Source organism: Dermochelys coriacea, chromosome 1 (genome assembly GCF_009764565.3).
Source record: "Dermochelys coriacea isolate rDerCor1 chromosome 1, rDerCor1.pri.v4, whole genome shotgun sequence".
NCBI classification, from domain to species: domain Eukaryota; kingdom Metazoa; phylum Chordata; order Testudines; family Dermochelyidae; genus Dermochelys; species Dermochelys coriacea.
Window position 1 is genome coordinate 162,630,339 of NC_050068.2, and position 71,302 is coordinate 162,701,640.

Here is a 71,302-nt window from a genome sequence, read left to right on the forward strand (position 1 = left end):
GAGATTCTGGGTCGGGAGAGGGCTCTCACCGATGCCGGGCGCAAGCTGTCTGGTGGATTTGGCAGCCACGGCATCAGGAGGTGGACTTTCTTCTGTAGGGTCCTCTCCCGGAAAGGAGGTCGAATGCTCCTCACCAGCGAGGGATGCCCCTGGTGGCTCAGGTTCCAGCCGCGTGGCACTGGCCGTCGCCTCAACTGGCTCGGTGGCTCTCAGCAGGGTGCCTTCTGCAGCCGGGTTGATGGAGGAGTCCAGGGGCTCCTCGGAGGTGGGAGCAGAAGCGACGGTTACGGGGAGGGAGTATGGGGAAAGGGGGGCTGGAAAGAAGTCGCCCAGATCGAGGCCCGCTGGCATAGGATCGTCCTCCCCCTGGGTGACCGGGGTCAGACCCAGGGCCTCGATCTCCTCATATATAGAGGGGAAATTGTTTTCCGCTACCCCAGGATTCTCCCCGCCGGCACCTGACGCGATGGTTACTTTGGGGCACACTGGGGTTTCAGATGGTGCCTCGGGGGTCTTGGAGGGGAGGGACTCCCGTAGAGGGGAGATACCGTCTTCCAGTGCTGCCACGTCTTCCCCAGCCGGCTCTGGTGGGTGGAACACACCCGTGGGTAGAGCGGAAGGCTCGGCATCTGTGCCCCCCTTCCTGGTCTTCCGGGGGGCCTCCGCATCAGATGGGAGGAGCGGAGCTCGAGCCTTCCGCTTGCCCCGCTTCCCCTGGACTAGGGCCCAGCCCTCCATGGCATCATCCGGGAGCTGGCTAGCAGGGGTTGTGTCAGGGGGCAGAGGCGATGGCTCAGGGACTCGAGGGGGTAATGGTGGGGCAGCACAAGGGAGGGAAGATTCCCCTTGGGGCGGGCCCTCTCCCATACTTGGCCGTGTCCCTGCCGCACCCTCCTCCACAGGCCTCGCCAGAGTGCAAACAGCGGGGGCGGGGTTCTCCCGCTTGTTTGGGCATAGTGGGGAAGGTACCCCTTGGGCCCGAGCGGGAGCAATGGTGGACTGGGAAGGAGGAGGGGAGGTTTCGGGTGTCGGGCAGCCAGGGGCGTCGGAGATGACGGGGCCGGTGTCCTGCCGGGGCTCGGGTGTCCTGGATGCCCCTTCTTCCCGGGCCAGGGGGCAGTCCCTCCGGACGTGCCCCATCGCCCGGCAGAGGTAGCACCGGGCCTCCCCCGTGGAATAATGCACCCTGTAAGGGGTCCCCTGGTAGGGGACTAGGAAGGACCCCTCCAGTGCCTCTCCGTCGCGTGCCGCCGGCGGCAGTTGAAGCTGCACTTGCCGGCGGAAGGAGAGGACGTGACGGAGGGCGGGGTCTTTGCAGCCCAACGGGAGAGGGCTGATGACAGAGATGGGCTTCCCCAAGGTAGAAAGGGCGGGTAACAGGGCGGCATTGGGGAGAAAGGGAGGGACGGAGGTCAGGACCAGGCGGACGCCCAGGTCCTCTAGCGGCTCTAAGGGGACGAACACGCCCCCCACCGCCAGGCCCTTCTCCACCGCCTCCTGGGCGGCGGCCTCCGATGCTAAGAAGAAGACGACCTTGCCATACATTTTGGAGGCCGCCACAATGGCCGTGGGCCCCACCACCCTCGCCAACGCCCGCACATAGGTCTCCACGTGGGGTGAGGCGGGCACCAGGAGGCAACGGACGCCGTGCTTCCTGGTCATGGTGGGAAAGGGGCCCCGGCCGCTATAGATGGTAGTGGAGGCGGTGGGCCGGAGAAATGACGTAGCGGCAGGCGGGGGGGCTGCCGCCACCTGGGCGTATGCTCTGGGGGTCGGGGGAGGGACACCTGCAGAGCTGGTGGAGGGAACAGCGGGGAGGGGCGCCCCAGCTGGAGATGGAGCCAGGACATTGGGGGCAGCCCCTGCCATGGAGGGCCTGGTCTTTTTAGCGGGGCCCTTCCCCTTCTTCTTCCCCTGGCCCTTCCCGCCGGCTGGGGGGACTCCCCCCAAATCTGAGGGGGTGAGAGACGTGGCAGCAGTGGAGGTCACCCCGGTGCCCGTCGCTGCTGGTGCCCCAGCGGGGGCGATGGCAGATGGTTTGGCAGCAGAGGTAGAAGCTTGGGGGGGTGACAGAGGGGCAGGCGGGGGAGGGGGAGCTCGGGCTACTGGAGAGGTCTCACCCGTCTCATCCCCCGCCATCATGAGCAAGGAGGAAAGGGAGGACATCAAAAAGAGGAGGGGAGAGGGGAAGCAGGTCGACCACTCCTCCCCGCTAGGCTGCAGGCAGGGGAGGAGGGCGCCAAAAGGGGTGGGCTGGACGGGGGGCAATCAGGGGTTAGGGGTCAGTCACCGACACAAGGTGGAAATTCCGGCTCCTCTTGGTGCACTATGGGGGGCGGGATTCAACAACATTGAAGGTGCAGTGAAGAGGGTTGCAACTGAAATGGGGAGTTGCACAAGCGCATGGGAGGGGGCATGGGCACACGGAGCGAGGGGCTAAGCGGTCTGGGGGTAGAACAGGGAAACCAAGGGGCTAGCTTCAGAGGCTGGGGCGGGGCAAACAAACAAAGGCTGCAGAGGGAAATGGGCGGGGCAGGCAAACAAACTGAAGCTAGTAAGGGGGGCTGGAGCAAAAGAGGAGGCAAAGCAAGTGGCAAATGGGGCAGGTAGTAAAGGGCAAAGCTGGGGGGTAGGCAGTCCGGGGGGGCACATGTGCCCATGTGCACTTGCACAAGTCTTTTTTAGCTTGCTGCTGCTTCTGGCCCAACGGGTGGAAATAGGGCGTGGCAAGCCAAGCAAGCAGCTGAGTCCAGAGGCAGGAGCTGAGGCAGATGGTATACAGCCAGTGGGGGTGGTGGAGGGGGCAGCGGTGGTAGTAATAGTGGTGGGGGTTGGGGGGGACACAGATGGATCGGGGGGCAGCTCCACGCCACACCCCCGGTGTCCCTACAAACACAGTCAAAACCCCCACCGCAAGAGCACAGTTTGAAAATTACTCAGTCTTAGGGCCCCCTCCACGGTGGTCTGCAAAGTCTCTAGGTGCTGCCCCACTGGCAGATGATCCTCTTCTTCTCCTCCTCGGGCTTCAGCAGCTCCAGGTAGCGGCCTCTGCATCAGCAGCAGCTCCAGGTGGTGGTCCAGGCAGGCAGAATGGACCCCTCTCAGGTGGTGGTGGTGGTGGTGTCCACAACAGCAGTGGCTGGGGTCCCTCACTCCTCCTCTCTGGGGAGTGGGCTAGTAGCCCCCCCCCCAGGGCTGCAGTTGCAGCAGTAGTAGCACCCAAGAGTGGGGGGTCCAGCAGCGAAGTAGCAGAGAATGGGGGTGTCTGGCCCAGCCAGGGGAGCAGCTGGAGCAGCAGGGGAGCTCAGGGCCCAGCAGCAGGAGTAGCAGCTTCCCACCTCCGTCCAAGCTAGAAGGCTATGGGAGAGCAGTGGGAGGGAGAAAGAGAGATTCACTCCAGGCTAAACAAATCCCTGGTACCAGGATCAGTGAAATGGAAGCTGCTCCAGGTCAATTAAGACACCTGGGGCCAATTAAGAACTTTCCAGAAGGCAGGGAGAAGGCTAGGTTGATTGGGACACCTGAAGCTAATCAGGGGCTGGCTTAAACTAGTTAAAAGCCTCCCAGTTAGTCAGGTGGGTGTGCATGTCAGAAGCTGTGTGAGGAAGTTGTGCTGTTGGAGAGACTGAGTAGTGCACACCATATGAGGCACAAGGAAGGAGGCCCTGAGGTAAGGGTGAAGTGGAGTTTGAGGAAATGGGGGCTGCTGTGGGGGAAGTAGCCCGGGGAATTGTACATGTCATGTTTCTAAAAGGTCAGCTACCATAGCTGATACTATTAGGGTCCCTGCGCTGGAGCCCGGAATAGAGGGTGGGCCCGGGCTCCCCCCCACCTTTGCCCCTGATCAATCACTGAGACTGGGAGACAAGAGAGACTGTGCAAGGAAGAGTAACTTCTCCTCACCTCCCTCGCTGGCCTATGATGAAAATGGTTCAGTAGACTGTGACCCTTGTTGCGAGAGAGAGAAGGGTTACGTGCAGGGTCACAGTGAGCCTCTGAGGCTAGCAAAATCCACCAGGAAACACGGGACCCACGGAGGCAAGAACAGAGCTTTGTCACAGCTGGTGTTAGAAGTTGGATTTCGTTCACAGTGTGGCGGAAGAAAGAGGTTAAAAAAAAACGTGCACTGGGGTTTTGGATTTTTTTTTGTTTTTGTTTGGTTTGTTTGTTTGCTTTGTACCACAATGGAGGAGGTGGTAAGAGCTCTGGTACAAGCCACGGCAGCCCAGCAGGAGGCCACCTGCGTTCAGGCAATGGCACAACAGGAGTCTATGCAGCTACAGCAGGAAACCAATCAATTATTTGATGAGCCAGGCGACCCAAGATCGTGCCCTCTTGAGAGAGGTGGTGGACCAGCTGAAGATTCTCACCACCCAGGTCTAGGGGTCTGACGGGATGCGAACCTTGAGGGCCACTGGTTGTCTGCCAAAGATGACGTCAGGAGATGACATAGAGACATATCTCCTCTCATTCGAAAGGACTGCTGAGTGTGAGACGTGGCCCCAGGAGCAGTGGGCCAGCATTCTCGCCCCTTTTTTGTGTGGAGAGGCCCAGAAGGCCTACTTTGACCTGCCTGCCACGGACGCCACTGACTATACCTGTCTGAAGGCAGAGATCCTAGCACAATCAGGGGTAACGGCAGCAGTAAGGGACCAGAGGTTCCATGAGTGGAAATACTAGGAGAACAAACCCCCGAGGTCCCAACTATTTGACCTCATACACCTCACGCGGAAGTAGTTACAGCCCGAGGTGTGCAGGCAGGAGAGATTTTGGAGACCCTGGTCATAGACCATTACATGCGGGGACTGCCACCAGATCTCCGCAAATGGGTAGGCCAGAACGATCTGTCCACGTATGACAAAATGATCACACTGGTAGAAAGACGAATGACAGCCAGGGAACTGACCTGACTACCCAAGGAAGGCCCCTTTCGAAGCAAGCACCCGACCCCAACCTTGGAAGGTTGGGCAGCCAAACCCGCAGGGAGTCCTAGGTCGAAGAAGGGGGGCGCTGAAAACCAGCGGGGACCCCAGAAGGAAGGGATTGGCCTGAGTGGGGGGAACCCTGGGACTAAACCCTCTAAACCCCGGGATAGGGGAATGATTAAAAGCAATTATAGATGTTATGCATGTGGGGTCTGGGGACACATAGCAGCACAGTGTCCCAGCACCGAGGAGCCTATGCAATGTAACCTGGGGGATTGGGAGGTCCCATGCTCACTTATCCACCTCACAGGGGTCGCATTAGCCCCGCATAATTACACCAGGCCAGTAAGGATAAATGGAGCAGAGACTATAGCGCTTGTGGACTCTGGGAGTGCTATCACCCCCATATCGGGTAAGCTGGAAAAAAATAGTCAGCTGGTACAAGCCAAATACATAGCAGTGACGTGCGTGCATGCAGCCGTGAGCCATTATCCCACCATCCCAGTGGAGACAGAGGTTCAGGGAAACCCCATTGAAGTGACCGTGGGCATAGTTCCTAAACTCCCATATCCTGTAGTCATTGGGAGGGACTATCTAGGATTTGATAATTTACTCCCTGCGGAGAGGCTGGAGGGAGGTGGGGACCCTGAGGACAGTGACTCGTCACTGTGGGAATGTCAACCCCCGATGTTCGCTGAGATTTCTCAGGATCTGTTCTCAGCCCCCCGAAAGACCCAGAAGACAGAAAAAGAGAGGAAGGCCGCAAAGGCCTTGGGAACCCGGATCCTGACTCAGGGCCAGAAGACCTCCCTAGTAGGCAGATAGACACGAGCAGCCAACAGAGAAACTTCCACCACAGACGGTGAGCCAAAAGCTGCCCCTAGCCATGATGGTGGCGAGCCGTTGGAAGAAGCCGAAGCCAGCCTCTGGGAGCTTGGGCAGGTTAGTCCCAGGAGAGAGACTTTTGGACGGGACCAGGCGGAGGACCCCAGATATGATAACGCCAGGAAAGAGGTGGCCGAGATCGATGGGATACCCGTGGATGGGAAGGTCCGGGGTCCCGGACCTTACTTTATAGTGAAGAAAGATCTCCTGTACTGCATGGTGCAAATGCAGGAGCAAGAGATGCAACAACTCCTGGTGCCACGAAAACATCAAAAAGCCATATTGAGTCTTGCCAACAGTCATCTGTCTGGAGGACACCTAGGGGTAGAGAAAACCCAGGCACGGATCCTGCGGAGGTTCTTCTGGCCAGGAGTACATGAAGATGTCCGGCGATACTGCACCTCTTGTCCGGAGTGTCAGTTACATAGCCCTCGCCTGGACTTGCGGGCTCCTTTGATACCTCTTCCAATAACAGAAGAAAGTCCACCTCCTGGTTCCTTTCGAACGGATAGCCATGGATCTGGTAGGGCCCCTACAGAAGACAGCTTGGGGCCACCAACATGTGCTTGTTGTACTGGACTATGCAACCCGGTACCCAGAAGCTGTTCCCCTGCGCAACACAGCTTCCAAGACAATAGCTAAGGAGCTAGTACAGATCTTTGCCCGGGTTGGGCTACCCAAGGAGATACTGACTGATCAAGGGACACCTTTCATGTCCAAGTTGATGAAAGATCTCTATTCATTGCTCCATGTACAAGCCCTCCGGACCTCTCTATACCACCCGCAAACAGATGGCCTTGTGGAAAGGTTCAATAGGACCTTCAAGGCCATGATCAGGAAAGTGGTGACCTGGGATGGGAAAGATTGGGATACCCTATTGCCTTACCTCATGTAAGGGACTGCGCAAGTCTTTGTTACGGCCTAGCTAGGGAACTTTCATTTTCTCGAGCCGAGAGGCTACTGTAGGACATAGCTGCTTTGTTATTGTAGGAGATAGTTCTTGAAGGACACAGCTGCTGTGTTATTGCAAGATATAGATAGTTCTTGAAGGACATAGCTGCTTTGCATGGCCCTTCGCCAGGTAGTAGAAAGCCCCCCTTTCAGAAGCACCTAATTTTATATTCATGAGCTGTATTTGTGTAATGCTTATTAACGCTGACTGTCTGCCCTTCCGTTGGACTCCGTCCCAGGCAGAGCTCCAGTGTGCTGGGTTCCCCGCCTTCGTGACTGCAACGCTTGGAGTCCCTGTTGCGGGTGGGTCATTAACCTTCAGTAAAGCCAATAACTCACAGCTGTGTGTAAGCCTAGTTTTTCTCAGAGTACTCCTGCCGGACCTGTGGTGCTTCGAGCACCGTGGCCCAGAACATTTGGCGCAGCGAGCAGGGTATCCTGAGAAGCGATGCCGCTTTGGCTGAAGGTAGGGGAAGTGGGGAAGCCACCGCTGTCCCTACAGCGCATACCAGGATGGCCCCCGACGGAGCACTGGGGACTGGTAGGGCGGGTTATGGCCGGGTGGGCTGCCCCGGCAGATTGGCTGGAGTTTCAACAGGCCGCAGTGGTCACGCCCGTGCAGCTGGTAGAGGGGTTACAACGGTTACGAGCGAACCGGCACTCTGGGATGGAGTGGCGGGTGATGGGGGAGCTAGGGTGGCTCCTCCTGACCGCCGTCCGGGCCCAGGACGAGGAGGTGCTCCGCTTTCAGCGAACACTGGAAGGGAACACTCAGGAATGCATGGCACAGGTGGAGGCCCGTGCCGTGGCTCAAGAAGTCGTCACCTGCCAGGCGGAGCGCGCCCAAGAGCTGACACGACGCTGCGAAGTGTTGGTTGACCGGGTAGCGAATAAAAGGTGCCTCAGGCATGGGCGGCAGCCGGTCACCACCACCCAGGTGCGCGCGGTGACTGCTGCCCCCTCCTGGGACCCTGAGACTTGGGATGGGAACATTTGGGATTCCTCATCCTCGGACAAGGGGGAGGAGGAGTCCCTTGCCGTGGCTCTGGTGCACCCGGTCCGGGAGTTGTGGGTGCAAGGAGGCGCCCTACAACCAGAAGTTGTCCGCAAGTTTAAAACGAATGAGTTGCAGGAAATTGTGAAGACGTTCCACCAGGAGCCTGGGGACAGTGTCCTGCAGTGGCTTGTGAGGGTCTGGGACAATGCAGGTAACACGGTTTTGTTGCTTTCTTATGAATTTCAACAGTTGGGGGTCCTATCACAAGACTCTCAGGTATGTGCACAATTGGCGAACCCGCCGTGGCCGCAGGCTGGGGGGCAAGACATCGAAAGCCCCTCATTGTACCGCTGGCAAGCAGTTGCAGTGGAGGCGGCCTACCCCTCGGTGGGGGAGTTGGAGGCACAGGCGCGCCCCTGGAAGACCATTCCGGAAGGGGTGCAAGCCCTCCGTCAATTGGGAATGGCCTGGGCCGTCACCATGGGTGGGGAGCTGGGGCTGGATGATGTACCGGTGACAAAATCGATTAAGGCCATAGTGTTACGCCTGGCCACTGATGAGTTAAAACCTTCCCTCCTCGCCGTCGTCATGGCAGAGAATGGGCGTGTGGGAGACTTGGCAGCCACCCTTATGCAATTGGAAGCCGCCTTGGCGGGTGCTAGGCCAAGAGCCATACGGGCTGCGAAGGGGCAGCAAGGTGGGGGACAGGAGAAAGGGGAGTTGCGGGTGCCCTGGAAGATCTTGGGCTAGATCTCTTGCAGGCTGGTGTCCTTCGCGAGGAAATCAATGGAAAGCCGACGGTGGACTTATATAAGTAGTGGATGCAACTGCCCCCTACCAAACGTAGTGCCGGAGGAAAAGGGGAAAAGCGTGTGCAGCGAACCGAGCCAGCGGAGCCCTCTGCTCCACCATCCGAGTGGAAACTGCCACGCCCATACTGAGGACGTGGCAGGTCCTCCATTCCGTGTGTCGCGGCGGCCACGCACGGGAGAGAGGCGGGGGACCGATGCCCCTATGTACCCCTAGTGATTCGCTGGCCGAGGGGAGGAGTCCAATACATGTTGGCGTTGATGGATACAGACAGCTGGGTATTATACAAGGGCCTCCAGACCTGGATAACTGCGCGGGAGGCGAAGGGTTGGGAACTCGCAGGCTGGCCCCTGTGGGGAGCGGCACTCTGGCAGCAACTCCTGCGCTATGCTTGATGAACCCCTCTGGCCGTGCGACATATAGATGCCCACACATAGGCTAAAACCTCCGAGGCCCACTGGAATGTGGTGGCCGATGCAATGGGAGAGAGGGGAGGCCCTGTGTAATCTGTTCCCTTTACCTCCCATAAGTCTAGAAACCAGCGCCCTGAGCGAGACTGAATGGCACGTATTGGCTAACGGGTGGTGGACGGTACCGCAGTGGGAATCGCAGGCTGCCGTAGTCCTCATCACCGGGGAAGGATGGGCATACATACCCCCAGAAGGGGAAGACTATCCCCACATGGTCTCACTCTCCCGTTTGTCGCGGCACTCCTTATGAGAATCACCACTGAAAGAGCTACCACCTCCTCCGTGAATACCTGATTGGTGTTAGCCCAAAGTGCTGTTAATGAGACGTCGTTTTGCTTACCACGTACGTATGCCGTGGGTGCTGTGATGGAGACCTGTTTCATCGGCGCCTGCACAGACCTGACCATCGTTTAGCACTATTCCTTACTGCAGACAATTGATAAGACTATTACATATACGGATTTGTATGCTTTGGGTCCCGCCCAATACAATGTAGACGCGTCTATGTATTCGTTCCGTCCTCTTGGCGTGTATTTTTGCTGCCTTTGCGGCCGTAGCCTAGTCTCCTAGTGCTGTGCACGGTTTCCCCTCCACACTGTATCCTCATGGTCCTTCACATCGCTCGAGAAAGCGAGGGGAGGAGCGTAAGGGACTGCGGAAGACTTTGTTACGGCCTAGTTAGGAAACTTTCGCTTTCTCGAGCCAAGAGGCTACTGTGGGACATAGATAGCTGCTTTGTTATTGCAGGATATAGATAGTTCTTGAAGGACATAGCTGCTTTGCACGGCCCTTCGCCAGGTAGTAGAAAGCCCCTCTTTAAGAAGCACCTAATTTTATATTCATGAGCTGTTTTTGTGTAATGCTTATTAACGCTGACTATCTGCCCCTCCGTTGGACTCCGTCCCAGGCAGAGCTCCGGTGTGCTGGGTTCCCCGCCTTCGTGACTGCAACGCTTGGAGTCCCCGTTGTGGGTGGGTCACTAGCCTTCAGTAAAGCCAATAACTCACAGCTGTGTTTAAGCCTCGTTTTTCTCAGAGTACTCCTGCCGGACCTGTGGTGCTTCGAGCACCGGGGCTCAGAACACCTCATGTTTACCATCCTGGAGGTTCCACAAGCCTCCGAGTGTTTCTCTCCATTCAAACTACTATATGGACGCCACCCTCGGGACATACTGGATATAGCCAGAGGAGCCAAATTCCGGAAGGAACATAGTTGAGCATGTACTGCAGATGAGAGATCAGATAACCCGAGTTACGCCCATTGTCCGGGAACACTTGGAGAGAGCACAAGAGACCTAACGAACCCATTATAACAAGTGAAGCTTCGACGGTTCCAACCAGGGGATTGGGTGATGGTACTGGTGCCCACAGCAGAAAGTAAACTGTTGGCCCAGTGGCAGGGACCCTATGAAGTAATCGAAGCCGTGGGAGAGGTGAACTATAAGATGTGGCAGCCAGGCCGCTGGAAATCGGAGCAAATTTACCACATCAATCTTCTAAAACCTTGGCATGATCAAGAGACATGCTTAGTCATGCAGGAGACCCCCTCCCCAGGAGGATAACTTACACAAGCAAGTGAGGATATCATCCGACTTGACGCCAATCCAAAAGATCGAGGCAGCCGACATGATTAATCGCAACCGAGATGCGTTCTCTACAAAACCAGGGCGGACGACTGAGACCTATCACCATATCCGCACGATCCCCGGAGCCAAGGTAACATTGAGACCCTACCGAATCCAAGTAGCCAAAAGAGAGGAAATCAAGGCCGAAGTAAAGAAAATGTTAGAATTAGGGGTTATTGAAGAATCTTACAGTCAGTGGTCCAGTCCAATTGTTCTAGTGCCTAAACCTGACGGTACCATGAGATTCTGTAATGACTTTCGCCGACTGAATGAAATATCCCAGTTTGATGCATACCCCATACCACGCATCGATGAACTAGTTGACTGGGTAGTGCCCAATTCTTGACTACACTGGATCTGACAAAAGGGTACTGGCAGATTCCTCTGACCAAAGAAGCTAAAGAAAAGACAGCATTCTGCATCCCGGATGGGCTATTCCAGTACACTGTCCTCCCTTTTGGGCTACATGGGGCCCCAGCCACATTCCAGCGCCTCAGGGATAAGCTGCTGCACCCCCATACTAGTTATGCAGCTGCATACCTAGATGATATCATCCATACGCCAGACTGGGGAACCCACTTGGAGAAAGTTGAGGCAGTACTGCGCACCTTAAGGCGGGCTGGCATCACTGCTAATCCTGCTAAATGCGCCATAGGGCTAGCAGAGGCTAGATACCTGGGATATATTGTGGGAAGGGGCATAGAGAAGTCCCAAACGAATAAGCTAGAGGCAATTCAAAACTGGCCCCAGCCGACCCGAAAGAAGCAGGTCTGTGCATTCCTAGGCGTGATGGGCTACTACCGACAGTTTATTCCCCACTACGCCACTAGGGCAAGTCCCCAACGGACCTGGTTGAAGGCCTGAGGTCCAGAAATGGTAAAGTGGACTGATGCAGCAGAGGGGACATTTACAGACCTTCGGACAGCCCTCTGTAATGATCCCGTAATGATAGCCCTGGACTTTAACAGGGATTTTATTTTACAAACAGATGCTTCCAAGGTGGGGTTGGGGGCAATTCTGTTGCAAATGGTGGGAGAAGAGGAACACCCGATCCTCTACCTACGCAGAAAGCTTCTCCCAAGAGAACAGAAATACGCAGTAGTTGAGAGAGAATGCCTTGCTGTCAAATGGGCTATGGAGACACTGCATTACTACCTCTTAGGCCAGCGATTTACTCTTGTGACGGATCATGCACCCCTCCAGTGGATGCAGCGGAATAAGGAAAAGAATGCAAGGGTCACCAGGTGGTTCTTATCCCTCCAACCATTCCAGTTCCGCATACAGCACAGGGCTGGATGCCACCATGGCAACGCTGATGGTCTGTCACAAGCATATCGCCTGGCGTCCCAAGTTGCCCAACTCTATAGTGTTGAGCAGAGGGGGGGGATATGTGATGGGGCAAGGCCAGATGGCTATGGAAGAGTAGTGGGAGATAGATATATTAGCTCCAGGCTAAACAAATCCCTGATACCAGGATAATTGAAATGGCGGCTGCTCCAGGTCAATTGAGACACCTGGGGCCAAGTAAGAACTTTCCACAAGGCAGGGAGAAGGCTAGGTTGATTGGGACACCTGAAGCCAATCAGGGGCTGGCTGAAACTAATTAAAAGTCTCCCAGTTAGTCAGGTGGGTGTGCATGTCAGGAGCTGTGGGAAGAAGTTGCGTGGTTGGAGAGGCTGAGTAGTACACACCATATCAGGCACAAGGAAGGAGGCCCTGAGGTAAGGTTGAAGTGGAGTTTGAGGAAGTGGGGGCTGCTGTGGCGGCAGTAGCCCAGGGAATTGTACATGTCATGTTTCTAAAAGGTCAGCTACCATAGCTGATACTATTAAGGTCCCTGGGCTGGAGCCTGGAGTAGAGGGTGGGCCCGGGCTCCCCCCCAACCTTTGCCCCTGATTAATCACTGAGACTGGGAAACAACAGAGACTATGCAAGGGAGGATAACTTCTCCTCACCTCCCTTGCTGGCTTATGACAAAAATGGTTCAGTAGAATGTGACCCTTGTCTCTAGAGAAAGAAGGGTTACGTAGAGGGTCACAGTGAGCCTCTGAGGCTAGTGAAATCCACCAGGAAATGCGGTACCCACGGAGGCAAGGACAGAGTTTTGTCACACTATTTTTATCATTAAAATAGGTTGATTTCTTTGGGTGTAAATCAACAACTGGCAGCTTGTATGCAAAGAGCATTCTGGATATTCTGACCAGTGCAAATATAAGTATTGCAGCTACACATCCTAAATATCAAGTACACGTGGCATATCACAGATCATAGTATCCTGACAATATTTTTTTCCATTTATGTTTATGGACCTGTATTCAGGATAACATGAAATTATTACTGACTGTCTAGCATTGCGTTCTCACATTTTTGGTGCCTGGTGAAATAGAAAGTGGCTATAATATGCAGAAATGTAGTAAAGCTCCAATAGGTGGCTTCACTTCCACTATTTCATTTGGGAGCGTGCTTGTTTATGCTCAGATCACAAACATTGGACAGGGCCAGATTGAGTGGTATTTCTGCGTTGCTGAGTACGCCTGGGAGGCAGTTTGAATTAGTTTTACATTTGGTATTATTATTAAATTATATTTATTACAGCAGTGATACTCAGATCTCAGTGGTTCAGGAGTCAAATAGCGATCAACATTACCAAGAAGTGCCACAGTAGCATGGATGACAGGGGAAATATTTAGTTTTATATATCTTGAATATTCTCACAGCAAATAAGTTAACTGAGGGCAAGTTGATCACTTAATTGGTTGATAACATAGTAAAAGCTTCCTGATGGGCTAATAATTAAATCACACAGTGTTTTAATATCATGTGCTGCAGAGAGCCGCAGGAGACACATTAAAGAGATACTTGCGGCTCGCGAGCCTCAGCCAAAGTGTCACTATGTCACATTTATGCCTAAGGCCCCATTGTACGAATGCATAGTAAAAGACAGTCCCTGTCCTAATGAAGTTACAATCTAAAATAATCCTGATAAATCAGATTTATCTGCAATCCTTACAACTCAATCTGTGCATAGAAGCCTGGGGACGAAAGTTTGGAAGAAAGATTAGGGAGAAGGAATTATAAAAATATAAAAATTTTTTCACTGCCTCTCTTGGGTGTATTGGTCAGGGTATTCAACATAGAGCTGGAATAAACTAAATTTATTTACATGGCACTTATCAAGCAATGGAACTGGTCATGTTTTGTAGTATTAGAAGAGTGAGGTGAAAATCAGCAATTTTTTGTGTTACTATAGGAACTAGGTTAATTTATTCTGAAGCTGTGGACAAAAAGCTATGACTACCTGAATTTATTATTTCACTGTGGGCATGAGAATAACACAAAATGTGAATTAATTTACAATGGGCTAAAAATTACACTCAGGGTGACTGACTACAGATCTAATATCTCCAAGCTTTTACTTTGAATTATCAAACTACTCTTTAGCTTCAGAAGATTGAGTATCCCAGATGGATCCTACTTTCATTGAAGTCAATGGGATTTTGCTGCAGACTTCAGTGGGAGCAGAATGAGGCCCTACTTACTGAAGAGTTTGAGGAAGCATTCAACTAAACAGCATATACAGTCTCTTGGGGACTTCTGGGCTGAGAATATAATGGTTTGCAGGAACGGTTTAGCATTAATCTACGCTATGTCATCCATCTTTCCCATCTCACTTAAAATGAAATGACTTTCTATTCCAGAGGTGGGCAAACTACGGCCCATGGGCCACGTCCGGCCCGTGAGACTGTTCTGCCTGGCCCCATAGCACCTGACCCAGGAGGCTTGCTCCTGGCCCCTCCCCCACTCTTCCCTCTCCCACGTAATCATGCGGGCAGTGGGACTGCGAGCTCCTCCCCTGCCACTCTGAGTGGCATAGTAAGGGGGCGGCAGCAGCATGGAAGTGTGTGTGTGTGTGTGTGGGGGGGGGGGGGTGAAGTAGAGGGTCCCGGGCGGCAGTCAGGGGACAGTTGGATGGGGTGGAGGTTCTGGGGTGGTCAGGGACTGGGGAACGGGGGGGTTGTGGATAGGTCTGGGAAGTCAGGGGACAGAGAGCGGGGGGGTTTGGAATTTCAGGGGGTGTGGTTTGGGGCAGGGGGTCCCAGGAGGGGGCAGTCAGTGGATATGGAGCAGGGGGGATTGGAGGGATGCGGGTTCTGAGGGGGACAGTCAGGGGGCAGGAAGTGGGAGGGTGCAAATAGGGGCAGGGGCGAGGCTGTTTGGGGAGGCACAGTCTTCCCTTCCTGGCCCTCCATACAGTTTTGCACCCTGATGTGGCTCTCGGGCCAAAAAGTTTGCCCACCCGTTCTATTCCAAACTGATATGGTTACTTTTAAGATCAAATAGTTAGACATTATAATCTCACCAGGAACAGTATGTGAAATCACTAAAAAGAAACATCTTTTCTCTCCCCCCACACACTACCCCCTAAAAAGAATATACATTTCAGCAAATGCATTTTAGCTTATTAAACTACACTTTAAACAGTTTTCATACTTTTAAGAACTAAATTAAGGCACAGTTTAATTCATGCATTATTCCAAACTGCAATCATTTTGTAATAGCAGAAACCTTGTGTGTATTCTATAAACCCTAATAAGATACTAGAAACAGCAAAGACATTTACAAATGCTTTATTATTATTGGTACCAACAATAAATCAGTAACATCTGATATTGTTTCTGGACTGCATCTCACATATACAGTAACTCCTCGCTTAATGTTGTAATTATGTTCCTGAAACTTTTAGCGAAACAATGTTAAGCGAATCCAATTTCCCAAGAAGAATTAATGTAAATGAGGGGGGGTTAGGTTCTAGGGAAATTTTTTTCCACCAGACAAAACTATATTATAGTTTATAATAAAAATAATAAAATTTGTTTGTCTAAGGTGCTACAAAGACTCCTCGTTATTATTGGTAATATAGCCTCACATTCTACAAGGCAGCATGAATGGAGAGAGGGGAGACAGCATGGCAGACAGAGACAGACACACACCCTGCGTGTGTGAGAGAGATGCACATTGCCCCTTTAAGTAGATTGACCCCACGCTAAGTACATTGCCTTTAAAAAGGATCAGGAAGTTGAGACAGCAGCTGCAGTCCTGTCCCCACCCTGCTCTAGATGGAGAAGGGGTGGGCAGGTATAGGGGGGAGGGGGACACCCTGACATTAGCCTCCCTCTTCCCCCTCCCCCCGCACAGCAAGCGGAAGGCTCCCAGGAGCAGCTCCAAGGCAGAGAACAGGAGCAGCACATGGCAGCGGGGGGGAGGGACAGCTGGCAATTGGTAGCCTGCTGGGTGGCTGCTGTACAGGGAACTTACAGGAGTTGGGAGCTGATAGGGGGGCTGCCAGTCCACCCTGGTTCCAAGCCCCACCAGCTAGCTGCAACGAGCTGCTCTTCCTGCAAGCAGTGGACAAAGCAGGCGGCTGCCAAACAATGTTATAAGGGAGCATTGCACAACTTTAAAAGAGCATGTTCCCTAACTGATCAATGTAACAATGAAACAACGTTAACCAGGATGACTTTAAGTGAGGATTTACTGTACAAATAAAGGATTGTTAAGGCAAGTTTACCACTTTTGCACTTTCTTTTCACTAACGAACTGCCCATGAGGCCCATCAGCACCAGGGGCTAAAAGAGCTAAGTAAACTGGAGTCTCGGCTCCCTCATCTGGACTTTTAGTGGCAGTGGGACCTGCCATGTCGGTTCTCACCCATCCAGGGCAACAGGCATTTAGAAGAATTCGATCAGCTTTCCTTTCCTCGTTCAACATCCGGGCCTGGATTCTGGACAAGACTGTGACTCCAATTTTGGATACACCGTAAGCAGTATTTGGCCAGCCCTCCTTCTCATGCACTCCGTTCTTGGTATCTTCCACAAACTTTGTCATGAGTTTCACTAGCTCCTCTGCAGTGATTGTGTCACTACGAAACTTCCGCTGCAGATCCTGGCTACATCTTGCCAGAGCTGATACGCTTACCATGCTAGATACATTCACTACTCTGCCTATTAAAAGAAAATTATAAATAAATATATAAAACATGCCCATACACAATGTTCGGTCTTGATCCTCCAAAGCGCTCCACAAAGGTCTATGTATGATGATTGCTTTGCAGAACCACATTTTAAAAACCAAACCAACAGACACTGTTGGATGTAATGGAATTCCTAGCAAATATTTGACATGACCCACGGCTACAATTTTAAATAGGGATATTTCTGAATAAACAAACCTGATCCTGCAAACACTCACTGCCAAACACTGTGCTTACTTCCATGAATAATCTCATTTAAAAAAAACAAAAATGGGCCTATAGTGTACGTAGAGTGAAACTTCTCTGCAGGGAGACAACAAGACTAGGGAGCTGGGTTTCTTCAGACTTGTACCCACAGTCACTGTACAGCACACTGAACTTGGCCTCAGTGCTCCATTTCTGTGAGCAAGTAAGACATAGAAATATCCCCATTTCCTCCTGTCTAAAGCAAGGACAGATGAGGCAGCTAGGCAGTGTGGAAAAAATATTGACAGACCCTCATTTCTGCATAATGGCATAGATAAGCACTTCCGGAATAAACCATTAGTAAAGAAAGGGATTGGAATAGAAGCAACTTTAGATTTAAAAAGCAGACATTCTGGGTGTCAAGACGTGCATGCAAGCTATTCTTGTCTTTTTACCTTTGATGCAGCAGAAATGCACTGGTACTCTTGTGGGCAGGGAATTCGTAACAGAGGGTAGGGTTTGCCGCCTAGTGAGAAGTAAGAGTCATTCTTAATGATACTTTGATATTTGTTAGGTTATACTTGCCATGAGGCTTTATGAGAGGTAGCAACTCCATGCAGACATCCCTTGTTGCAAAAAAGTTTGTCCTCATTGTAACCTCCGCTTGAGTAGCAAATGGAGTGGTATCAGCAACTGTTCATAGGAATAAAAAAAATGTATAACACTGAAGTTATGATTACAGGTTAACGGGAAAATACAGGTCTCTGAAAACTAAAGTTAATCCTAATTCCTTCTACAGTAGTCATTTCTGATTAAATTAGGAAGCACATCTTTAACAGAGACAGTGCAGACAAGTAACAGGTACATGGTGCTGCAAAGATTAACATCTTAAAATGCAAAGGCCCAAATATGCAATTAGATTAGTCAAAGATTAAGATTTTCCCCTACTAAGAACTCTTAGTTTAGAGTTCTGTGCTCCCTCCACAAGAGTTGATGACATAACTGATGCCTCAAAACAGGGCAGGGAGATGCATTCTTTATACAGATTTAGAGCTCAAGCCTATGTATTAGGCAATGGCTGGGTTGTTGCTGGTTGTGGCGAGTTGCAGCATGAGTCTGTGAGCCAGGATGATGAGTGCTGCACAGAGATAGGATTCCCATGCAGGCAACATCAAGCTTTTGAAGAACTGCAGCAAATGGGGGCAACGAAGCCTGTTTCTTTGTGGCAGAGAAGGAAGCAACAGGGAGCACTGTCATTCTGTAGTAGGTACTCGGATTTAAAAATTTTATTAAGACTATTTAAAAAAAAATCAATGGTACAGAGTTTAAACATAGAAGTTTCTGGTTATCAGGGAACAACATAGAGATTATCAAGGGGTGCAAAGTTCGGTTTAAGATCGGGTGGCGTAAGGAATACATAATCTGCAATATCCCTGTTTGGGGATAGAAGGTTAATGGGTCAAAGTACAGACATTGAGATATGAGGGTATGTTGTTCATATAATGGCTATGTTCAGGTGTGGAGTATAATGAGTAGATATGATGATGATGAGGATGGATTGACCCTCATTTGAGATTTAACGTACAGTGAGTTTATGGGTCCAGTTCATATGGTCCAACAGAAGTACTAAAAGGATGAGGGCTTTCCAAGTAATGTAGTGTAAATAGATACCAACTGTTGTAGTCCCCTTGCTAGATACAACATACCTGCAGGCAACTCTAAGGCATAGCTAGAAAAGGAGTACTTGTGGCACCTTCGAGACTAACAAATTTATTTGAGCATAAGCTTTCGTGAGCTACAGCTCACTTCATCCGATGAATTCAGTGGACTGAATACAGACTAACACAACTGCTACTCTGAAACCTGTCATAAGGCATAGCTGTCACTGAACTGAATTGCTTAAACTAATGGAGATATTCCTTAAAGGCTTTGTTAATAACCACCTTACCTGTTCTCTTGAGCAATGTGCCAGGACACCACTATTTGCAGAACACTGAGCAGTATGTTAACACTGAGACATGAGGCCCAATTCACCACTGATTTCAATGATTTCAGCATCAAATAGGAGTAAAGCAGTGGTGAGCCAAGATAATAGCTCCCAAATAAGAAATGTAAACTGTAACTAGGGTGTAAGAGTTTTTGTTCGTTTATCAACATTTGCAAGATTTACTACATTTTAAAATCTCTTTTAAGCAGATTTTAAGCAGATTTCCCCAGAGCTCAGGATGGATGGCTGCGGTTTATGAGTTGTTGTAAAAAAATATGTATTATCCACCCTGTATGACAAATAACCTTTGCTAGAATCCCCAAGCACTATTAAAAGTTCTGTGCAGTCATTACATGGCAAGCACTTCTCACTATGCGTACACATTACAAAGAGATGTTTCTGTTGAGATAGTGATTTATGCATGAATTCGTTGAACAATAAATCAGTTTAACGCCAAATGAGGTATTTGAAGGGCAACAATATTCAGGCCAGAGAGAGCAGCCACTCTGCAAAGCAACCCTTCAGCTGCACAGAGTGACTGGTTTAGTAACAGAGTTGCAGCATCCCCACTGCATTACTTCAGCAGCACTTAAACATGAACCCATGATCCCAGATGGGCCAGGTAGCTCAAGTTTAAAGAACCACTTCTCTCAAGCTAGAGATCTATGTTTGGGCCAGGAGTTGGGTTATATAATTTGAGTTAGTTCTTGAGCTAACACAGCAGTGAAGACAAGATCAAAAATGTGATCTGACAAAGCACCAGAAAAATGTCAGGTAGGGAACAGTTCTCTGCTGGCACGGGGATGAGCTGGGTATCATCATACTTGGTTGCCTCTCTAGCTAGCATGATTCTTGTAAAAAACAAACACCACCACACACTCATCATTCTTCATGCAATTTACAGCTCAAAGCCTTGCCAGTAAGTCAGCATTGTACCTTTGAAAGCAATCCCTGCGTTGTTAACCAGCACATTCAGCCCACCATATTTCTCCTTCAGGAAGTCCCGCAGAGTCTGGATACTCTGCAGATTATCAACATCCAGCTGGTGGAAAAGCGGGCTCAGTCCCTCCTCCTGAAGTTTTGTCACTGCAGTCTGACCCCGTCCTGGGTCGCGGGCTGTCAGGTACACATCCCCAGTGAACTGTTTACACAGAGCCCGCACAATAGCAAATCCAATCCCTTTGTTGCCCCCGGTCACCACAGCTACTGGGGTGCTGGACATCCTCCTGAACTAGTGGATGGCAAAATAAGCTCACTGCAACAGGCAAAAGAATATAGCAGTTAATACACCTTCCTGCTCACTCTCTATGCAATTTTCTGCCAAGGTACATTTCTCTCCAGTTGCCAAACCAAGAAATAATTGGGCAAAATGAGGTTGGTCTCCATTTCTTCAAGAAAAGGAGTACTTGTGGCACCTTAGAGACTAACAATTTTATTTGAGCATAAGCTTTCGTGAGCTACAGCTCACTTCATCTGTTAGTTTCTAAGGTGCCACAAGTACTCCTTTTCTTTTGCAGATACAGACTAACACGGCTGCTACTCTGAAACCAGTTTTTCAAGGGCATTCATCCAGGAGCTTCCTTCTTCAAAGTACTTTGCAAATGGATGCGAGCCAAAGAACGGACTAGGGCAAGCAGTGACAGGGCTGGCCTTAGGGGTGAGCCACCCTGCGATTGCCCAGGGGCGCCCTGGTTAAGGGGGCGCTGTGTGGCAGTGCAGAGGTACGCACTACCAGTGTTGAGTCAGAAGCTGCTCCCAGCTGGCAGGGGAGTGCCGCGTGGGAGGCACCCAGATTTCTCCCAGACCCTGCTTCCTCCCGCCAGAGGAACATGGGGGGGATATAAGTGACGCAGAGATACTGCTTGACCCCTCCCCGTTCCTCCATGTCCCCCTGGGAGGCTGGGCTATTGCTCTCCCGTCCTTCCCTTATGCAGCCCAAATGGGAAAAGAGCCTAGAGGTCACTCCTTGCTCCGCCCTCCCAGCCCCTTAGGGGTGTGTGGAGGAGCAGCATTGGAGAGGGGAGAGTGAGTAGCAATGGCAGTTGCTCCATGCATCCACGTTATTTCCCCATGTGGGCAAGGAGGGGGGGGGGGTGCATGGGTTAGGAGCAAAGAAGGCACAGTGCAGGGATTAGGGGTGCAGGAGGGGGAAATGGGGCAGGGATTAGGGACAACGGGGTATGGGGAGCCCACAGGGGCCACGAGCAACGGGGAGCAGGGGCAGCAAAATACAAATCCACCCAGGGCACCATTTTCCCTAAGGCGGGCCCTGCACAAACAATGAGGTCCGGTCTCCGTAACAAGCAAAGGCAGGCTGCAAGGAACGCTTGGTGCAAGCTGCCCCCCACCGCCGTGGGTGGGTTGCGGAAGGGGCTGCTAGGGGGAAAGAAAGCAATTTGCAAACTCACCTCTGGCAATACGTAGCTCAGCCTCCTGCTCTCAGGTCCAGTGGTGTTTGTGCCTCAGCCCAGAAGGGCGGATCGGAGGGGGCGGGGAGCTCGTTTTCGCAGATAGGGACGCTCAGGGCGCAGCGGGACACGAGAGAGCTGGAGGCGGAGCGCGTGGTTGGTTGGGTGTTCGCGGGCGGGCGGGCGCCGGGAGAGAAGACGGGAGGAAACACGTGGCTGCGCGGTGCCGGGGCGGGGGGCGAGCGCGAGCGGGAGCGCTCTGGCCGCCGGGGCCTGGCTTGGGGCTACGGGAGGCTGTTGCTTGAGCGTGTCCTCTCGGTGCGAGACCTGAAGCTGCAACCGAAAGGCCGTATTTGCAACAGGGCTATTTACCGGCATTAGCGGGCTGGCTTTTTGCTTCTTGTTTTTAAAAGCTCTTTTTCTGCCTGCAGCTCGGGAAAGAGGCAGCAAACGTAGCCGGGGGTGCCCCAGCCAGCGATCGGAGCTGTGAACACGGTGGGTTGGTGTGGCTCTCTCCCCCTGCGCGCGTGGGGCGTTCCTTCGCTATTTAATCTCTTGCGCGGGGCTGCGACAAGCCAAGGCGCTGGGAGGAATACAAGGGCAAAGGTCAGGTTTCAGAGCAGCAGCCGGGTCAGTCTGTATTCGCAAAAAGGAGAGGAGGACTTGGGGCACCTGAGAGACGAACACGTTTATTAGAGCAGAAGCTTTCCTGAGCTCCAGCTCCCTGCCTCGGAGGCATTGGGTGGGAAAAACAGAGGGGAGATTTGCATCCGAGGCAGGGAGCTGGAGCTCAGGAAAGCTTCTGCTCTAATAAATGTTAGTCTCTCAGGTGCCCCAAGTCCTCCTGTTCTATTTATTTGAGCATCAGCTTTCATGAGCTGCAGCTCACTGCATCGGATGCAACCATAAAAGCTTATGCTCAAATAAATGTGTTAGTCTCTAAGGTGCCACAAGTCCTCCTGTTCTCTTTTGCGAATACAGACTAACCCGGCTGCTACTCTGAAAAGAGTTAGGGTTGTTACTGGAATAACATGTTAATTTTTTCCATGCCAGTATTGTCTTCCATTGAATAAATGGACTGCAAAGGTAATGGAATATTTATGTAAATTATGTGTGTTATGTTCATGCTTTTAAATGCAGTGGTGGTGCAGCTGGGGCAGTCCCTGGATATTAAAGAGACCACATGGGTGAGGTAATATCTTTTTTTATTGAACCAACTTCTGTTGTAGCTTGAAGGCTTGGCTCACCCACAGCAGTTGGTTCAATAAAAGGACCCACCTTATCTCTCTCATATTTTTTAATTGAAGATAATTATTTTAAGTGTTCTTGCTGTGAATTTTATCTATGGGTTATATTATTCACTGTGTCAACATAACTGTAAATTAATAATGTTTCTGTGTGGAAACTGCTTTATTTTTAAATGTAGAAATGGGAGCACCTCTGTTTCCCAAGGGGATTATGCCCAGTTCTTAGGTAAGGAGGGCAGCATGGGATGGAAGCTTTTTGCTTTCCACTCCTCTCCTTGCATTGCTCATTCAAGTGCTTATGTGTCCTGTGTTTTCTGAGATGAAAAGCTGAAGCATATTAAATATGAAGAGCTTTAATTTCTTTTGTGTATATTTGTAAAAGTTTGGAGTGAGTCAACTTCTGTATGTATGCAAGAACTGAAAGAAATATCAAAAAAGAACTTGGCTGTTTTCCCATTTTTCATTCAGGTTGTATACCTAAGGTGAAGTCTTTTCTTACCATGCAGAAAAATAAAGGTCGAACTGGTAGAAAGAGAAGAAGAAAACAATATAGCAGTTTGCCTTCAAGTGGAGGTACTGTATGTTTTCATCTAGTCTTCACTTGCATTCAGGGAAGCAACAGAATAATTAGCTACTTGGCAAGGGATCTTTCTGCAGTCTGTGCATGTTATAACTCCTACATGTCTTCATAGAATATCAGGGTTGGAAGAGACCTCAGGGAGGTCATCTAGTCCAACCCCCTGCTCAAAGCAGGATCAATCCCCAATTTTTGCCCCAGATCTCTAAATGGGCCCCCTCAAGGATTGAACTCATAACCCTGGGTTTAGCAGGCTAATGCTCAAACCACTGAGCTATTACAAGAGTAATCATGGATATCAGTCGTTACGTGTGAACAACCATTTTATTTTCTGGTTTTAATATGCTTTAACTTGCAGTCTTCTTTTGTTCATGTTTACCTTTGAGAGTTCTGTTTTCTGATATTACTCTGAGTTTTATCTTGTAACATGCTGACTGATTCCTGGTCATGCTAAATACCCTCAATTTCTAATGGCACCTTAGAGACTAACAAACTTATTTGAGCTCACTTCATGCTCATGAAAGCTTATGCTCAAATAAATTTGTTAGTCTCTAAGGTGCCACAAGTACTCCTTTTCTTTTTGCGAATACAGACTAACACGCTGCTACTCTGAAACCTGTCAATTTCTAGTGAAATCAGTGACATTAAGGGTATTCAGTACCTAACAGAACTGATGCCTTTTTCACCATCTTATGTTGTGTCCTGTTATAAAATACCATTCTATGTATAAGGTAAAACTCTATTACAGCAGTACTTCTCAACCAGGTGTACTTGGAAGTCTTCCAGGGGATACATCAATTAATGTAGATATTTGCCTAGTTTTACAACCGGCTATGTAAAAAGCACTAGTGAAGTCTGTACAAACTCAAATTTCCTACAGACAATGACTTGTTTGTACTGCTCTATATACTATACCCTGAAATGTAAGTACAATATTTATATTCCACTTGATTTATTTTAGAATTATATGGTAAAAATGAGAATGTAAGCAATTTACATTTACAATTTAGTGTGCTGTGCCACTTTTGTATTTTGATGTCTGATTTTGTAAGCAAGTAGCTTTTAAGTGAGGTGAAACTTGGGGATATGCTAGACAAATCAGACTCCTGAAAGGGGTACAGTAGTCTGGAAAGGTTGAGAGCCACTGTACTACAGTACAAGTGCACTCTGTTTTTAATTAAACTATATGCTATAAGTTAATCACTCTTCTTCATTTAGTAAGCCAGAGTCACAAACTGGAATATATACAACTTAGGAATTGGCTGAAAGAGAGGGGGTTTGATGACCGAAATTTAAGACCAGCACAGTTTTCAGGTAATACTTTAATTGCTTATTGATCCTAGGTTGTCTGGTTCTCACTGTGGTTTTATCCCCATTTGGCTGGTTTTCTTCAGGAATGAGTCTTCAGTGTACAGACGTTAAGGACCCAAATCCTTCAAACAAATGCATGCATGAGTAATTTCACGCACCCAAGTAGACTCTGGCCCACATACTGTACGCTGTTCCTCATGAGGGGGTTCTTATGCTGTTGCAAATTGCTACGGAAGCCAAAGGGGCTCTGCGCGGGCAGCGGGGTACACTCACGTAGTACTTCTTGTAGGATTGCTGTCATAGGCATTAAAGAAGCTGGTCACGTTTGTAAAATACTGTTGAGTAAGCGTTTACCGGCTGAGGGCCTAAGCTTGTAACCATTTCCTCATTTGTTCTGGCAGGCTAACTAAATAAACCTTTCAACATTTAGAAATGGAATGCAGATAGCAACAATAGTAAATAGCTCAAATTTGAGTGGATTGTTTACTGTGTGTGTCTTTAATAATAATCTTCAAAAATCTTTACAAAATTAAATTAGAAGGCAGCAGATAGTACATAGTATAAATTGAGAAACAACTGCAGAGATATTGCAGGGTGACAACTAAAACACTGAGTGTAAAATAACTAGCAAGAAAAGCTTGAAGTAGGGGAGAAAAAAGTGGTTTTTAAGCCAAGATTTGGGGGAAAAAATGAATGAAGCTGAGGGACACAGGAAGATTGTTCAGATGGCAGAGTTGCAGAGACAAAGGCTTTCTTTCATAAGTGATAAGAATGTGGGAGATGGCAGAGAAGAGATTTGAAGCGAGAGGAAGAGAGAAACAAGAGCCCATATCTTCAAAGGTAATTAGGTGCCTCTCTCCTATTAAATCAATAGGTGTTAAGTGTCTAAATACCTTTGGTTATCTGGACCAAGATCCATATATAAGCTTCAACTAGTCCATGGGGGCCTTTTAAAAATGGTTTTTATGTTGTATAGGAAATATGTTCATTTTCATGACGTTTCCTTTTTCAGACCAGTTTTAATTCATAGTGTTTTGTAGTCTTATGGAGAAGTCTGAAGATTGTATACTGTATTGTAATCATTCTTTTTGTTTTTGCTATTTCAGATACGGGAAGAGGCCTAATGACCACAAAAGCCTTTCAGGTTAGTATTTTCTTTTGTTATGGCTTTTATTACATGTACTGCAGGAGCAGCTGGAGACTTTCTGGGCCCTAATCAAAATTGCTCTTGGGAGAGCCTAAAAGTCTAGAGGGGAGTCTAAGATGATATAATTTATAATCAGGAGCTGGAATCTCCCATGCTAATATACGGCTACATGTACTCTGCATGGCAGTGTGGCCTATGGGAGTGTGAATTGCAAAGGGCACCAAAATGTTGTGCTTTAACTGTCCTATGTGGACACTGCAGGCATGAACTAAAAGGTACCTAGTTTGTGTTAAAGTAGTCCTGTTTGAATGGGACACAAAGGAGCCATAACCTGGGTGAAAATGCTCAGTAGAAAATTCCCCTGTCAAAGGGGTCTCGCTCCAAGTGTGGTGTATTCTGTTCAAGGGGAAAGGTGATGCTTCTCAGCCAGTCACCGGCCTACCCAGAAACTGTTTATCCTGTGTCAGGACATCCTACCACACACTGCACAAACTTTCTACATTGCTGGACCACCAGAATTTTACAACTACAATGATCTCCGCTGAAGCTGTGGTCGTATCTGTTTACCTCCTGGCTCTGGTGTGCTCTGGGACATTTCTCTACACTTATGAATTGTGCATCCATGGCTCATTTTCAATCTGACTTTTAGTTTGTTTGATTTTTCTCAAAGGCAGGGGAACTGATTATTTCGTTGCCGGAGAAATGCTTGCTCACCACTGGTACTGTCCTTAGTAGCTACCTTGGGGAAAACATTGCAAAGTAAGTGTGGAGGAGGGAAAGAAAATCTCTTGAGGCATTCCTCTTTTGGTGTTTATAGGGTGTTCACACACTGGTAGATTATTCATTTGCATTTGTGTTAGGGCCTCAATCTGTAAAGCCTAATTTACACATGTATGCAACCCAAGAAACTCTGGATGCCAAATGGCAACAGGTATAGGGATTCTCTGGGTTCACCAAATAGGGTGACCAGATAGCAAGTGTGAAAAATTGGGACAGGGCGTGGGAGGTAATAGGAGCCATATTAAAAAAAGCCCCAAATATCGGGACTTCTGGTCACCCTATCACCAAATAATGTCATGTAAGGTCTCTAATGGAAGCTTGAGTCACACTGGTATTAATAATCATTGCAAAATGGATGTATAGATGCACTGAAAATTCTGTCCTTAAGGTCTGTGACTAGGGACTGATAACTAGAAAGGTGAAAAGCAGGTTTTCTTTCTGGCAAGAAATGTTTGGTTCAAAATGGGCATCCATTTATAGTCTGAGCTGAGTGCTAATGAAGGACTGTGGAATCTTCAAAGACGGGAAATTTACAGGAAGAAGTACATGAGCAGAGGAGAGCTCTGTTTGTAAGTAAGGACAATGAACTTTGGGGCAGTGTTCCCTCTAATTTTTCCCACCCATGTGTGGAATGAATTTTGTTATGTGCACCAATATGGAGGTAGTGTGTGACAGAGTGTGGGAGGGGGCTCAGGGCTGGGGCAGGAGGTTGGAGTGCAGGCTCTGGGGTGGGGCCGGGGATGAGGGGTTTGAGGTGCAGGCTGCCCTGGGCTATGGTGGGGAGAGAGGACTCTGCCCAGCTCTCCCGCTCAGTCCAGGTGGCTGCTGCAGGGAAGGAGGGGTGGCTTTCCCTGCTGGGGCTGGGATGGGGGGGGCATCTCTCCCAGGCCACAGCAGGTCAGGCCTAGGCTGGGTTAGGGCCAGGAGACGGGCGCTTCTCCCATGGCAAATCTCGGCCGGGCTGGGTTGGGACCAGGGTGCCTCTCCCGCAGCCATGGCAGGTCCGTGGCTGGGCTGGGTCTGGGAGAGGTATCTTTCCCCGCCAGAGCTCTGAGTACCTGTGCAGTGCTTAAGGAGCTGCTGTGTGAGCATACAGCTTAGAGGGAGCTTAGTTTGGGTGTATAACTAAGGGGTTTGGAGGTACAACCTCATCCTTCATCTAGGAAGTAAATTGACAGAGGGTTTGCTTCATGTAAAAGGGATTTCTGCCAGGGTTGGTTGAAAACTCTTGAAATAAATTCGGGTAAGATGTCCTCCTTTAGACAGAAGGATTACTTGTTAAATTTAGGGTTTAGAATGCATGTTATGATTTTGTTTTATATGTAACCGTTTATTCCCATTTCTCACACTGGCTTTTATTTGAATCTCCTCTTAAATAAATTTTCCTTTTGTTTATAATAGAGGGGAGCGATAGTCTAAGGTAAAACTGCTAAACCATGGTAAGAACGTGAGAACAGCCATAGTGGTTCCAAAGGTCCACCTAGCTCGGTATCCCCTCTTCCGACAGTGGTCAATGCCAGGTGCCCCAGAGGGAATGAACAGAACAGGTCATCATCAAGGGGTTCATCCCTGTCGCCCATTCCCAGCTTCTGACAAACAGAGGCTAGGGACACCATCTCTGTCCATCTTGGCTAATAGCAATTGATGGACCGATCCTCTATGAACTTACCTAGTTCTTTTTTGAACCCTGTTATGGTCTTGGCCTTCACAACGTCCTCTGGCAAAGAGTTCCACAGACTGACTGTGCGTTTTGTGAAAAAATATTTCCTTTGATTTGTTTTAAACCTGCTGCCTATTAATTTCATTTGGTGACCCCTAGCTCTTGTGTTATGGGAAGGAGTAAATAACACTTCCTTATTTACTTTCTCCACACCAGTCATGATTTTATAGACCTTTATCATATCCTCTCTGTTTTCTCTTTTCCAAGCTGAAAAGTCCCAGTCTTAGTAATGTCTCCTCATACGGAAGCCGTTCCATACCCCTAATCATTTTTGTTTCCCTTTTCTGAACCTTTTCCCGTTCCAATTTATCTTTTTTGAAATGGGGCGACCACTCAAATACTGCACGCAGTACTCAAGATGTGGGCATACCATTGATTTATATAGAGGCAACATGGTATTTTCTGTCTTCTTATCTATCCCTTTCTTAATGACTCCCAACATTCTGTTTGCTTTTTTGACTCCTGCTGCACATTGAGTGGATGTTTTCAGAGAACTATCTACAATGACTCCAAGATGTTTCTTGAGTGGTAACAGCTAATTTTAGACCATTTTTATATGTATAGTTGGGATTATGTTTTCCAATGTGCATTACTTCACATTTTTCAACATTGAATTTCATCTGCCATTTTGTTGCCCAGTCACCCAGTTTTGTGAGATCCTTTTGTTGCTCTTCACAGTCTGCCTGGGACTAAATTACCTTGAGTAGTTTTTGTATCCTCAGCAATTTTTGCCACCTCACTGTTTACCCCTTTTTCAAGATCATTTATGAATATGTGAAATAGGACTGGTCCCAGTACAGACCCCTGGGGGACACCACTATTTACCTCTCTCCATTCTGAAAACTGACCATTTATTCCTACCCTTTGTTTCCTATCTTTTAAGAATTACCAGTCCATGAGAGGACCTTCCCTCTTATCCCATGATAGCTTACTTTGCTTAAGAGCCTTTGGTGAGGGACCTTGTCAAAGGCTTTCTGAAAGTCTAAGTACGCTATATCCACTGGATCCTCCTTGTCCACATGCTCGTTGACCCCCTCAAAGAATTCTGGTAAATTGGTGAGGCATGATTTCCCTTTACAAAAACCATGTTTACTCTTCCCCAACAAATTATGTTCATCTATGTGTCTATTTTGTTCTTTACTATAGTTTCATCCAGTTTGCCTGGTACTGAAGTCAGGCTTACTGGCTTGTAATTGCTGGAGCCCTTTTTAAAAAAAAAAAAAAAAAAAAAAAGTTGGCGTCACATTAGCTAGCCTCCAGTCATTTTGGTACAAAAGCTGATTTAAATGATAGGTTACAGACTATAATTAGTACTTCTGCAGTTTCTTATTTGAGTTCCTGCAGAACTCTTGGGTGAATATCATCTGGTCCTTGTGATTTATTACTGTTTAGAACACTGGTACCAGATCCTCTGTTCCAAAAGGAACAGTGTATTTCTGTGGGTGTCCAGTGATCAGGGACTGGTTAGCACAGGGTGACACTTTGAAGGGACACAAGGCCTGGGGTGCATCTATTGTCAACCTGCAGGGCAAAGGAAGGGCTAATATAGTCAGAGGAGAGTGCTGTTATGATAGGCTGGTTGTGTTAGAAAGCTGACATCCAGTTAAGCACAGGCAGGACTCCTTCGTACTGGTGGCAGGTGGTAACAAGGTGACTCATAGCTCTGAGTGACCGAGAAGCATCACAACATATTCCCATTGGTCTCAACAAGACTACTTGCATGCATGCGGATTGCTCAATGAGTAAAGTTTTGCAGGATGGGGCCCTTTTTAAATGGACTTGTAAATGATTTGTTTCAAATTATTAAATGTGCTTGTCCTAAAAGAAAGGAATTCAAATATGAGACTACAAAGTACTATATGAATGCACCCTTTCAGAAAATTCATAACAAAAGGTGATGTAGAGTATAGAAGACTATTTTATATTTTTGTTTAACAAAATCCAATGTTTTACCAGGTACAGTATTTTAATAGCTTGTCAGTAAAATAAATTTAAAATCACTTTGAAATAATGAAAAAATATTTTGCAGGTGAATTAGAAAGAAGTTTAAAATATTTATTTAAAATCTCAAAGTATTAAAAAGATACGTGTGGTTGTATTTTATCCATCTCACTTCTGTGTATGTGTTATGTTTTTGATAGGTGGAAGCCTCCCATATCTCCTTTGATAGCATTGTGCACATTTTTAATAGCAGAGAAATATGCTGGTGAGCAATCTGTGTGGAAGCCTTATCTTGATGTTTTACCAAAGACCTATACGTGCCCTGTTTGTCTGGAGCAAGAAGTAGTGAGACTTCTTCCTGAGCCCTTAAGAAGGAAGGCTGAGGAGCAAAGAACAGTGGTCCAGGAACTATATACCTCTTCCAAGACTTTTTTCTTTTCTCTGCAGTCTTTGTTTACTGAGAATGTAGAAACTGTTTTTAACTACGATGCCCTGCAGTGGGCTTGGTGCACCATTAATACTAGAACAGTATACATGAAGCATTCACAGAGGGAATGTTTCTCTAGAGAGCCAGATGTTTATGCACTAGCACCTTATTTAGATCTGCTAAACCACAGTCCAAATGTTCAGGTAAGAAGCTGGAAAAACAGAACCATAGTTTTTATGATGTACAGTGTACTGACTCTGTGCAGAACCCACATTCTTGTCTCTGATGAATTCGGAACACAGCGTACCACTGAAGGGTCATGACTGGTGTGTGTAGTGTATTGTTCGTAGGACAGCTATAGGCTCAGTAGATATGCCACTAAAATGTATCATGCAACCCAGAGTGAATTAACAAATAGAATTGATTTTATGAATCAAGTGGCAAAATAAGGATGGGGAAAGGATTCCACGCCTCTGCCCACCCTCAGTACCCTGGTGTGATGAGGTGTAGCAAACCCACACTCAGCCTGAAGGGATTAATGAAAGCTTGTGGGCACAATCAGCGTCACCCCACTTGCAGTATGTGTCAGACCTGAAGGAGAAGTTAAAAGGGCTGACCCTGGCTCAGTTAGGGGCTGACCAGGAAGGAGAGCAGATTTCTGGCTCCCTCTCAGTGAGAGAAGCCTGGCTGGAGTCAGGGAGCTGGGTAGAGTTGCTGGCAGACAAAGCCTCCCTGAACGAAGGTGTCTCTGCAATGGAGACAGTCAGGCAGTTGGGAAAGAAAGTGGCAGGAGGTGAATCCACCCAGGTTTCTCCCCAGTGGTGGAGGGTCCTGCAAGGAGCAGGAAGACTCCTGCCAAGTCAGGGATTGCCCTGCCAAGGGAGTGGAGGAAAACCCCTCTGCAGCAGACACAGCTGGGTAGCAGAAAATGCTAAGAAGGCCTGCAATGACCCTTTGGGAAGCGGCTTAGAGTGGAGCTGATATACTGGGAGCCTGGGAAGAGGCTGAGATAAAGGCCCAAGACATGATAAGCTAAGAAGTGGACCAGGAGACCGCAAGGGCCTTGACTATGTAATGAGGGTCCTTGGTCTGGACCCAGTGGAGTCGGAGGACCTGAGTTCTACCTGCTCACCAAGGAAGAGGGAGTGTCATAGATACTAAGGTCAGAAGGGACCATTCTGATCATCTAGTCCGACCTCCTGCACAACGCAAGCCACAGAATCTCACCCACCCACTCCTATGAAAAACCTCACCTATGTCTGAGCTATTGAAGTCCTTAAATCATGGTTTAAAGACTTCAAGGAGCAGAGAAGCCTCCCTCAAGTCAACCATGCCCCATGCTACAGAGGAAGGCGAAAAACCTCCAGGGCCTCTCCAATCTGCCCTGGAGGAAAATTCCTTCCCGACCCCAAATATGGCAATCAGCTATACCCTGAGCATATGGGCAAGATTCACCAGCCAGATACTACAGAAAATTCTTTCCTGGGTAACTCAGATCCCATCCATCTAATATCCCATCTCAGGGGATTAGTCCTATTTACTCTGAATATTTAAAGATCAATTACTTACCAAAATCCCATTATCCCATCATACCATCTCCTCCATAAACTTATCAAGTAGAATTTTAAAACCAGATAGATCTTTTGCCCCCACTGCTTCCCTTGGAAGGCTATTCCAAAACTTCACTCCTCTAATGGTTAAAAACCTTCATCTAATTTCAAGTCTAAACTTCCTGGTGCTCAGTTTATACCCATTTGTTCTTGTGTCCACATTGGTGCTGAGCTGAAGTAATTCCTCTCCCTCTCCTGTATTTATCCCTCTGATATATTTATAGAGAGCAATCATATCTCCCCTCAACCTTCTTTTAGTTAGGCTAAACAAGCCAAGCTCCTTAAGTCTCCTTTCATAAGACAAGTTTTCCATTCCTCGGATCATCCTAGTAGCCCTTCTCTGTACCTGCTCCAGTTTGAATTCATCCTTTTTAAACATGGGAGACCAGAACTGCACACAGTATTCTAGGTGAGGTCTCACCAGTGCCTTGTATAATGGTACTAAAACCTCCTTATCCCTACTGGAAATGCCTCTCCTGATGCATCCCAAAACCGCATTAGCTTTTTTCACAGCCGTATCACATTGGCAGCTCATAGTCATCCTATGATCAACCAATACTCCAAGATCCTTCTCCTCTTCCGTTACTTCTAATTGATGTGTCCCCAACTTATAACTAAAATTCTTGTTATTAATCCCTAAATGCATAACCTTACACTTCTCACTATTAAATTTCATCCCCCTCTCCCTGAGAAGTAAGGACTGCTGAACTCCCTTGATACTAGAGATGAGGACTGGTGAGTCCGGACTCAGACAAACTGTCCAACATGAAGTCGAAGGACCACTAGCTGGTTTACCCTGGTAGGGGTGGAACTCTACATGAGCTGGAAGGAGGGGGGCTGAGTTGCATGAAGAATCAGACTGCAGTAGGTGTGGAATGGCTGTCAGCAGGGGGCGCTAAAGGAGGAACATCTACACCATGCCCCAGCCACCAGGGGGTATGCTGACCAATGAGTTGCATGCTTATGCCTGCCCCAAATGCCATTATTTTGGCCCATGTCTTCAGAAATGGCTTGGGGAGAATTGTCCCCGGCAGAGGGCTCCTGTAAGCAGCTCTATATTACCCCCTTCACAAGGCACAGTAGAGGGAACATGTGGTTTCTATAGTGCCTGGTACTAAGCTTGAAAGCAGCCTATGGCAACCTCATCAGGACTGCCTATAAAGTTACTCTGATTTATGCAAGGGACCATAGTGACTCACCTGACCGCACAGAATCAGGGTAGCACAAAGGTGGCTTAAAGCTAGCTTTGTTCCTGCTTCCCCTGAGCTGGACCTTCTGTGCTCTGCCTCCTGGAGGCTGCACAGCCTTGAACCCAAGGATTTTATGTTTGTTCTGTTTTAGTATTTTAGAGAATTTTTCCTTTCTTCAGATAAGGTCCTAAGTGCAACAAAGACAATCCCCAGTCTTCAAAATCACTTCAAATATTTCATCATTGAGTTCTAGATGTTTATAGCCTTTTGTCACAGTAAGAAAATATTACTGGTCTTTATCGGGCTAGATCTGATGGGTTTTTTTTTTTCCCCCTCGCTGCCATAGAGGAAATGTCATCTTTTTTTAAAATTTCTCAAAGGTAAAAGCTGCATTTAATGAGCAGACAAGATGTTATGAAATCAGGACAGATTCACATTGCAGAAGACATGAAGAACTGTTTATCTCTTACGGCCCTCATGATAACCAGCGACTTCTGCTAGAATATGGATTCATTGCCATCAACAACCCACAGAGTGGGGTTTATGTCTCAGCAGGTTGGTAGCTTGATCTTGATATTAAAATGTGAAGTACTAGGGAGCCCGGCAGCTTTATCTCCATCTGGATAATTGTGATAATTGAGGGGCAGTGAGGAAGCTTACATAGTATCACTCTGCATTAGGCTGTAGCCAGTATCATCAATTTTGGGATTGTTAGCAGCATTAAAGTGAAATATAGGATTGGGTTGGTTCCATTTTTGCCTTTTTGAACTACACCTAATAGGAATTTTTAACTAAAAGAGTGTGACTGTGTGTGTTTGTGTTAAGTGGCCTTCATTTTTGTGGATTTGCTCAGGTTTTATTTGTTACACTATGAAACTTAGCTTTATTCTGAAAAAACTTACGTGTTTGGTTAACTTTAAGCACAAGAGTAGCAACACGTTTCAATGGGACTGCTTATGCAAGTAAAAGTTAGGCACGTGCTTAAGTGTTTGCAGGATTGTGGCTTTAGAGAATAATTTAAGGATGGAACTGGAAATGCTGGGAGATTTTTGTAAACTACCCTCAAGTGTGTGCGTGCATGCATCTGTGTCACACTACATATTGATAGAGCCTTTTCATAGGATGCTCGCATGTCTTAGAAGCCCCAGTTCTGCAAAACTTAGTGTTAAGTGTGGTGTTAAGTGCTTTGCTGAACTGAGACCACAATAAGAGAAACCCATACTATTAGGCAGCCCAGTCATTGTTATAGAAAATTAATAATTATGTTGTGAAGACTTGGTTATGAGTTGGCCAACAAGCTGATTGGAGAGCCAAAAAATAGCTTGGGAAGTGATTTTTTTTTTTTTGTTTGGTTTGTTTTTTTTGTCTGAGCCTTGGTTGCTTATGTAGGCATGTGGAGAGAGAGAGAGAGAGAGAGAGCTGTTTGGAATTGAGTATGCATTAGACAAGTTACATTTTTATTATAAAGCATTGAGGTTGTTTAAGATTTGCAGCTCGTATAAATTAGCTCCATTTACTTCAGTGGAGTTATGTTGATTTATCAGCTGAGCATCTGGCTCTTGGTGCTTTAGAACTGACTATATGTCAAAAATTGTGTTTAAAAGAACATTATTAAGGTTGCCAGGTCAAGTACTCAAAAGTTAGGAAATGCCAGAATTAACTCTCTCTCTCTCTCTGGGTTCAATCTTGCAAGTTTCTGAGTGCTCTTCAGAGGTGGTGTTCAACTCAAGGTAAAATTTATTAAAGTTTTGATATTATCTGAGTTGATTTTTGTGTACTGTTCAGTTGGAAGATTAATTTATAGTTAAAATATAAGAAAATACTTTACAGTTCAAGTTAGCTTGTTTTCAGTGTTAACTGGTTGCTTAAGGATCTTTAAATATATATTTTGCAGATATCCTTCTTAAACATCTCCTTTCAGCAGACAAGCAGAGAAATATGAAGCTTTCCATTCTAAAGGATCATAACTTGTTAGAGTAGGTATCTCTTTAAAACCCTGGTTTCCATTTGAGAAAATAGTTACTACAAAACTGAAATAAAAGTTCAGATGCTCTTTTTTTTTTTAAACTTGCAAAAAAATTGGTTTATAAAAATATATAGGTATTCTGTTTATCTCCTTGATGGGGGAAGAGAATTTAAGTGGTTAAAAGACAATATGAAAGCTAAGGATCAAGGTTAGGGGTCAGCACAAGACAATCTGTACCACCCTGTTCCAAGGCTGTGGGAAGCAACAGAGGAAAGGGAGCTGGGGAGAATCCTTTTGTCCTCGATGCTACAGTGTAGTTCCCACATGGACTATGGATCGGCTTCTCCTTAACTATGTTCTAGGGTGGGAGGAGGCTGCCACTAGGCAGACGTTTTGTTGCCACAGTTACTGTTAGTGTGAAGATCACAAACTGTGTAACGAACTCCTGCTTTCTACCTTTTGGTAATTTTTGTCACTTTTAGAAATTTGACGTTTGGAAGGGATGGGCCATCATGGAGACTCCTCACGGCTCTCAAGTTGTTATGTCTTGGAGCAGATGAATTGTAAGTTTCAAATACACTTACAGAAATGTGGTCATTTATTTAGAAAATAATGCCTCTCCTATCCCTCTAATCTGTGTCTTCTCAAACTAACTAACTGAGGTGCAAGAAGGATTTGCAACAATCAGACAACAACTTTTAAATTATAGATTGTTCCATCTATGACAACTGTATTCAGTTAAACACCAAGCATTCTGTTGTTCCCTTCCTACTCCAAGAACTGGATATTGCTTTAATGTTCAGTTTCTGTTTCTTACATTTGTCACTTTGATGGGTCCCATGAACTGAGACATCAGTTTGATTTTTCTGAAAAGTATATTTCAGGGACTACTTTTGAAATGTTAGGGCCAAGTTCATCACTGAAGTACAAAGGTTCAGCACCAATGTCACAAAATTAATCTTGCTTATTTCAGCAGTAAATTTGGCCTTCAAAATCTTGGCATTGTTTGCAGATGGGTAGGTGAGTTTTGTCAGTTATCAAATATGTTTTAAAATTAAAAGGAAAAACATTTACACTCCTCTATGCTGTGAGGGTTTAGTCCTCAATAGAACATGTTAAAGTAACTGAAAGATACTGAGACCCATCTGTCTTCCATACCATGCAATATGTGTTCTGTTCTACTCAGCGGCTTAAACCATGCACATCATTGTGGTATCTGAGTGTGGTGGGGTCTAACTTTGACTTAGTTGTCTATGAGGGTTTTTATTTTTTATTTTATTTTTTATTTATTTATTTTGGGGTATAACTTCCGTTTAACTTCTGGCTCGGGAATGCAACAAATAATCACTTGTCAAACATATTTTTTGCTTTAGTACCTACTGGAAGAAAGTGCTGCTTGGTGATAAAATTTCAGCCAGAAATGAAGAGAGCAGTTTGAACATAGCAGCAAAAATATGCTTTTCTTTAATAGAGGAGACACAGCACATCCTTCACCAGGTAACTTGGCTAGAAGAATACAATGGGGCAGACGCCACCAAGGGGCTTGTCTATGTGGTGCTGTAGTCCCCTCTAGTGTGTTGTGCACTAACAGGCCCACGTGAACTTTGCTGATGTGCACTAAAAGTTCCTGTGTATGTTAACATACTACTGTTTGAAACAGGACTACATTAACGCGTGCTAGGGAACTTTTAGTGTGCACCAGCACAGATCAATTAGTTCGCAACACGCTAGTGCGGACTAAAATTTGCACCCCCTAGAGCAGACTACAGTATTGTGTAGACAACCTAGCATAAATTGGTAGTAACACCATTAACTTAAGTGATGTAAATGAGGGTAGCATCTGGCTCTGTGTGTTTTACAGGCAATGGTTTGACCTACAATTATCATTTTATTTCTGGCGTTAGCTAAGTGCTTATTTTTGTGGGCAAGGTGCCTTTTGTTTTTCTATTTAAAGTGTGCTTCAGGCATAATATACTCTAGATTTACACCAATATAACTGAGATCGGCTTCTGGTACAGTAAGGATATCTTAGTTTAGGATTTACCCTGCTTTGGAGGAGTTGGAGGGGACTGTTACTCTTTTTGGAATATCTTGGTATATATTATGAACATGGACCTTAAATCAATGGGATTATTTCCATTTAATTCAAGTGGGTTTTTGATTAGGAACACTTGGTAAAGCATAAAAAGGTGGCAAATGAAAAAAGTCCCTTGCTATTGACTGCACTGAAGTGATTCTGGATTTACATCAGTATAACTGAGATCAGAAAATGATCCAGCGGTTACAATGATTTTCTTTAAAAATGCATGCAGTAATCTTATTGCAGTGGTGATAGGCTTTAACTCAGGAGCAGTGTAGTGGCTATCATATCCCTTTATCTGGTGTTGTGTACCTCATGGCCATCTGATGTGAAGAGAGAAAACCAAGTAGGTGTACTTTTTATGAATTAAGTGAGAAAATAAATAAGCAAATACAAAGCTAGCTAACGTACTGCATTTCCCTAAAACAATGCGATAATAAAATTTGAGGTCACACTGGAGATCGGATGAATTAATCAAGGGATTAACAATCGCGTAAATTGACATCAATAACTTGACAAGAAAATGGCTTGAGAACTGCCTCCCCCCCCCCCCAAAAAAAGACTGGGACTGTTCAGCGTGGAAAAGAGGTGACTAAGTGGGGGATATGGGAGAGGTCTATTAAAATCATGAGTGGTGTGGAGAAGGTGAATAAGGACGTGTTTAATCCTTCACGTAACACAAGAACTAGGGGGTCACCCAATGAAATTAATAGGCAGCAGATTTAAATCAAACATAAGGAAGTATTTCTTCACACAACACACTGTCAACCTGTGGAACTCTTTGTCGGGATGTTGTGGAGGCCAAAATTATAACTGGATTAAAAAAAAAACTAGATAAATTCATGGAGGACAGGTGCATCAATGGCTATTAGTCAGGATGGTCAGGGATGCAACTCCATGCTCTGGCTGGCAGAAGCTGGGATTGAACAACGGGACGCATCACTCAATGATTGCCCTGTTCTGTTTGTTCCCTCTGAAGCACCTGGCAGTGGCCATTGTCAGAAGACAGGATGGCGGGCTAGCAGGACCATTGGTCTCACCTAGTATGGCCGTTCTTATGTTTAACTGATCAAATCATTGTAGGAACGTGAGCTGTAGTCAAATCATGAAACCAATATAACAGTGAATCCTTACACCCCCCCGCCATTCCCCTTTCCCCAGCTCCTCCTTAGCCCTACAGGTATTAATACATCCTTTTTGGAGAGCCAATCACTGAATGGCTTATTAAGGACTGGTCTACACTTAAAAATTGGATTGATGTCACTCAGGGCTGTGAAAAATGTTTGCATCTTGAGCTGCGTAATTAGGTCAACCTAATCTCTGGTGTACATGTGGCTAGGCTAATGGAAGAATTCTGTCGAGCTAGCTACTGCCTCTTGGAGAGGATGGTTACCTAATCTGCAGAAAAAACCCTCCTGTTGCTGCAGGAAGTGGCTATGGTATAGTGCTACAGTGGTACAGCTGCGGCGCTGTGCCACTGTCACGGGGATGTGGCGTCTGTGCCCCTTCCCACCCCCATTCCCACCTCTCTACATTCAGTACACTGGAATCAGTAGTTCAAGATTCTTCTCTCCAGCAGACTGGTTTATGCTAACACCTCTACAGACCCAGTATGACCCCTTTTGATCTAGAGTAGGATTTGCTAAGAATTTAGGTTCGTCTGAGTCCAGTTATTGTTTTTCTTATATGGATTTACCAGTATCTGATTCTACTACTACCTCCTCCCAAACAAATGGTTAGGAAAAGTCTATTAGTTGCAGGCATCCCCGCAGTTATCTTAGAAAAGAATTCAAAAGAGAAAAATACTTAAAGGATCTACTTTTTGGCTTGCTTAGTCCCATGGAGCTTCAGAGTCAGTTGGGAACTGCAGTTTGGGGAACCAGATGTCTTTTGGCTCAGATATCTTATGCTAATGTGTCATCCTCTGGTCAGCTGGCTGGTCTAAGAGACTCTCTCTCCTCTTACCTTACTTTTCCTGGGCCAGTCCCCAGGAATCAGCCATCTGGGTGTCTTTGTGGTGACACATGAAGCAGCACCCTTGGCTTTTTAAGGTTGTAATAAGAGTTGGTAATTCTCCCAGTACCTCCTGGTGATTTTTTCCAAGCAAATGAGAGATCACAGGTTCCATATCTCTTGTAGTAGGAAGAGAGCTTGAGATGTAAGCTCTTGTATTAGAGACCTAGTACGAGGTGGGACCTGCTTACAGCATCTGGCAAGAACAGGACTAATATTGCAAAAATACACATTTTTAAGAAGTGCTAAGCACAGACTACTCACACAAACGCATCCCGATATTAAGTGGTACCAGAACATTCCCATATCAAGGATGGTACAAAAACATTCCTCCAAGAATAACAGCAACGCATCCTAAAAGATAAGGTCAGGATGACACTACGTAATAGAGATATTTTGATTGAACCAACATGTACAAGAAGATGGGTGAGAACTAGCCATGTCAGGGGGCAGTAACTATGGGGCAGTGCAAACTTGTTTGTATCAGGGTATAAAGTTGTATCTCAGAGGGAATATCTTTGGCCTAGGGAGGAACGGAAAGTCCCGTTGTTCACTGAGCTGGTCCATTGTTACGGGCATATGTGTATTCGTGGTCTGGTAGAGTCTGCGGGATAATAGTACCGAGCTTTGTCGACAATAAACCTGGCCTGGTGCCTTTGTACCATAACAGATCTTGTGGTCATTGGGTGGTTCGCTCAAGGTCTGCTGTGCCAGTTGTCTGCACAGAGCTGGGGCAGCACACAGAAAACACACACGTATGCAGTCCAACATTTAACCACACTGGTGACCCCAACTATTGCATTGCCCAAACCTTGTTGAGGGTGATCAGGCTTAACCTTTGGTTCACTTTTGGGGCCTTCCTTCCTGCAAGCAGTTTTATCACCACATCTATCTTAAACTGCAAGTCCACGTACTTCCCCCCCAAAACCTTATCTGGGTTAACAGTCAGTGGGTCACAGAGGTTCTCAGGTAGTTAAGGCCTAGCCACTTCCCTGGATATGACTGGTAGCCCATTGTCCTTTGACTGATAACATTGTCAGTGCCCGGACTCGTTCATGCATCTCATGTGCGTACTTCCTCAGTGTTGCTTAGGGCCTCACAACACACTGAAAGAAATGACTGAACTGTCACTCTATGGCTAGACTAGGCAAATATATGAAAGGGTGTCTTGCACTACCAATGTCCTATGAACAAAGCTGCTTTTGAGCTCTTGTTAATATAAATGTCATTTAAAAATACAACAGATCAAAACACCTACTCAGTGTTGACTCTACTATAGACCAATGTGCCATATATAATTGCCTACAATAAAATTAAATTACTATTTCCCTGAGAACAAAATGCACCTTTATTAAGAATGTTAAAAATACATCCTCAGCAAAGAAAACATGTATGCACACAGTTCAAGCAGCTCATGGCCCTCAGAGCCTAGGTACAGCTTCTTTAGGCCTGAACTGGAGGAGCAGAGACAGAATCGTTTATAGATGTGGCATATAGGGACATTGTAGAACAAGCCCACCTCAGAGCTGACTTCCCTGGTCTTCCAGTTGAGGAAGCCAATCTCCTGATGGAAGTGCACCTAACTGAAATGGAAGGATACACCTTCTTAGATGGGATTTCCTTCCCACTGCAATAGTGGAGATGAACGATTCCTCAGACACCAAAGAGATTGTTTCAGGGGATGGAATTACAGGCAGCAGCATGGGATTACATAATCAGGAATAGACAGCTAGGTATGTGGTTACTGAGAGAACAGTAGTAGGCAAGCAGTAGTGACTTGCCTGCCCGTTGCAAAGGTGGTGGATATTACAAGACCCTAGATGGACTTCTGGTGAATGCTGGGGAGGAGCCTATGATGGTGGTACATGTTGTTACCAATGACATCGGGAGCTGTAGGAGATAAGTCCAGGAAGCTAAATTTAGACTGCTAGGTGGAAGGTTTAGGTCCAGATCTGGGGGAGGGGAGCATTCCCTGAAGTCCTTCCAGTATCAGTGTGTGGTTGAGAACATGGTGCATAGAAGAGGGGTTTCATCTTAGTTTCTGGGGAACATTTTTGGGAAGGGGGAACCTGTACAGAGGGGATGCAATAATTTTAAAAACAAAAACAGTGAACTAGAGTGCCTGGCAGTGGAAGGGGACCTTGATGTAGTAGGCATTATAGAAATGTGGTGGAATGATTAAAAACCAATCGGATATGGTAATGCCTGTTACGAGCTATGCAGGAAAGACAGACTACACTGAAGAAGTAGGGGAATAGCGCTGTATATAAAGGATTCCATTGAACCTAGCTAGAAAAAATTGGGAGGAGAGGACTACACATTTGAATCTATATGGATACAAATTCCAAATTGTAAGAATGTAAATGTTTTAGTAGGACTATGCTACTGTCCTCTGGATCAGGAAAAGGAAACTGAATACACAATGTTGAGAGAAATCAGAGGCAGACGAGTATAATGAAATGATGATAGTGGGAGATTTCAGTTAATAAGTTCAGATATAAACTGTTCAAAAGGCACAGTGGGACAGTGTTGAGTACTTGTGTCAAAACTTTGATCCGTTAAGAGTTTGCTTCTAACAAAAGCTAGTTCTAGAGGCTATTCTTGACTTTGTCTTAACTCAAGCATGGGAGCTAATTCATGAAGTAACTAGCTGAGTCCATTATTGAAGCTGATTGTGGTGTCCAGAAAGTTGATGCTGGTGTGGCAGTGTTCTAGAGAGAGTGTTCAATGGATGCAGGGTGGTTATGGAAGTTGTGGTGGAAATTACGAGTAGCTTGTAGTATTGGTGACTACAGTATAACTAGGCTCACCATCTCTGACCTACTGTAGGGGGCAGATTGCTGAACATCTGCTTACCGTCTGTAAGGTTCTTCTGAACCTTCTGGTGCTGGCCAGCCAGTGCGAACAGAATACTGGACTAGATGGACTTTAGGTCTCATCCAGTCTGGCAATTCCTATGTTCCTGTGAACACTGGGCTACTTAATGAGGAACCTGATATTTTCTTAATGTTTGGGTTTAGTCTGTGTTTTCTGTCTGTGTTGTGGATTTTGAATTAACGCTTTTTCATTTTGCAACTAATTCTGTTTTCTTGATAAGTCATAAAATGTAACTAGTACACATTTTGATGTCACTTAACTCTGGCACAAATTAACTAGTCGTAAATGTCTGTTTATGGGCTACATGTATTTTTATTACTGAGTTTAAATATCCTCTTGGTTTTTATACACTTCAGATTTCCCAAATGAAAAAGGAAAAGGTGAACCTTGAAAACCAGCTGGCTTTGGTAGAAGTACTGCGCCTGGAAGATCTGACAATCCTGCAAACATCAGCAGCGATTCTGTACAACTTACATACTGCAATAACTTGACCTGTTCAGAAAGCAGACTATGACTGTCACAGCACAGTGGCTTTTACTTACCAGGAGCTAGAGACTTGCTTGACCCAAACATTTTTGATGACCAGTAGCATCAAGGAATAATGTAAAATTATGGTGGAAAAGCTGCCCAGTTTCATTTATGGGTTTTGGCATTAGCCATAGGGCCATATTCTGCGCCTCCTCTCCTGAGAGGCGCAGCCTAGAAAATGCAGGGGGCAAGAGTAGCTTTGTCATCTTTGTGTCGTCTGGATTCTGGGCTGCTGTGGGGACCAAAACAGCTCCTGGCATAATTAGAGCAGTCCTAGGGGTTGCAGTCCAGAATCTCCATAGTGCCAAGCAGCTACTCCCTGGTATGTCCCTACTTTTGTGGCTTACAAGGGAGGGGAGTGCAGAGCTACTTGCCTCACCCTATGTTGTTTGTGTGCCAGCGCTATCCTCTGCTGACCCTTTTCTATCTCATTTATGGACCCTGGACTTGGCTGGGATGATGATATAAGGTCTGGAGCATAGGCCATGTCAGCCCCAGAATGACTGAAAAACAGTCATCCAATGCCTAACCCAAATGCATGTATAGTACACTGATGCTGGAGGCTCGGGTGGTGGCCATCATGCAGAAGTTTGGATTTCCCTCCCCCATTTTAAAAATCTCCTCTAGATTGTTGCTAACCTATGATTATTGCTCCTCCTCTGAACAACAAACAGATGTGCTTGAGTTATTTTGAGCTGTGGTGTTGTAACAGTTTGCATGTTGGCTATTCAGGAAATCCACTCTGATACTTTCCACCAGTCCTGATTGTCACCTGGAGAAACTTCCTTCGCCTGTCCCTTTTTTGCCTTTCCTGATCAATCTAGCTGGACATCATACTTGTCGGAGGGTTAGGGTAACTATTGACATTGGGCCCATACCTTGTAGGGCCTACAAGAATGGTCTTGTATCTTACTACTTTTTTGTGTGCTTTCCTGCAGGCCCTTGGTCTCTCACTTTTGTGTTTTCTAGTATGGATCTGCTGCACGTCATCCATTTACTAATACCCTGGTAGCTTTGGAAAAGCTAATGTGGGATAAAGTCTTGATCAAGGGAGATACGTGCAGGTGATGGGCAAAGCTTGAAGAGGGAAGGAAAGGGGATATCTTAGGTTCCACGGCTATGGGCTTGGTATAAGGACATAGATTAATGGCTACAAAGTTGGTTGAAAACTGTCATGTGCACAGGGCCTGTATAGTTGGGGAGCTGGCTGACTCAGAGTTAGAGGCAAAAAGGGACACTTAAAGTATCTAGTCTGACCTACTGTATATCACAGGCCCCTAAATTTCACCCAGTTACCCCTGTATTGAGCCTAATAACTTGTTTGACTAAAACCTATCTTCCACTTTGGCATCCAATCTTGACTTGAAATCAGTAAAAAGAGAGAATCCACCACTTTTCTCATGGTTCCAGTGGTTAACCACCATCACTGCTAGAGATTTATGCCTTATTTCCAGTTTGCATTTGTCTGGCTTCTGCTTCAAGCCATTGGTTCTTGCTCTGCCTTTCTCTTCTAGTTTAAAGACCCTTTTAGTACCCAGTCTTTTCTCCCCAGGAAAGAACTTGTGCGCTGTAATCAAGTCACCTCTCAATGTTTTTGATATTGAGCTCTTTAACTATCTCATTGTGAGGCATTTTCTCCAGCCCTTGAATCATTTTAGGGAGCTATTTTCTGCACCCTCTCTAAATTTTCTACATTGTTTTTAAATTTTGGATACCAGGATTGTAGGGGCAGAATTCTAGTATCAGTCTCACTAATGCTGTGTACAGAGGTAATATCCTCCCCCATTCCTACTAGTAACTTTGCATTTGTCTGGATTAAAATGCATTTCATTTGAATGGGGCCGGCTTTACCAAGCAATCCAGATCACTTTAAATGACTGCACTGTCCTCATTATTAATCACTGTGCCAATCTTTTTGTGTTATGTGCAAATTTTATCAGCAGTGATTTTTTTATTTTTTATTTTTTTTTTAATATATTTACTTCCAGATCATTGATGAAAATGTTGACAAGCGTTGGGATTACTATCAATCTCTGCAAAACCCCACTAGAAACACTGCTTGACAGATATCCTTTGAGAGGCAATGTCTGCAGCCTGTGGAGTACAGACACTACACGTGTAGCTACATGCTGCAGTGAAAGGCAAGCTGTGTATATATGCTTGTTACTGTGGCGTATAGCTACAGGCTGCAATGAAAGTCTCCAGCAGCAGGGAATGGGAAAAGGCTGTGACAATGGAGAAGCTACTGGAATCTTTCCTTGGTCCTGGAGCCCCTCACTGTGGAGGGAAAAGGCTCAGGCAGTGGGATGCGACACTGTTAAAAATAGAAGCATAGATGTGAGTGTGTAGAGAACCTGTGTTGGGTGTATATACCGTGTGGTTCAAGTGTGTAGGATACTCTACTCGCCTAAGCAGTTCCTCCTCATTTAGACTGCTATTTATATGTGTGCTAGCTGGGCATGCGGTGTCTCTACATTTATGGCAGCATGTAGACATACCTTAAGTGTTACACTGCCACAGTTCAGATCAGCAGAGGTACCGGAGCTAGAGTTCTTTCATTTTAAGCAGGAGGACTTTCTTGTAGCAGGTCTCTCTCCTCTATAATTTCCCCCTACCCACTCTTGGTCCAAGAGTGAGAATTTTATTTTTGTCAGATAATTACTGAAATGGGATGAAAAGCCTAGATGATGTGAATAAAAGAGACTACTCTCTGGGAAGGGAGCTGATGGCTACTTTATTGCCCTTTTTATGGTACCCAATTGCTCTTTGCCTGCTATGTTACGGCAGCTCGTGGCCTCACATGCATCTTGTAAGGAAGTCTTACTATAATGTTAGTCATACATAAAATGAATTGTAGTATACAAAAATAACATAAGGCTGTATTTTTATTGTGTGTTTTGAACAGCTCCTAGCACACCTAATAGGAGCCTGGGCCATGACTAGGGCTCCTAGATGTTACGGTAATACCTTATTATTTGTAATAAACTGAACGTACGTACGTATGTACGTTCATTTTAGTTACATCCGCAAAGCCCATCTATTAAACACTTCTAAAATAACTTAATCTCTTTGAAGTGGTGGCAAGAGTCTCTACAAATTACTCCCAGCATTTTACACTCTCAGTTGTACCGTCGTGTAACATGTCCTAGGGGCCCTTACAGCAGCTGGGGAAGGGCCAGAGTGTAGCGAGTTCCAGCCATGCTTGTGCCTGCTCTGATGTGACCACTGTCCCCGGAGTATTGAGAAGGGGTGGTGTGAAGCTGGCTATGCTAACTCTGCTCCAGCTGAAAATTCTCCTAGGCAGGGGAATTCTCAATAGCTCATGTGGATCCTTTTTGTAGCACTGAGGAGGTTCAAAGGGAACTTTGGTGCTGAGGAGCTGGCTTGAGGACTTCAGGCCATTAGCTGTGGCTAATGCCAGGAACTGATTATCCGCTTAGTTTCATTTAATAAAATTATCCCTAGAGAACGTAGGATGTGACCCTGAGTTGCTATCAATCTGCATATTTCTATGTAGTTAATGGAACTAGGCCAATGTATACCAGCTGAAGATCTGGCCTTGAGTATGTTGAATAGTTAAGCAGTGTTTTACAGAGTTAGACAGAGAGGGGTTTAGAAATTATTTTGAGGTGATACGGGGCTATAATTAAGATTTTTTTTTTTGGCGGGGGAGGGGGAGATTGCTCTGCTTAGAGCTATTTCCATTTCTCTAGGTATGCTAGGTGGCCTTGGACTTGCAGGAATACACTACAGTTTAACATTAGTAGACTAATGTCAAAGGCAAAATCCTGCCCCACCCTTAAGTATGAAGTCACAATCAGTGCCTGTGTAGTACGCTTCAACATCAGCTTTGCTGAATTTCAGCCTTGGGCATATGTGTAAGACTTCAATGGGGCTTAAGTGGTTTGCTGAATCAGGGCGTAAAATACGTCTGAGCTAAGGCATCCTAAGATGGTTTACCTAACCAGTGCAACCACTGTTGCACATTCTTAGCTTCTCTAGCTCTCATTCTAGAAGCTCTTGTTCTAGACTCTTGTTATCTTAGTAGTTTAGTTTTAGGAACTTGATGTTAGTTAACATTTGGCTCAAAGAGTTTAATCAGTCTGTCATTTAAGTGTAGCTCTATTATGAAAAGAGACACTGTAAAAGTTGCCCATTCTCATTCATTCCACAGATCTACTCCCTGTGGGTGTCCAAGGCAGATCTGCAAACTTCAGTATCACCACTATGTTTTTACTACATTTTACTCCTGTCAGTGATGCAGCACCACTGTAGATTTGGGGGAAGCAAGCTATATTCAGTTCTGACTTGCGCATCAGCAGCAGAACAGCTAGAGTCACAAATACAGAGCTACATTCTGCCTTCAGTTATACTTGTGCAACTACAGAGAAGACAATAGGACTAGATAGGTGTAACAGCAGCAGGAGCAAAATTTTCATGGCTGGTGACAGTACTTAAGGCAAGAAATAACTCTGCTTGACTCTCTGATCCTAAGGCGCACTGCTGGCATTTAGCGGGGGAAAGGTGGGTTTTTTTGTGTGTGAGAGCTGAACAAATGAAATCTGGAGTCACTGAAAAATTATAAACATGGCACCCTACAATGCTATCTTCCCTGAGTCACTTTTTAGAATAGAACCTCACTTTAAAGTGAACATCCTATGGATTTTCTTTGATCTGTCTTCTGGCGAGTGGCTTCTGGCATTTCTTTAGCGATAGGGTGGAGATCATTCATAATTTCTTAATGGTTTTTAGATCAACTGTTCAGAACAAGATAAGATAGCATCAGCTCTCAAGCCCTGTTAATTAAAGCTTTACGTACACGATGAAAATGTTTAAAAAATGACACTCCCTAAGGAAGAAATCTTTAAGTAGTGTCTCTAAGGATACATTGCCCCTCTAAGGTTGAACACTTCCTGCAAATATAAAATCTTTTTGAAGATGGTCCTTGGGAATTATCTGAAGTGATTGCAAGCACTTAGTGCATCTATAATTATAGATGAACCTGATAAACAGAATGCTGGGAAAGGTTTGCTGCACCATCTGCCTGGTTTGTTTAATTATACAGTACACCGGGACTAAGTTTGCTGAACACTTTGCAAACCTACCCTTGTGTTCATTTTTGCAGCAAAATCATGTGGAATTCATAGTTTCAACATGAAGCCAAGAGAATCTTGGCATTCGTGACTGATTTTAGTCTCATCTAAACCCCAAACTTATATGATGTTAATTCACACACTGACATGGAAAGAAGTCACATAATTCCCATAAGTTTTATATTTTAATATTCTTTAGGATGTCTAAAACGCAGCAATGAAGTTCTGTATTATTATTTATTTATATTGTATATTGCCATAACTCCTAGGAGCCCCAGTCATAGACCAGGACCCCATTGTGCTAGATGCTGCACACAGAACAAAGAGACAGTCTCTATCCCAAGGACCTTACAGTCTGCATATAGAACATGAGCTGACCACTAAATACAAGCAGCTGAGGTAATACAAGGAAACTGAGGCAATACTGTGCAAATAGACAACATAGTCATGGTGTGGGAAGAGGTAGAACACACAAGCAGAGTGAACAGTGATGGCAGCAAATGGCATATGTTAGTTCCATAAGTTTTTGGAGGGAGACAGGTTGGTGGATTTACTTTGGAGGGATCAGCTAAATGGAAAGAGAAGGGAAGGAGAGAGTAGAAGGGGCAGGTGTTGAGAGGCTGAGGTGAAGAGACCTGCAGAGGGAAGGGGAGGGTTAGAGTGGACAGCCAATCAGCACAGGACACAGAATTAGAGAACATTCTCATTTTGACTGGAGTGCCCAGAGGTTCCTACTTTGCCATTAGTCATAATATACCAGTAAGCAAAGAATTAATGTGAAGCAGTTTCTCATTTATTGTTTCTGCTAACCCACACAATGTGCTAAGTTCAGAACAAACACAAAGGTGTTCAGAAACACAATACTGATCAAACTGCATGAAATTACTGTAATTTCTGTAGATGTCCACTAGATGATGCAAATGTACTGCAGAAAGATAGGAAACCCTACATTATAGCAAGAAATAATTATATTTGCTGTATTTTATATTTTAATATTAGGGGGAGAGTATCATTTTTTCAGTGGGCTGTTATTAGATTTCCATAGTTAAGAAAAATATCCATTTGTTTAGTTGCTGTTAGGATCAAGTTACAAAGCTTGTATTCTAGTCTGCTGCAATGTTGGTTCCAGAATATTAAGAAACATGGGTGTGAGGTACACAGAAGAAGCTTGTCTCTTCCACCAGTAGAAGTTGTCCAATAAAAGTTGTTACCTCAACCACCTTGTGATTTTAGTCCTCTGCATTTAGGACACAACAGAAGCAAGATGTCTTGAAGGAAAATGATCTCTTATTCGGCATGCTTCCATCTTTTTATGTTTTATCTATCTTTTTTGTAGTAGCCTTCCCAAATTTTAGAGCAGGTCTGAAACTCCAGTCCAAGACACGGACACAGACCTTGGGTGAATTCTGATCTGATGCTATTCTGGCTCAATCCCATTGACCTGAGGTCTAGTCTACACTACAGAATTCACTCAACACAGTGCAGCAAAAGTGGACCTAACGATGTGTCTATACTAACATTTCACTCCTGAGAACATAACTGCCCTGCTATGATGATAATTCCACCTCCATGAGAGGCATAGAGTTAATGTTGATGTAGTTAGGTCAACACAATGTCAGTGTAGACTCTGTTGCTTACATTGATTTTCAAAAGGCATCCCAGAATGCCCTACACTGACAATATAATTGGGACAAGCATTCCTAGTGAGGATGTGCACTGCTGACACAAGAAGTGTAGTGTGGACACGCGAAAGTGATTTAATTATTGCAGTAGCTGTATGCTGACCTGACTGAGGTTGCCATAATTTTGTAGTATAGACATGCCCTTAATGAGGTTGCCCTGGTGTAATTGAGTACTGTCCACTCTCCTTTTTTACAGATTCGGGTCCTGAATTCTCCTCTCATTTAGACTGATGTAGCTCCATTGTCACTGATTGGACATGTACATATTTGGGGCTGCCAACCTCATGTCACCTGCAGCTACATTCTATTTTTAGTGCACTACCTCAATCAGAGCTAGCACAGGTATGTCCCCTCAAATTGGGAATTATACTTCCAGCTCAAAGTGTAGCCGTACCATTAGATATAGAGAGAAGTGCAGTGCCACAAACACTGCAACTTTTGGTCTGCAAAATGCCAAAGAAAGTTCTAATACCTGGCTGTTTTAATCATAGTTAAAATCAAAATGCTGAAAACCCACTGTGACGCTAGCAGGCCAGGTGCCAGCTCTCGCCAAGGCTGCAGGCATTAGCTAAGACCTGACAAACTCATAGCTGGAGACCAGACCAGTTTACTTTTGTATTAGTTTTGCTCAAAATAGGTATTAGTCTTACAAGAATGTATTTAGTGTTCACTCTATAGAGTGTCTGTATGTGCTGCATGCATTAATCGTATTTGTAATGTCTGTATTCCGTGCTATAAAGAAATATGTAACTTTTGCTTTATAACTTTGAAAATGTTTTTTCTAAACTTGTGAACTCAGATGGGAAGAGTGTTTCTTCCCAGCCATCCAGAAAAACTATTAAAATCCGATGGACCATCAAGGAACATCGCAATAAAAAGGATTGGTGAATGGCCCTGTTGCATCTTGGAAATGATACGTGCAAGGAAGCTTGTCCTATGGACTTGAAGGCTGAATCTAGGAAATAAAACAAAGATACAAAAAAAAATTTCCATCTCTTTGCTGTTTGAACATCTCACAGGGAGAGAAATGCTAAACTGAGGCCAAGATCCCCAGGGTTTATCCTCTGGGACTGCCCTGAAAGACATCTTGAATTGACACATCATCACATCTGTCATCTTTAGGAACCATAGAGGGTAACTCATTTGTGTGTATATATTTCCTTTCTTTAACCTGTATTTAACTCTTATTTCTTTTTCCTAATTAATACATAGTTTATTACAGGATTGGCTACAGGCGTTGTCTTTGGTGTAAGATCTAGGGTACCAACTGATCTGGGGTAAGTGACTGGTCTCTTGGGACTGGAAACAAGCTAAATATTTTGTGATTTTTGGTGTAAGTGACCATTTATCATTAAGGCCAACTTGCCAGGGTGGCAAGATATACTGGAGAGTCTAAGGGGACTGTCTATGACTCCATTGTAAGACTGTTACAGTGATTCAGGAGTTCACATTTGTTACTGGGTTGGTGAAATCTAATTGTAGAACACAGTCTGCCCTGAGGCAGGCACTCATGGTCGTCAGCCACTCCAGACAGTATGACACCCACCTCCCATCAGCTTATGCTGCTTGAATACTTTTAACCTATCCTTAAGGGTCCCCATGAGTGACAAACATTTTAAAACAAATGCTGATATACTATAGTTGTTACCAGTTGCAGGTTACAACTTGGATGACCATCGAGAGTCTGAGAGAGAGATCCTCTGCACGCGCTACATGCATTTTGACCATTTTAAGGAATAATTTTCTCCATTAGACCACTTACATTGTAAAGAATGATGTAGAACAGAGATCTTAGCAGATCTCCCTTTGTTTATAACTAAAAAAGAAAACTCTGGCTGCTTTTAAAAGACATGAGAATGAGTTTTGTCTTCCTTTCCTATTACTGTCAAACAAACTTTACCTCAGCCCTGAATATCACATGGAATTTGTCACTGGCAGGAAACATAAACTTTATCTTGTGAATATATAACTTACAGTTACTTCTTAAGAAGAAAAAAAAATCCTTTCATCATGTACTATTTTCTTCACTGTTTTATTTCACTTAAAACATCACTCAGTGCCAAATGGTATTTGTCAGAAGTAATTGTCAAATGCTGGAGGCAGTTTTCAAGGCTGTCTGGATGGAAAATCTCAAGGCAGTTGTCTGCGTTGAAAGAAAATATTACATTTGATCTTTTTATGATTCTCACAGACGATGTATGTCTGCATTTAGCTTGAAGAATTCTTGTTCTTTTTAACTGACAGGAAGTAAAACTTTACTATTAATTGATAGTATTGTCTGAGAAATAACTACACTATACAATAATGTAAATTTTTTTTTTTTTACTCTTCACAAAGATTCATTTTTATTAGCCATCTACTGTGGTTTTGCTTGTTGGCAAGTTGTAATACTTTGAATGATGACCGTGACTGCATTTCATCTACACTTGTATTTGGGAAAAATATTTCTTCCAATGTGTTTCCTCAGAGTAATGAGTCTCACTTAAAGATTGTCTTGCAGTAAATCACCGTTTCCTTAATGGAGTCATATAGATATATTATTGCTTTTCTCAATTCTGCCTCAGTGCTTTCCAGTGATAATGACCAAGGGTAGATAGCATGGTAGATTAACACCACGGAATAAATTCAGAAGGCTAGATCCTCTTTTGGGCTGACTGAAGATCAGTGCAGGGAGGGATGGTGGGAGTCTGGGTTCTAGATCTGATTCTCGGAGCAAGGCCCAGCCTGAATGCAATTTAAAGCTGCTTTAAGTTGTGCCACTGGTGCCCCCTCTCCCTATCCCCTACACCATGGGAGGAGGCATGAAAGGGCAGGGCCCAATGGGTATTCTCAGCTGGGCATTTGCCTGGATTGTGGCTCCTTTTGAGTCACTCAAGTGGCACAAAGGGGCTATAAATCCAACTTGTGGACCTAGTCCAAAATGATTTATCAGTGTTGAAATATGAATGGAGTTCCACTAATGTTCTCAGCCATTTTAAATCATCATAATATTAAAATGTGTAGTAACTCTGCTTACTGTCCAGTGTTAGATAAGTCTCAGTAATCATTGTGAGTTGGGTGTTATGCACCATGAAATACCAATTACCTTTTTGATGTTTAGTTTCATTTTGGCTGGGGATCTTCTCCATTTCCTTCTTTCTGCCAACTTCTGTAGCTGAGGATGTGGGGATGGGGTCCTAACTTCCTACAGAGCCTGATAACCCCACTGCTGGCATTGGCCAAAAGAAGGGGTCTGCAGGTTGGTGGATCTTCCCATTTTAGAGAAAAACCTCAAGTGCTGAGATTTGGGTCTCTGTGATCAACTAAGACTTCAGCTAGGTGTCTCTCCTGTCGCAGTCTCCTCCTCCGCTACTGATTAGAAGCTCATGGACTAGGGGAATAGAGCACCGATTTCAGCCAGCCATAACTAAGACAAGCTTTCTGCAAAGTTCTCTAAAGAGCAGTATTGCCAACACCCAGGAGTCACAAGTCTTGAAGTTGGCTTGAAAATAATGAGATTTCTTGTTTCTGAGTCACTGGACTTCACTCAGTTCATATTATCTCTGCAAGCATCAGTATGAGAAACTTGCTTCTAAAAAAAAAAAAGATGAAAATGAGATTCTCATGTAATCGCTTAACTCCAGAGCTGGGGCTTTAAGAAACATATTGTGAGACTTGCAATATAATAGTGGGAGACAGCTCTGCAGACTTACCTCGGTTATTGTGACGCATCAAATATTAAAATGTTGCTGGTCTCCTGAGAGAAAATTGCCAATTGTGTCAGTACATTTGCCATAATTATACTAAATCCCTCTATTCAATTGAAAAATACAGTGAGAAACAATATTGCTAATGATTGTTTGTTCTTTCTTCACACTCACAAGCAATGTGTAATCCCTAGGGATGGAAGGGTGAGGTTATCTGGAAACAATGCTGTGTTTGTTTTGTTCTTTATAGAAAATTGGTTGACATGAGTAATTTTACACCTTTTCTAAAGGGTTGAAGGTTTTGCCACTGACTCACTGTGTGACCAGGAGCCAAGTCGTGTAGGTCAAAAAATGTCTAAAAAAGCCTGCAGGTCTACAACTGGCAGTTTGGTCAGTTCAAAAGGCGTTTGTGTCGCTTCTGGGTGCGCGCACAGCATTTCCAGAAAGGGGAGTAGGGCCTGTTTTCACTACAACCGCTAGCTTGAGTTAGTACACTGAAATTACTCTGCTCGAGCTAGCCTAACTTGTTTTGCAGGGTGGTAGCTCTCACTCGGTTCTGGAGTTGCACAGAATGATTGGATTAGCCGTTGATTAATTGTTTATCACCACTGCATTATTAGTTTGAGCATCAGCATCACGTGAGCTCTAGCCACCATCCCCTCCTCCTGCCAGGTTATCTAGCTTGAGCTCTTAAAGCACCCACTTAACTTAAGCTAGAGACTTTTGCATCTAGTACTGAGACAAAACTGGATGTGGTTTTGTTCAATATCAGGAGTGTGCCACTCCGCCCACATTAGGTGACCTTATGTGCACCGGGCATGCGAGGTCACACCGGGGGTGGGGGCACTCCCTAAAATATCCTCCATGTGGCATGACCTTATGTGCACTATGTGGTGCAAGCTCATGCCAGTGGGGGTGGGGCGATGCAGACGGGGATGGGCCCACGCTGTTCCCAGAAATACCGGAATGGCCAGCATTCTGGGGATGCATCTGTGGCTACCCTGCCCACAGACCCCATCACACACCGATTAGATGACTACTAACACTCTAAAGGGAAAAAGAAAAGGAGTACTTGTGGCACCTTAGAGACTAACAAATTTATTAGAGCATAAGCTTTCGTGAGCTACAGCTCACTTCATCGGATGCATTTGGTGGAAAAAAAAACAAAAAAAACCAAACAAACAAAAAAAAAAATGCATCCGATGAACTGAGCTGTAGCTCACGAAAGCTTATGCTCTAATAAATTTGTTAGTCTCTAAGGTGCCACAAGTACTCCTTTTCTTTTTGCGAATACAGACTAATACGGCTGCTACTCTGAAACTCTAAAGGGAAAGTATTTTCAAATTTCTGAGAGGGTACGGCGGGTATCACAAGCAAGTAAGAGCTCTAAATAAATAAAAAGTTAGAAGCTATCAGAATAATTGAATGTTTGCTTTTAAGTGGCAGTTTAAGATCTACATTAAGTCTCAGCAAAGCTTCTAGCTGTCAGTGCACTCTAACCAGTGGTGCCCAAACTTTTTCTGTCACGCCCCCCTCTTACCAATAACAGAATCTATCTGCGCCCCTCCCTCCACTACAGCACAGTTGATTCAGCAGAGGAGCTTGGGCTGATGGCAGAGCTGAGGATGGGGGAGGAGCTGGGGCTAGAAGTAGAACTGGCCTGGGGGCAGAAAGGGAATGAGGACAGAGCTGGGCTGGGGGCAGGGCAGAGTTGGGGTTGCCAACTTTGTAATCCCACGAAACTGAACACCCTAGTCCCGCCCCTTCCCCGAGGCCTTGGCCCCCGCTCACTACGGCCCCCCTCCCTCTGTGGCTCACTCTCCCCCACCCTCACTCGCTTTCACTGGGCTTGGGTGGGGGGTTGGGGTGCGGGAGGGGGTGAGGACTCTAACTGGGGGTGTGGGCTCCAGGGTGGAGCCAGAAATGAGGGGTTCACGGTGTGGGAGGGGGTGCTAGGCTGGGGCAGAGGGTTGGGGTGTGGGAAGGAGTGAGGGCTTCAGCTGGGGATGCAGGCTCTGGGGTGGGGCCAGGGATGAGGGGTCTGGGGTGCAGGAGGGGGCTCCAGGTTGGGAGGTGGGGCAGAGGGGTTCAGAGTGTGGGGGGGCTCTGGGCTGGGGCAGGTGGGGTTGGCACCATCTGGGGGTGCAGGCTCTGGGGTGGGGTCAGGGATGAGAGGTTTGGGATGCAGGTGGGGGCTCCAGATTTGGAGGGGGGGGTTCAGGACTGGGGCAGGGGGTTGGGTCTTATCTTAGATGGCTCCTGGTCAGAGGCACAGTGGGTGGAGGTGGGTGGCTAAGGCAGGCTTCCTGCCTGTCCTGATTCCGCGCTGTGCCCTGGAAGAAGCCAGCAAGTCCAGTTCCTACCTGGAGGTGCGCAGGCGGCTCTGCACGCTGCTGTTGCCTGCAGGCACCGCCCCTGCAGCTCCCATTGGCCGTGGTTCCCTTTTCAACCGGGTGTTCCAGTTGAAAACCAGACACCTGGTCACCCTAGGCTGCAGAGTGGAGTTGCAGCTTGGGATGGAGCTGGGCTGGGGGAAGAGCAGGGGATGGAGTGGAGTTGCAGCTGGGGGCGGAGCAGAGCGGAGCTGAGTGGTGTTCCCTCAGTGCCCCCGTGGAGGCCCCACCACACACTTCCCCATACTTTTCTCCACACCCCTTTAGGGGGATGTGCCCCACAGTTTGGGGACCACCGCTCTAACCCCAGAGCAGAGACTGTCCAGTAGCAAATTCAAACTGGTCTTGCTTGATTTCATTTATTTTGCAACTGTATTGCCCCTTTTCTTGTTCATAGGGTCTTTTGCACATGTTTTTAGTCATTTTTATGGATGCTGTTTTAGAAGGCTAGCTCTCTTCCCTTGTTTAGTGTTCAAAGCAATAGCTCTGGGGAGAACAGCACTTAAACTGTTTTTGCTTTTTGGTTTGTTTAAGTGCCAAATGGAAGTTACTGTCTACTATATGGAGTTTTGCTGGAACATGGACACCTGTATTAATTGTTGCTCTGTGTCTTTAAACACACAAGACTTGGCATTTTATATAATTCACCTGTGAGATCTAATTCTTGAAAGAATTCTCCCTTGGAAAAGTCCTATATGTTTCTGAGCAGGGATCACTAAATATTCCCACACTTGTTTTGTTTTGTCAAGTTCAATAGGAAACTTGATTTGAGGCTTGTGTCTTTAACTATTCAGCTACATTTACTGTGTTTAATAGTGGAGTTATGATTGTTACACCATTACTATTCCCATTGAAGGCTATCAATTTTGAGTTAATACAAATTGCAGAACATCTTGGGCAAAACTAAACCCAATCTTTGATGACCTTATGTCACTAAAATTTTTGGAAGCCATATTTAGTAGTTATTCTCAGTGTATGAGCACTTTCAGCTGTGTTTTGTATGTTACTCTTGTCACCAGTCAACAGATCAATAAATGCAGAAAGAATCATTTACTCTTTTTCTTAGCCAGGTCATATGCTTCCATGTGCTGTGTGATGTGGCACAAAGAAAATTACCATAATCTTTTACAAAAAGTACCAAGCAAGGTTTTTCATCATAAAGATAGTCCTAAATGGCATGACACCAGACCCAGTGAAAAAGAACTGCATTGCACAATTTTCGAGTTATAGGACTGGAAGGGACCTCGAGGTCATCTAGTTCAGTCCCCTGCACTCATGGCAGGACTAAGTATTATCTAGACCGTCCTTGACAGGTGTTTGTCTAACCTGCTGTTAAAAATCTCCAATGATGGAGATTCCACAACCTTCCTGGGCAACTTATTTTGGTGCTTAATGTACAACATCGTCTGTTTTCACGCCCGGTATGCATATGGGGGTGTGATTTGTGGAAAGAAGAGAGGAATCAAATGAAAAAACACAAGTATTTTAGAATATCCTTTAAAACAGTTGAAAATAGTAGGGCTGGATCCATACTAGAACACTGGATCTAAAATCTTTCAAATCTTGGGAAGCTTCAAGTCAGGCTGGATCAGAATTTTGTGGTTCCGGGCCATCTCTAGAAGAGGAGGCAAGTTTGCATGTTTAGATTGATGTAAGCAGACAAAACTTGAAATGGCAACACACATATTAGATGGCCCCACTAATGAGTCCAGAAATGTTGATAGACACTTCTGGTATGTTACAGGAAGTAGCAATAGAGGAAAAAGAACTATGGGACAATTGCACTGACAGTCTGTTACTCTGTAACAGGGGTTGACAACCTTTCAGAATTGGTGTGCCACATCTTCATTTATTCATTCTAATTTAAGGTTACGTGTGCCAGTTATAAGAATCCATGCGATCCATGCTGAGCTGAGCCCCCTTTTGGCCCTGTCTGCACCCCTCACTGCCCTGGGCTGGAGGCCAGGAGCAGAGCCCCAGGCCCGAGGCTAGGACCTGGGGCTGGCAGTGGGTTGAGCAGGGCTGGCGGATGGAACCCTAGGCCATCAGCGGAGCCCCCCAGACCAGTGGCCAGGACCTGGGCCTGGCAGCGGACTGAGCGGGACCAGTGGACAGAAGCCTGATGGCAGAGGGCTGGCAGATGGTACCCCAGGCTGGCAGTGGAGCCCCCGCGACCGGTGGCCAGGACCCGGGCAGTGTGAGTGCCGCTGAAAATCAGCTCGTGTGCCGCCTTTGGCACGCGTGCCATAGGTAGCCTACCCCTGCTCTATAATAAGACCACAAAAGAGGCATATGTGACTAGAAGACATACAGGAAGGTGCATGTTATAGTCACAGGAGTTACTTTTGACTGCTATGTTGGATTTCTGGAGAATATGATCCTTTTTGAGTATGCCCACTGCTTTTTTAGGACAAACTTTTTGGGCAGATGTGATAGGATGCTATGGCACAACTTACTATAAGTGTTTGGCATCCAGTATAATGCCTTGAATATGTTTTTATACAGAAGGCTAGCTTACATACCTGCAGCATAGATGGGATCTGTTATTTTTTATTATTCACATTACAACAATGCATAAAGGCTCCAATCAGGATCAGGGCTCCATTGTGCTAGGACATGAACATTCACATAGTAAAAGATGCCCCTGTTCTGAAGAGGTTAATTCTAAATAGACAAGACAGATAAATGGTGGGTGAAAGACATACAGTATAGAATCAGAGTGGTGGATGGCAAATGTCATGTCATGTTAATTCCACGTTTGTTTTTTGTCAGTGGAATTGGTGGAAAGATTAATGTCCAGAAACAGTATTGCATTTTTGATTGAAAATGAAACTTACACAAATGGTTTCTAAGCCTAGAAATTCTAGGAATATGTATTTGCAATTATTCTGCTTTAATAATTAATTACCAACATGTTTTAATCACTGAGAATATTGTTTTCATCATTAAGAATTTACAATGTAAAGATTGTTTCAAGGTCAAATTTCAAATGTTAATCATCCTAACATAATGCATGTAAATCTCTGCTGAATAAGATAAAGAAATCATTAATTCCACCTAGTGTGCTTACTGGAAATTATCTTTTTATGGTTCTGTGATATGGTTCAGGGTCATTTCTCTAGTCAAGAATCTCTTAAGATCTACAAAGTCAGCAGGAGGAACAACAGCATTGAAAATGTACAGTATTCCCTCCCCACCTAAAAGTGTGTGTGTGTGTTGTCAGAATAATCAAAAAAAGCACTTAGATCTGCCATGTGTGCATTGTATTTTCACCTTTTAACCAAAAATACAAGAAAGAGAGCCCCTCTCACTATTATGGTTGCCAACCCTCCAGGATTATCCTGGAGTCTCCAGGAATTAAAGCTCAATCTTTAATTAAAGATGTCATATGATGGAATATGTCCAACTGAAATTGGCAAACCTAAAGTGATGCCAAATAGGTGTTCTGCAATTCTAACCATCTTGGGTGAAGTTCATCCCTCTGGGGAGGGTTTGCACTGTACCATTCTACCACTTCAGTCCTGCCTACAATTTATTTAGAGGGATTTACGTGGGATTTAAGTGATGCATAAGACTCATGTTGGCCTTGTGCATGGAAGGGAATTTCACCCCTTGTATATTTAGGGGTCTATATGGTGGTCAGTGTGCATGTAAAAATTTATTTTACTTCAAAGTCTTTGCTGTATTTAACCTGAATACAGACTATAGGATTTGATTCTCTTTATTGTACTGGTACCAGTTTGTAACTGATGAGTTGCAGATCCTCCAACAATTGACACGCAGCAGCTTCGCTAATCAGCACCAGTAGATGTTCTGTTGCCATCTCTCTTCCAATTCCATAAATTGAAAAGCAGTAGGTGAGTGTGACATGCCTCTGGACTAACAATTGGGTCCACAAGCTGCTTTCTAACTTCTACACAAATATTTAAGTGCTCAAACCATGCTCAAAACAGATAAAAATCTAAGTGTGCAGCTGCATGTGACTATATTTCACCAGCCAATCACTTGATTCACCTAGATGAGTTGCTAAAAGATGTTCAGTGAATTGGACAAGCAGAATGCTGGGAGTGGGGAGCATATTGACCAAGAGGAGTACATTAGCAAGATCATTTCTGATCCTACAAAGGATCAGCTCTAGGGAAAAGCCTTAGAAACAGTCTATGGGTTGGATTATTAAGGACAGAGAGTGTGCTGGCATTTGTTCAGGAAACGTAACAAAACCAAAATCCATGAACAAGGTCTTAATGACAAGGAAGTCATAACATTTTAACTTGTCCAAAATCTATTAAATAGTAGTGCTGCATAAAAAGGCCATTAAAACAAAAGAGGGATCTGATATAGGACTGCAAAAGCTTTTAGAAGACCCAGTTCACAATGTAGTCTTGACATACATTAGCATGTAATACACATGCATTATGGAGTCTTGCAGTACCTACTAGATTCTTCTTTAAATAGCCCATTGTACTTGTTGAGATGTGCACATCTCGTTCTTTTGTATAAACAATACTGAATTTTGTGATTTAAAAATAGATTTAAGAAATATTTGTCATGTTTATTACTTTAAATCTTAAAGAGCCATCCTTTACTGAATCCTCCCTGAATGATGCATTTATTTTAGTCAGGACATGCTTTTAAGGGAAAAGGATTAGCTATATAACATCATCTTCTTTCTTAAATTGCATATAATTTAACATAGTGTAACCTTTTAAAGTAGAAATATGACCTGTTTTAGTGTATTCCAGTGGCATTTGAGCAGCCTGTATGCCTGAAAGCCCATCTTAAAAAAGACAGGCATTTAGTTTCAACCTCATAGTCTTCTTGGAGATATTTTGACATCTAAATAATAGTCCTGGCATTTCTTTCAGAGTTCAGGTCAATAACATTGACTCAGTGCATTCCTTTCTCTTATTTTCATCTCTTCAGCTAGAATTATTTAGAATAGTAAATATTAATAATTGTTTTTAAGATTCCCCAGGTGTATGTTTAGGTTTGGTATTTTGTCATTTAGCTGCAGACGAGTCATCTCTTTGAGAGCCTCTCCTACTAACTGTAAGACTGGCTACTAGTTATGTAGGATTTAAATGACTGCTCTAGAGTTGAAAGCTATGCGTAACTGTTTTTAGTATTTGACTTGCATGATTGTTATAATGATGTAAACATATCTTGCTTCTTTTTTTCTGCCCAAGATGCCTTTTGCAAATGAAATCCTTCATCAAAATAAGATCTTCCTGTTTGCATAATTTTAAATAAAGAAATGCATTTCCAAAATTGTGCATTGGTAGCTCTGCACTGACAATGAAAATGAAAATGGGCCGAGGAAACATAAGGCAAGGAACCAAATCTGATGAATACTGTATGTATATAGGGCAGGTAGTGTGATCCATTAGATAGGGAATCAGTGGAGTTGGCTTCTACTCCCAGGTCTGCCACTGACTCACTGTTTGCCCTGGGGTAAGTCACTTAACTTCTATGTGTCCCAGTTTTGCTATTTGTGAAAATCCGAAATGATGATGATTATCCACATTTTGAGACTTGTGTACCAAACTAACACTATACGAATGGCAGGTATTTATATTAATGTAAAATAGGGAGAATTATTCAGTGGAGAAAGTTTTGTTGTTGATCTCGGCATAAAACTCTATCTTCACTCCGAAAGTATAGCATTTTGTTTATTGAATTGACAACAGTAAAGTAAAAGAGTTTACTGATAACCCACGGGATAAGATTCTCCAACCCTGTGGGGGCTCTGTCCTGTGCAGCAGAGGCATCTCCTACACCAGTTGCCCTCCTCACCCTGGTTTGGTGAGGGCACGTCATGTGTGCAGTGGGAGCGTGATGGAGCCGATCTCCATGATGCCAACACCCTGCTGCTCGAAGGTCTCATGCCCAGGGATTCCCTTCTGCACAAGTAATCCCAGCTGGCTGGTTAAACCAGTTTTTCATCCTTACAAGGGTAGCAAAGGAGAGAACAAGGGGGGAAAAAAGTGGAAAAAATTGAATGAGAATGGCAGGGGAACAATTTTTTTGTTTTGTTTTTTGGCTGGTTTATGTATCTTTGCACACTTGTTTCTATAAAACACTTCTGAGACCCAAGATTTTTTTCCCTTTTATTAGTTTTATGGAGGATGAAAGCTAAAACAATCTCAGCTGACAAAGAGGGAGCTTTGGAGTATTTGTGTGTTATTCTTTCACTTTCAGTCCTACTTATTATTATTCATTTTGGGGAGGAATAAAAGAGCTACACTATCTGTTCTAAATAAGGAGTTCTTCAGCTCAGCATTCTATGGTTAGATGAGAATCACAGCTTTACACAGTACTGTTTGCTTTTATAAAATATACATGATGCAAGGGGGTCAAATAAGATAGGAGGGTATTTGCTTATCTTTGGGCTTGTTTGAAGACCAAACCACAGCCATGTTGAGATAAAACAACTGAGGTTATATAGTGCTAGTATAATTCAAGGAACACCTCTCCTAGCTTACCATGAAAACCTCAGTAGTGATATAGTGATCTGTATACACCAAGGACATTTTGATTGTGTATTAATAACTACATCATTTCAAACCCCACATAACTTCATCTGTGATTCTCTGATCATCTCCTGTTCTCCCTAATTTATACAACTGCAAGGGATAGATTGGCACTCTCCTTGCATGCATTATATTTTAAATCTGCCTCAGTCTCCCCACCCTGTAAAGTGGGGATAATACTTACAATTGCCTACTTCACAGGTCTGTAGTGAGGATTAACTAATGTCTGTGAAATGCTTTGTAAACTTAGTGTTGTAACAAGGGAAGGAACCAGTTTGCAGCCCCATATCCAGGACTGGTAGCAAAGTTATCAGCCACGTTGTTTTGGTCATTTATAAAAATAAAACACGTTTTTCTTCCAAGTTTTGCTCTTAGCAGTGATGCTGGGCAGGACTGTCCATATAGAAGATAGTAATAGGGCATTGCTAGATACTTGAGACTGTAACAAGGGAATATATGCCAAATTCCCTGATTTAAAAGAACATAACATGAAATAATAATAAACCCGCTCTTCTGTGGGTGTGTTTGCAGAGGGGTCTAAAGCTGCTGCTGCAAGAGACCCCAGGATGTGTGCATATGTGGCATCCATCCTAATCAGGTTTCTTTGTTTTTGAAGCTTCAAGGGTCCTCTGTTACCAGTTCAGCCAGTGCTAGTTCCCTCTGTAACTCTAGGATGCTGCACCTCGCAGAGAGTCGTTAACAGCAGGGATCACAGTTCTTTGCAAAGTAGGTGATTACATGAGCAAATTTTGTGCATAGCATCACAACCTGTCTCTGTCCCACTCTTGGGACAAACCCCAGTCTGTTGTGATTGGATCCAACCATTGGATCCCACATGCTTGTAAGCCCCCTAGTGCACATAGTGACAGGGTAATGCTCCTAGCTCTACAACTCAGGTGCTCTCCCTCATGGGCACAATCCATATCTGACACCCTTTTCATGGGCAGTGAGACCCCAAGTCCAAGTGCCTGGATCTCTGAACCAATGCCTCAGTTTTCCTGAGTCCCAAATGCTTAGACATGTTCTCTCAGAGCACACCTGGCAGTGGGAGCTTTGGTTTCCGAGTGATACCATTCAGAGACAGCATGGCAGTAAAGCAAGAAACACAGACACTTTTAAACATCACTACAGTTACAAATCTTAGGAAAACAACAAACTCCTGAACACAATCCCTCTCAGTCTGAAATCACCACCTGTGAGAGTCCTAGGTTTGTTCCTGCCTGCTTGGGTAGTCTTCTACATGTGGTGATGGAATGGCCCTCCTTCTCAGAAAGCATTCCTCTTTTAAAACTAGACTGTCACCTTTTCTGCCCATTGCTTTCTTGGGGGAGTTTCTAGGCTTCAGCCCCTCCATCCCTGGCTTCTGTATACAGAGTCATTCAAAGTCTACCTGCTGGTAGAAAACCTATTGTACCAATAAGGTAGAGTCATTCAATGCAGATGGTTCTGTCACAACCTCCCAGACATAGTCTGTCTACTTGGTGTCAAGTCCTTGCTAGAAAATGGATGCTTTAAACCACACACTTCAAAATGGAGATTGAAATACAATAGGATATTCCAAAATAAATGTCACACATAGAAATGGCATAGTTATTCTATGCATCCAACTGACTTATTGGAATCAGACCCTTAATGCTACCAGATCAAGTGCAAGAACAAATGACCACAGGTACAGTTTTGTGTCTGGTCCACTTCTAACATTTATCTGGTTCTTCTGCAAAACATCCTTCAGACCACAATACATTACTTGGGTTTCAAAAGGCTGTTCTGGCAAGCCACACAAAAGAGTTCAAATGGACAGAGTTCATTAGCACTTTTCAGCTACATGATCTGATTAGAAACACCAGTGCTTTTAAAGGAAAGGAAGAAAACAATTAGATTTATTTTCACTGTTAAGCATGAGTCGTGGTATCTCAGCAACGAAAGCTGGAAACATAAAAGATAAGAGAATTGCACACCCACTTTGTAAACTCAGTGCAGGTGGCTGAAAATAATACCTGAACAAATATCACCAGTCACTTATGAAACTTTCATTGTATCAACATTTGCTGTTGGCGGTTCACACGTCTATTGGTTTTTTCCAAGAAAACAGCTTGATTCAGAACAACCAAAAAAAAAAGAGGCTTGCAAGGAATGATTATGCATTAGTTAACCTTACAGATAGTATTATCAGTATTACTGTTTCAACTGTTATGAACTATTAATGTTTGTTCTACAGCTTCAACCTCAAATAAGATTCTTTCTGAGTAATGTTGGTGTTTGAAGGTGTTGAATTTTGTCTGCATGTTTTGAAGATTTCTTAGTGACCCCCATTTATTGTCCTTTTGTGGCCAACAAATATCAAATATTTCAAATTATACACTCTAGGCCCAATTCGGCAAGGGTAGGAAGGGTAATCTATAAGGCAATGATTGAGGACTAAGGAGATTTGGCTTCAATTCCTGTCTCAGCCACAGCCTTCCTGTGTGACCATAGGCAAGTCTCGCAGGCCATGTCTACGCTACTGGCATTACAGCAGCACACCTATGGCACCATACCTATGCCATTGTAGCATTGTAGTACAGATGCTTTCAACAGTGATAGAAGGGGTTTTCCATTGACAGAAGCTTTCTTCCATTGATCTAGCCACGTCAGGGGGTGATGTCAGTTTAATTATGGTCTTCAGGGATGTGAATTTTCCATACCTTCTGAGAGAAGTAGCTGTGTTGATCTAAATATTAAGTGTAGACCAGGACTTAGTCTCTCTGTGCCTCAATTTCCATGGGGTGATTACATTACTGTTCATAGTCTGTGAAGCAACTTGAAATGTCTTGGTATGACAAAATGCTTCGTGAGTCAAGCAACTTTTGAGTCCTGAACGCTACAGAATTGATTTTTCAAAAATGGGGCTGTCACAGGGTGGCTTACCCCCTAGGGTTGGGGCTAGCCAATCCTGAGTATGGAATGAGCCACACCCAGGATAGATCGAGGTGATTGCCCTAAAAAGAGCCATAGGAAGGGGCAGAGCTCAGGAAATGGCCACAGAGTTTGCAGAGAGTGAGGGTAGGCTCATGCTGGGAAGACCCTGAGATCAGCGGATTTGCTCCAGGCAGGGAGGCCTGGGATAGGCCCTGACCAAGCAGGGGAGAGACTACAAAGTGCCCAGGCAGGGAAGTCTGGGAAAGACTGCAAAGCTCTCCAGGTAGGAAGGTCTGGGAGAAGAAAGAGAAACCTTGTGTTGTGTGAACTTCTGAATGGACTTTGTTTCGGATTTTGAGTTTATTTTATATGAATAAACCCAATCCCAAGGAGAGGTATTTTTGACCAAGAAAAAGCCAGTCTGAAGTTTTATTTGAACACTCCAAGAGGGAAAGCTGAGGCAGGTGGCTTGTATCAGACCCTAGGCCACGAGGCGATGCATGGGAGGCAGCCGGACTATTACAAGGGATAATAGCACTAGTCTACCTCACAGGGCTCTAGTGAGGATAAAATCTATTAATACTTGTGAGGTGCTCAGATACAGGGCTAACTAATTGCTTAGGTAGATGAGAAAGTGCTGAGAAATCTGTCTTTAATCCAGCTAATCTTAAACTTTAAACATGTGAGTAGTCCAATTGATTTACAGGGCCCAACTGTGCTCTCATTAAAGTCAATGGCAAAACTCCCATTCACTTCAGTTATAGAAAGGAATGAATGAATCACATAATAGGCTGTAAATTCCCAATAACTGCCTTCCTAAGGGTATCCCAAAACATGTCAGAGTGATTAAAAACAATTACTTTTCTGTGCTCACCTAGAGAGAAAGGAATAACCATTTACAGAGGCTTACAAAGATTCTGATCCACGATAATGCAACAGGTCCATTGTCTTTGTACAATATATGCAAAAGACAAGACCGGGAACTTAAATTCATAACTCTGCTGGACACTAAAAATTGTGGACTTAACAGAGGTACTGGTTTTATGGCTTATTACAATGTACAAGGGCTGGTAGCCGTGCTAAGTGTGGAAGCTTTGCTAGCATGGAGGCATATGACTTGGGTTGGCCACGTCGTACATATGGATAATAATTGACTGCCTAAGAAAGTTCTGTACAGCGAATTCAAAAAAGGCAGTAACAAGGTTAGCCATCCCCAAACTCTGCTACAAGGATTGTATCAAGCGGCACATACAGTCTGCCTGGCTGGACTTAGTGATCTGGGAGGATACGGACCATGACAGGTGAGCATGGCACTCTGCTATGAAGGAAGCAGAACATGTAACAGAATATTGTCGCACCGCCTTAGCCAGGAGTAGGAGGGAATGTAGACACAAACTCGCCTTGGCACATTTCCTGAGCCCTACATGTGGAAACTGATTTCCAGTCATAGTCCTACTCGAATCCAAGTGACAGTCATTATTATTATTATTATTTTATTACAACAATTTGTAACCCACTCTGCTGCCTGCTATCCCTCCTTTGTCCCTAATACTGCAGAGAGGTTAAGTGCCCACTTCATTTTAAGTAGTCTCCTACAACCTGTACAAACCCCTTATGATTAACAATCTGTCCCAGCTTGTGCTTAGCTATGACACTCTGTTTACCTCCTCCAGATCTGAGGAAGAACTCTGTCAAATTCAAAAGTTTGTCACCTCCACCAACAGAAGTTGGTCCAATAAAAGATATTAACTCATCCACCTTGTCTCTCTATTATATGTCTGACTAATAGCCAGAACTTCATGCTAATACATGTGAAAAGCAGATTTTTGAATTGGAGAAATATATATCCTATGAAGATAATTTCATCTGTATGCTGATTGGAGCAGTGGTTCTCAACCTTTTTTTCTTTGCGGACCCCTAAAACATTTCAGATGCAGGTGTGAACCCCTTTGGAAATCTCTTGTCTGTATATATAGTTGAATTCTGTTCAGTCAGTTTCCAGTCTAAGACCCCCAGGGTTGGAGAACTTGGAGAACTAATATTTAAAATTTCTCTCTCTCTTTTTTTAGACTGTAAAAGTCTACTTCTTCTAGGCAGTCCAGGCTGAAAGCCCTCAGGACTGTAGGCGGTCTTCAAGTCTAGCTGATAAATATTTTAAATGAGCCTGGGTTGAAGCTCCTTTCAAGATAAGGCCCAATATCCTTGGCAATGAGGATGTCAGCATACAATCTAATGGAATTCTGGTGCTTCAAAAGCTTCTGTGCTATTTTTCGCCTTTCAGTGGATGCATCCGATGAAGTGAGCTGTAGCTCACGAAAGCTTATGCTCAAATAAATTTGTTAGTCTCTAAGGTGCCACAAGTACTCCTTTTCTTTTTGCGAATACAGACTAACACGGCTGCTACTCTGAAACCTGTTGTTGTTATTATTACAGTAGCTCCCAGAGGTCTCAATCAAGATTTGATCACCATTGTACTGGCGGCTGAACAAACAAACAGCAAGAGATAGTCCCTTCTCTGAAGAGTTTATAATTTTTTTTACTCCATAGTTAAATATCCTTTGTAGCCATTAGTTATTAGTTATTGCTGTCTTGGTGATCAGATGTATACATATATCATTAGTGTTAATATTGCTGTGTACAGACCCAGTGACCATGAGCACTTACCTATTTTATCTTTGACAATGCTGAGTCCTGTAGGTGATGGGGACATGAGGTTCTATCAGAAAAGGGAATTCCACACAGATTCTGAGGTAAATTTGTAACTGCCACTAGTGAATGGTCCCAAATCTATCTTCTTCAGATGCCAAGTATAGGCATAGAACTATTACAGATTTTGCTTCTTTCTTTAGCTTTTACTTGAAAAACGTGCTTCTATTCATCACTGCAGCCACAATAGTGGTTTATTGAGGGATTTTCTTTATAAATCTTTTTTTGGTATGTGCACTAGTCACAAGGGACTTCTTGACTTCTACCATCTTGTGCATTTCAGATGCCAAACTGCTTTGGGCCTGATCAGTACTTGGACTGGAGAATTCTAGACTTGGGCACTTCAGGAAGTGGTGTTAGTAATACAGTGAGTGGTATTCTTTGCTCTAAGTTAATAATATACCAGTGTCACAGGATGGAGTTGTTGTTCAAAGGAGACATAAATAAGGTCCTGACCCCATGTTCATTAATGATCCCATGGCTTTTTTTTTTTTTTTTTTTGCAAGAGAAGTGATATTAACCTTAGTGCCCTGTCTAAATTGTAACCTGGTCAATCACATTCCCCGTACAAGAACACTTACAATTCACAGCAGCAGCATTTGGATATGGGAACGTTTACTTCCTGTTTTAAGATATTGTGTAGTGTGCAGTCAGATAGGCTTTGGTGTACTGTATTCCACAGGCAGCTGCATTTCTGCAGTGAATGCAGGTGATCCCTGTGTATGGTTTAAAGCTGTAAAATACTTTGGGATGGATCAGTATTATTTATATTGCAATAGCACTTTGGCACCCCACTCAGGGACCAGGATCCCATTGTGCTAGATGCTGTACAAACATAGAAGAAAAAAGATGTCTCAAAGAGCTTCCAATCTGAAGATATAAGGATCCAAGTAAGGATGACAGGATAAATTAGTGTTATAATATTTTAAACCAACTGCAGCTCTAAGGCAGTACAGGGATTAGGGAATCTTAGATTAAAACTCACAATAAAGTAATCTATTACACGATAAATCATTGCTTGACGCTATTGTTGTGCCTATCTGCTCCATGGCAGTCACTGTTGGGTGTAGACTGAATTTTGTCAAACATATGTTGAAATAGAGATGAAATAGACATTACACAGAATAATACAGTCACCACAGCAGACTCCGTGTAGCTTCTAGATCGAGTACACTCCACGCTTCTTTTCAGAAATGAAAGTATAAACTTCTAAGGACCCTCTATGTCTCTTTTCCAGACACTCCTCGGTGAAACTGATTTACTGGGTCTGTAGATGTGGTCTGTGACATTGCATCTTTCAGAAATTCACTGGCACTATTTACCCAGCTGTTGTCAGTTCAGAATGCTATTTAGATTGCTCTATAGAAAGATTTGCCTGAAAGGTTTGCATATTCCAAGAAACCACAATGATTAAGTACACATGAAAGAAAGCATTATGATGAATAATCAGAACATAATCAATTATACCCTTTTTGCATTATAAATGATGAAGTTTATATTCAACAGCTTTTAGGCAGAGTGTGGGTGTGACAGTTTGAAAAACACTATAAAGCATGATATGAGACCTGTCAGTTTCTAAATGAAGTATTTAATGACCTGCTTAGCATGTAAATTTTATATCCACCAATATATTTTAAAATTTTTTTGGAGAGAACAAAGAGAGAGGGTGTTTTGCCATTACTTATTCCTATTAGCCGAGATTCAAAATCGGTTCTGTGCACAATATAAAATAACATCAGATCTTATAAAGGGTAGGAGAGAATTGTTTCCAGAATCTCCAAGAGGTCCCTCCAGCACATCACCAGCTTTAGAAGTAGATTAACATAACCAAAGACAGGAAAATGGGAGTTGCCATACTGGATCACACCTGTGGTCCCTTTAGTCCATTATCCTGTCTGACAGTGGCCAGCTCCAGATGTTTCAGAGGAATCATAGACTCATAGAATATCAGGGTTGGAAGGGACCTCAGGAGGTCATCTAGTCCAACCCCCTGCTCAAGGCAGAACTAATCCCCAATTTTTGCCCCAGATCCCTAAATGGCCCCCTTAAGGATTGAACTCACAACCCTGGGTTTAGCAGGCCAATGCTCAAACCACTGAGCTATTGCCATAGCAAGAATCTTCATAGCAGGTAGATGGGAGATAATCTTCCCCCCATGTAGGTCTCACCCTAGTCAGAGATTGGTTTAAAAATTCTTAAGCATGAGGTTCTATATCTTTTCCCAAATTTGGTAGCATTTATGATTATAACTCTGGATACTCATAACATACCACATGCAGATTTATAGTGCTCTGTAGGAATTATTGTCCATTTCATTTGAACAGATATTCAGGGGATCTGTGATATTTGTTTAACTGGATTATAAAAGAGACTCATGTTCCATGCTGGGGATGCTCACTTACCTTTCCTTATTTTGGAAGCCTGTAAAGTTGAAAGCTGATTAATAACTAGATTCATAATAAATACAATAATAATAATATAACAGCGAAATTACTTGGTCAGAAATGGCATAAATATGAACTCCTAACAAAACCATTTTTTGTCTGTATTGCTACAGATAAACTTTAATTTTCTACCCTGGCTCAATATGCCCACTCACTAAAATGGCCACTTATTTGACCTTGTCTTACTCAGTACTACTGACTCCTTTTCTCTCCTTAATTTTCTGTAACTCGGATGTTCCACTCTGATCACAACTTCATTTCTTTCTGCAAGACCCACCTGCCCCTTTTGCATTGTCCTTCCACCTGACCCTTCCATGATCTTCAGTCTATCAGTGCCCATAGCTTCTCAGCTCCTCTGTTCCTGGAGCTCTCTTTCTTCTCTCAAGCCAAACTAAGGCTCTCCTGAAGCCTGACCCTCTTCCAGTCCAGCTCTACTCATCATACTCCAATCCTCTTCTGCCTCATGACCTCCCTTGTCTGTATTCTCACCTCTTGCCTCATCCTTCTCTTCATCCTCTCTGGTAGAAAGGGAACAAGAGAAAGTTGAAAGATCTGAAAATGGTGTGTGTGTGTGTGTTTGTGTGTGTGAAAGGGGAGCACATGAAGAGAACCACATTGGGCTCTAGAGTGGAGGGGAGATGTGTGTGTCTGGTACAGAGAACACCAGAGATAATGGCAAAGTATTTTAAAAGCAGGCTACCTTCCTCAAAAAGGGAGGAAAATACAATAATTCTTTAATGATTTAAACACAGCCCTATTTGGATTAGCTGCAGCCAAGTAAATGGATGGGCATTGCATTGCCTCAAGTGACAAAGTCAACTTTTAGGGGTTAGCTATGGCCAAGAAGGCCTGTGTGTATTTTCTCCTCTCAAATGATTTGAAGTCCATGCTCAGAGGCTTAGTAATAGGTGAGCAGAGCTATCAGTATTGTCCCCCTGCCCCGAAAATACTATAAACAATTTTCTTGTATATTAATGCCCCTTTCCAGCACTTTGACAGTACAAAGGGGCCTTAATGTGGGAGTACACTGTATAAAGGGGCCTTCTTTCCAATTTGTGGTCAATGTTGACTTGGATATCTGATTCAAGAGAGACAGTACTACAGGCTGCCGGCTCATCAGGAAGGGTTTGCACATGTATATGGATTAAACATCCTGACACATAGTGCACATAAACAGGAGAA

General features: G+C 44.8%; 2 protein-coding genes across 5 annotated transcripts; one reads left to right on the top strand and one right to left on the bottom strand.

The window, feature by feature from the left end:
• Positions 1 to 16,171: 16,171 nt before the first annotated feature.
• LOC119841031 (carbonyl reductase [NADPH] 1-like) lies at positions 16,172 to 21,446 on the bottom strand. Its single transcript, XM_038367948.2, has 4 exons — positions 21,275 to 21,446; positions 19,803 to 20,121; positions 17,465 to 17,572; positions 16,172 to 16,664 (listed from the first exon to the last, which is right to left on the bottom strand). Exons 2-4 carry the CDS (start codon positions 20,086 to 20,088, stop codon positions 16,228 to 16,230), a joined length of 831 nt encoding a protein of 276 aa, XP_038223876.1. The 5' UTR covers positions 20,089 to 20,121; positions 21,275 to 21,446; the 3' UTR covers positions 16,172 to 16,227.
• Positions 21,362 to 58,792, top strand: SETD4 (SET domain containing 4). Of its 4 annotated transcripts, XR_006278745.1 has the most exons (12): positions 21,469 to 21,769; positions 22,990 to 23,094; positions 24,317 to 24,412; positions 25,516 to 25,553; positions 26,227 to 26,315; positions 30,198 to 30,627; positions 33,605 to 33,779; positions 35,119 to 35,200; positions 35,673 to 35,753; positions 36,564 to 36,687; positions 42,517 to 47,226; positions 58,747 to 58,792. XR_006278745.1 is itself a non-coding variant. In XM_043507672.1 (11 exons), exons 2-11 carry the CDS (start codon positions 23,022 to 23,024, stop codon positions 42,649 to 42,651), a joined length of 1,323 nt encoding a protein of 440 aa, XP_043363607.1. In that variant the 5' UTR covers positions 21,362 to 21,769; positions 22,990 to 23,021; the 3' UTR covers positions 42,652 to 51,982. The 4 variants fall into 4 exon arrangements, 3 of the variants coding, with proteins under 3 accessions (XP_043363607.1, XP_038223863.1, XP_043363613.1); XM_043507672.1 differs by lacking the exon at positions 58,747 to 58,792 and having other exon boundaries at positions 21,362 to 21,769; positions 42,517 to 51,982; XM_038367935.2 differs by lacking the exons at positions 36,564 to 36,687; positions 58,747 to 58,792 and having other exon boundaries at positions 42,517 to 51,982.
• Positions 58,793 to 71,302: the final 12,510 nt, after the last annotated feature.

What these genes read in the sequence shown, in the direction of transcription:
- SETD4 (XM_043507672.1), top strand. Translation starts at nt 23,022, where the DNA reads ATGCAGAAAAATAAAGGTCGAACTGGTAGAAAGAGAAGAAGAAAACAA. An exon ending in AAGACCAGCACAGTTTTCAG is followed by an intron (nt 24,413 to 25,515) that starts GTAATACTTTAA and finishes TTGCTATTTCAG; the next exon opens with ATACGGGAAGAGGCCTAATG. An exon ending in AAGGATCATAACTTGTTAGA is followed by an intron (nt 35,201 to 35,672) that starts GTAGGTATCTCT and finishes TGTCACTTTTAG; the next exon opens with AAATTTGACGTTTGGAAGGG.
- LOC119841031 (XM_038367948.2), bottom strand. Translation starts at nt 20,088, where the DNA reads ATGTCCAGCACCCCAGTAGCTGTGGTGACCGGGGGCAACAAAGGGATT. An exon ending in CGCAGGGATTGCTTTCAAAG is followed by an intron (nt 17,573 to 19,802) that starts GTACAATGCTGA and finishes TCCTATGAACAG; the next exon opens with TTGCTGATACCACTCCATTT. An exon ending in ACCTCTCATAAAGCCTCATG is followed by an intron (nt 16,665 to 17,464) that starts GCAAGTATAACC and finishes TTCTTTTAATAG; the next exon opens with GCAGAGTAGTGAATGTATCT.